The 72,089-nt window shown below is 32.3% G+C and overlaps 4 long non-coding RNA genes across 51 annotated transcripts; all 4 read right to left on the bottom strand.

Moving 5' to 3' along the window:
- Positions 1-13,940: 13,940 nt before the first annotated feature.
- Positions 13,941-43,637, bottom strand: LOC145048013 (uncharacterized). 48 transcript variants are annotated; one of them, XR_013682648.1, is made up of 34 exons: positions 43,379-43,637; positions 42,784-42,863; positions 41,864-42,037; positions 41,716-41,780; positions 41,429-41,648; positions 41,277-41,340; positions 40,800-41,026; positions 40,623-40,722; positions 40,366-40,543; positions 39,347-39,527; positions 39,099-39,246; positions 38,292-38,381; positions 38,138-38,192; positions 37,248-37,329; positions 37,028-37,083; positions 36,545-36,959; positions 36,033-36,255; positions 35,407-35,936; positions 35,207-35,297; positions 34,270-34,307; positions 33,437-33,501; positions 32,920-32,979; positions 32,518-32,823; positions 32,354-32,450; positions 31,937-31,985; positions 31,737-31,827; positions 31,476-31,518; positions 31,332-31,367; positions 30,073-30,222; positions 29,100-29,151; positions 28,730-28,998; positions 28,076-28,135; positions 27,815-27,862; positions 18,444-18,748 (listed from the first exon to the last, which is right to left on the bottom strand). It is a non-coding gene; the product is annotated as an uncharacterized LOC145048013 (long non-coding RNA). The 48 variants fall into 48 exon arrangements; XR_013682643.1 differs by lacking the exons at positions 18,444-18,748; positions 27,815-27,862 and adding exons at positions 13,941-14,804; positions 14,886-15,355 and having other exon boundaries at positions 28,076-28,998; XR_013682639.1 differs by having other exon boundaries at positions 18,442-18,748; positions 28,076-28,998.
- An 11,614-nt stretch (positions 43,638-55,251) lies between these two features.
- Positions 55,252-59,967, bottom strand: LOC144998383 (uncharacterized). The gene is made up of 7 exons (XR_013660294.1): positions 59,727-59,967; positions 59,135-59,216; positions 58,218-58,358; positions 57,601-57,641; positions 57,325-57,500; positions 56,609-56,656; positions 55,252-55,825 (listed from the first exon to the last, which is right to left on the bottom strand). It is a non-coding gene; the product is annotated as an uncharacterized LOC144998383 (long non-coding RNA).
- Positions 59,968-61,439: 1,472 nt separating this feature from the next.
- Positions 61,440-63,028, bottom strand: LOC144998270 (uncharacterized). The gene is made up of 3 exons (XR_013660222.1): positions 62,787-63,028; positions 62,585-62,684; positions 61,440-61,685 (listed from the first exon to the last, which is right to left on the bottom strand). It is a non-coding gene; the product is annotated as an uncharacterized LOC144998270 (long non-coding RNA).
- Positions 63,029-63,048: 20 nt separating this feature from the next.
- Positions 63,049-65,365, bottom strand: LOC144998269 (uncharacterized). Its single transcript, XR_013660221.1, has 3 exons — positions 64,643-65,365; positions 63,868-63,934; positions 63,049-63,791 (listed from the first exon to the last, which is right to left on the bottom strand). It is a non-coding gene; the product is annotated as an uncharacterized LOC144998269 (long non-coding RNA).
- Between the last annotated feature and the right edge of the window lie 6,724 nt (positions 65,366-72,089).

The raw sequence follows: 72,089 nt of genomic DNA, 5'->3' as shown, positions 1-72,089 counted from the left end.
ACGTTTGGGTAAAACGTTAGTGTTCGGTACAAACAGTCGAGGACTGAAGGTATTCCAAGATCGAATCTGGGTACCTAAGACAGGAGGAATAAGAGATCTTCTAATGGAAGAAGCACACAAGACCATGTACTCGATTCATCCCGGTAGCACTAAAATGTATAGGGACCTAAAACCCTACTACTGGTGGCCGACGATGAAGCTCGATGTTGCGAAGTTTGTGGCCGAGTGCGTAACATGCGCGAGGGTTAAGGCACAACATCAGAAACCGTATGGGAGTTTAGAACCTTTACCTGTACCCATGGGTAAATGGGAAGACATCACCATGAATTTTGTGACTAAACTGCCCAGAATGAAGAACGGACACGACATGATTTGGGTAGTTGTGGATCGTTTCACCAAGAGTGCACACTTCATAGCCGCCAACAAGAAGTGGTCTATGGATAAGCTCGCAAACGCTTACGTGAAGGAAATTGTAAGACTTCACGGTGTCCCTCTTACGATTGTGTCAGATCGTGATAGTCGTTTCACGTCAAGGTTTTGGAGGAGTCTACAAGAGGAGTTGGGTACAAAGTTGTGTTTGAGTACTGCTTACCATCCGCAAACTAATGGTCAGAGTGAAAGAACGATTCAGACGTTGGAAGATATGCTAAGAGCATGTACCCTCGAATTCCAAGGGAATTGGGACGAGCACTTACCTCTAGTAGAATTTTCCTACAACAATAGTTTTCACTCGAGCATCAAGATGACACCTTATCAGGCCTTGTATGGACAGAAGTGTCGTACGCCGTCTTGTTGGCTTGAAGCCGGAGAGAAGCAGTTTATGGGCCCCGAGATAGTCCATGAGACTGCTGAGAAATTGATGGTGATTAGGGAAAGAATGTTAGCAGCTCAGGATCGTCAGAAGAGCTATGCTGACAAGAAAAAACGACCGATAACCTTCGAAGTTGGGGATTCCGTTTTACTTAAAGTCTCACCGTGGAAGGGACTTATACGATTTGGGAAACGAGGAAAGTTGAGTCCAAGGTTTATTGGACCGTTCAAAGTTCTTCAGAAGATTGGGAACCAAGCTTACAAGCTGGAATTGCCCGAAGAACTCAATGGTATTCATAACACCTTCCATGTGTGTTATTTGAGGAAATTCATGGGAGATGTTCCCGACATAATTCCAATCTCGGAATTAAGGATGGATGAGAATAAAAGGCTGATCGAAGAGCCTGAGGCAATTATTGACCGTAAGACTAAGAAGTTACGACGCAAGATGGTCAACTTGGTGCTAGTCCGATGGAAACATTCGAATGGGCCGAATCTCACTTGGGAAACAGAGGATGACATGATGAGTCGCTATCCACATCTGTTTGCTGATGCATGATTCCGGGACGAAATCATCCTAAGGGGGAGAGAATTGTAACGCCCGAGTTTTCAGGGCTAAGCATTTTTGTCAATGTAATAGTCTACGTCAACTATTGTAACTCTTTTTGAAGTAATAAATATAAAATATGTGAGTATTATGTGAATTATGTGTGTTTATGTGTTTATTATTTAATTATAAATGTATAATTAATAAAGAATAAAAATGAGCGTCAAAATTAAAGTGTGAGATAATCCCGATATCTCTACATAAAGTTGTAGAATACGTCTCAAGGTTTCCGTACATATAAAGAATGCCGAAATCCGAGCTATAACGAAGAAGTTATGGCCCGCCGAAGTTTTACGGCAAAACCGGCACGGCACCGGGAGACGTAAATAGTGAATTTACGATAGAAGACTTTTTAGCCTTATCAATCTAAACAAAAGTCGTAGAATATGTTAAACTAAGAACATCGATAAAAAGAACGCCCAAATCTGACTTCGTATGAAGAAATTATGATTTTTCTAAGATTCGGCTTAGCAGTGCACGGCCTGAAACTCGAATTTTAGTTCGAGTGGTTTTTGGCTTACGCAACGTAAATGAGAGTTGAAGATCTCATTAATAGGAAATCAACAGTAAAAAGACAGACAAAAACAGAGTCCGTATGTAGAAGTTATTAATTTTACGCAGACGTTTAACAATATAATCTCCTTGTACTGTTAAATTTAAGATCGGTAGAGAATTAGCTGACGGTGTCAAAATGAAAGTTGTAGATCTTATTATTACCTACGCGTGGATATAAAGAACGTCAAAAACGGAGGTCGTATGTGAAAGTTACGGATTTTAGAAGTCGGAAGTGTGCTGTGCGAAAATGGGTGATGTGGCACAATCTTGGCCATTGCTTTCTCCCCAAGGCTTGCCACCAGATGGTGACATGTGGCACCAAGTTCAGCCACATTTCACCCTATAAATACCACCTCTCCCACCCTCATTTTCTTCACACCTTTCCCATTCTTTCTTCTCTTTACTCTCTCTCTCTCTCTCTCTCTCTCTCTCTAGAACCTCTCTCTAGCCCCGAAATCCCCCGAAAAGCCTAGGGTACCTCCCTAGCACGAGGCGGAAGCCCCGGAGTGCTCGAAGGCTCCGAGAAGAAGAGCTTTTCGGCTCGGGAACGCTGCTCCAAGCAAAACCCGGTTTTCTATAAAACCCGCTGTAAGTGAGCTACGCCTACGCTATTTTTAATATAGCTTTTATTTAATTATAGTAACGTTATTAGGAACTTATAATAAATACTTGGGCTATTATTATGGGTTATATAAGTATTTTTTTGACGCTTATATAATAATAATAATAGCTAGACTATTAATTAGTCTCGACGAATAATAAACTAAACTCTAGTGGTAATAATACTAGGTTTCGTCGAAGAAAATTCTTTTTAAGAAGCGAAGCGCTGTCTGAGTTCGGAATCACCACCTTTTCAGGTGAGTGCATATTTACTTTCAACTTACACATAGATATGAAGTATTTAACATAAATTACGTGCTATTTGTGCATATTATCTGAATACTTGCTATCTATGCTGGATGAACGTTTTATACATGTTTTCAAAGATTTAAACTGTATATGTATTTTATATCTACAAAATGTGTTGGGTAAAACATGGGTAGATGTAATAGTTGCTGTGTGACAAAATAAAATAATGAGAGGCCTCGTTATAGATGTTATTGATGATCCAGTCATCTAGCGGAGTATAGATGACGACCACGGACTATTCTAGACAGTCCAGTGGAACACTAGCAGGCTCGCAACCTGTAGGTGTTTATTTGAACTGTGTGCTCACCAGATGTACTCCATCCCCCACATGGTTGCCTATTAGGACATTTATTGCTGAGGAATCCCCTTAGTAGTAGTGTCCGCCCCGATGATGATCCTTAGGCTAGGTCCCTTATGATAGGTGTTTAGGGACGTAAAGTGAGGATAACGGGAACGGGTAATCGGGTTATTGTTGATTGATGAAATTAATAAACTATTTATTGTGGGTTGAAAACCCTATGTGCTCACCACGCTCCCAAGCCTGACCCACTCAGTTTTATGTATTACAGGTAGTGGCGCTTGAGCATATATATGATGTTTGGACGAGGGATTACGGATATAGGCCTGTAGATATGAAATAATGTAGTAAGGCTTGTATTGTACTGTTTATGCTTTTGATCTGTACGAACATGACATCCCGAGTCTTTTAATGAAATACATTTCTATGGAAATGCTTTTGATAAATCTTTATCATATTATTGTTTTGGGACAAATTCCGCAACACTTTTATTTAAAATGTTACTCTGATTTTTAAACAAAGCATAAACAAACCGGTCTTTTCTGGCCGTGATTTTGGGGATGTCACATAGAGGGACTCCATGGCTTAAAGGTGCCAACTTAATGGCCTAGGGAGTCACATGCAACTTGTAAACCACTTTTTAGAGCCTTTTGAGCTAAATAATCCAAGCATGAACATAAAGTTAGAAACTTTATGTGATATATCGACCCTAGGGAACCAGATCTTGTAACAACCCGTTATTTTGAAATCATTAAAAGTTAAAAACAAGTTAACAAAATTCAAACATGTTAAATAATAGTCAAACATGTCAAGTATTAAGTTAAATAATGTTGTTATTTATTAAAAACATTTTATATACTTCGATATTAAGAATTAAATCTCAAAAGTGTAAACCAAAATCACCATTTGGTGATTCCATGCAAGATCGAGAAGACCCACCGAAAACCTTCGCAGACTCACTCTCTTCAAACCGGAAACGAATTTACTTATAACCGCAAACCTTTCCTAATGAAACCATGCTCCACTGAAAACATGCGAACGTCGCTTATCTTCAAACCAAAATCAGTTTTCGGTCCACACCGAAAACCTTGACCGAAATCACGGTGATCTCGGCCAAAGACCCCATTTTTATCCTTTTAGCACAATAACCAATTTGATAACCCACTTGTTAATACATTAACCGCCTCAAAGTTTCTTTATATTTAAGATACCTCATTTCACACATCCAGTAAACTTATTCTATCCCAAGTATCAAACTTAATTTCCTTTCAATTCAAAGAACATCTTCAAATTCATCCCATAAAACATTTCTTCAAAGTTTTCTTAAGGATTCACAGTAAGCATCCTTCATTAATCTAGTGACTTATACAAAATACTTTAATATTCATTTACTAATATGAACACAATATTATGTGTTTATATATTATTCGGAATTCGGAAATTATATGTATTCTAATACAAAGATTATCGCAACCACACCATACCTAACCAAGAACATACACTCAAGGTGAGTTCATATCCCTACGTTTTCATGATTTTTCACTGTTTTAGGGGGGGGGGGGGGGGGATACAAGTGTAACACAAGAAAATTTTTGTTAATATCTAAATGTTTTGAATATTTATCAATCGTTGCCATTATATATATATATATATATATATATATATATATATATATATATATATATATATATATATATATATATATATATATATATATAAAATTAAGGTTCAACAGACTTAGAATTGATAATTTGACTCTATTTTCTGTTTCTTGTTTAGTTGTGGGCTTGGGGTAGAATTATTTATTTGACTGTCTATCTAACTATAATTATATAAGTATTATATTTATATAAATATAAAATCATTTAAAACTTGTTAAACAAAAATATAATTTTTGCACACTATTTTAGTACCATTTTGGACATAAATGTCGAATTTCACGGAACAACCGTATCACAAAATCTACGGTTTAAATTTACCAAATTATTAACAATACAAAGGTTTTTGTTTCAGAAAAACACAAACATATAAACTATAATAGGTATAGTTTATAGAACTTACATATTATTTGTAAAGTTCAGATTACAATACGGAAAACAAACATATAAACTATAATAGGTATAGTTTATGGATCATATGCACTACTTTACATATTCAGAATACATTACGGAAAAACAAACATATAAACTATAATAAATATAGTTTATGAGATATACTTACAGTTTATCCATTACAAAGTAACTTTTCATTATTCTACACATAACCGTCAATATAACATTTATGAGACACACTTTACGTACTTATCTAAGTACCAACCAAGACCTGGAATTATAACCAGAGTCTCCTGGAGGGAGAGTGTGACACTTGTGTTTAGATCTATACGGGACTGACAATCCTGAACCTTGACTGTTTGCTACAGCTAGGTCGGCAAGCCTGGGGTGACAAATGGCGTACCGATTTTGACGCCTGAAGAATGTCGTGTTCAGACCATCTTATGTCATCAAGCATGGTTATAATAACTCACAATTTGGTATTGAACAACATGATTAGTATATGAATAAGTAAACAACTTCACATACTTTTATTTATTTATAAAACTATAATACAATATTTTATAAGTACAACTGGTGAATCCATGCATTTGTAATTACACGGTTTTCATACAAGTACAAACACATAACACTATTTCAGTGCAGATAAAACATACTTTTCATGGTTTTATGTGAATTAAAACTACATTATACTATTTCAGAGTATAATAACATTTACACGTTTCGATTACAATACATTACAACATAAAATATAGGATTTTTTGGGAAAACATGCTTACATTTTCAAGGAACAAATGACAGATTGCAATTACAAACATGCTTATGAACTCACCAACTTAATTGTTGACATTCTTTTCAAAACTACTTGTATTCTCAGGAAACCAGTAAATAGGTATCCACGGGTTTTGAGAAGACGGAGCTTCATAGACTCATGTCTTTTAACTTTTACTATATATTTTGGTGTCAAGTATACATTGATTTAAACATGAATGTAAAACTATACTTTATCAATATAATGGTTGTTGTACTTTGATTACTATTATGCAATTATTGTGATACTGTAGATGACGTCCTCCACCCTCGAACGTTTCGACCGTTCCGGTATGAAAGATCTATGGTTTGGAAGCATTAAACTGACTAGAAATGACTGTATGGATTTAGACTATGGGGAACTCGGAGAGTTATTCATGTAACTCGGCGAGTTGGGTCGTGGTCCCCCAACCTTTTTTGTTACTGAGTAAACTCTTTGAGTCTAGGAGATGACTTAGTGATTTGGACATGTTTTGTGCCTGAAGATTGAAGAACTCAGCGAGTTCAAGGAGGAACTCGGCGAGTTATGAGCAAAATGTCCCGACTCTGTAAGAAGGAGAACTCGAAGAGTTCAAGGAGGAACTCAGTGATTTGTGAGTAAAAGGTCCCGACGATGTTATAAGGAATAACTCGACGAGTTCATGAAAGAACTCAACGAGTAGGATCAAGATTCTAGGGTTTTATGGATTATGAAACTCGATGAGTTGATGGACCAACTCGACGAGTTGAGTCAACTAGGATGTTTACCTTACCCAGGATGCTGACTGTGACTTTGACCATTGACCAGAGTTGACCCTTAAAAGGGGTTATGAGTATGAAAGGGTAATTAATGGGGGGTTGTTATGTGTAGGAGTTTAAGAGGAGTTGATCCCAGCACCAGGGATAGTTCATCTATTACGCGACATTTAGGTGAGTTATCTCTCTAGTAGGAATAGGTTGAATGCACCAATGTCGGCCCACTAGTAGGTGATTATAACTGAGATGATTGTCTTTGTGATAATTGTTGGTATGCCACTATCTGTTATGCTTTATGTGCTAGTATGCTATGTTATTATATGGTAGTGGTAGGGGTGAAATAGTCTTCGGTTACCGGTTGAAAGAGACCGAAGGGGAAGCCAACACCTAGATATGCTAGGCTTTATATGTTTATTTGTTTTATGTTGTAGTTGTAGGGGGTGAAATAGTCACCGGTTACTGGTTGAAAGAGATCATAGGGGAAGCCATCACCCATATATGCTAGGCAGCAACCAGTTGAAAGAGACCGAAGGGGAGGCCATCACCCAAATATACTAGGCAATTACCCGTTGAAAAAACCGAAGGGGACGCCAGCACCCAAACATGCTAGGCATTATATGATTATATGGTATGTGGTATGATGGGGGAACTTGCTAAGCTTTGTGCTTACGGTTTTTAGTTTTGGTTTCAGGTACTTATTCCTCGAAGGGAAAGGAGCCGACACGGCAGCAACGTATCGCACACGATTTTCCGCACCAGAGATCTATGGGATTTATACACTAATATGATTTTGTTATGACATGTTCTAAATATGGATACATTGGTTTGATATATATATATATATATATATATATATATATTGTCACTATGTGGTTTTCAGACAAACAGTTTTATATTTGTTTAATTTAAAAAGAAAGTTTTGGTCCGTATTTTTGGGATGTTACAAGTTGGTATCAGAGCCCTGGTTTGTGGGATTCAGACATACTCTTGGGTGTGTCTGGACTCAAATATGGGGTTTGAAAGGTTTTTACAAGAAAATAGTTTTCTAAAAATTAAAATAAAGAGTTTTGAGAAAGAACAAGGTGTGTGATGCGTGCAATCGGCCGAGCTCAAGTAAGTTTTCCCCAAGATACCCATACATGTTTATTATGATATATGATATGATTATGGGAACTATATGCCAGATTATGGCTAAGGAAATAGGAAGGATGCCTTATATGCCTACTGTATGTGTATGGGAACTGCATGCTAAGTTATGGCTAAGGATCTAGGAAGGTGCCTGATGTGCCTGTTGTATGTGCTTATTGAGCTACATGATAGTACTGATTAGTCAGTGATATGATTGCTTGAATAGGATATGCTTGGTTTGGGTTACTCAATGCCCGAATGCTACTTGCTTTGTGCTTTTAGGAATCCTAGTTATCTTTGACTAACTAGTAAACGAATATGTTAAGTTACATATTATGAGGACTAAATAATTTCAAAAGGTTAGGTCTAGCCCTACTTCGTAGCTCTTATCTGAGTCCAACCATTGTAGGGTAGGGCCTCTCATTCGAGGAATTATCTGGTCTTAGTAATATGTAATGGTATTCACGAGCTAGTTAGGAAGAGATATCAGGGACTTCTTATGAAACTAATGGCGGAGAGTTACCCTAGGGTAAGCCTAGGATGAGATTAGTGCAACGAGCAGTAGTAGTAAGAGGGACTTGGTGAAGTCAAGGCAATCCTTGAGGAAAGTATGGATAGATGTGGAAGATAGTATGGGCCCGTACTACTAAAAGCAGAGGATATGTACTCGAGTCAAGGAGGGCTGAGATAAAACCAAGGAACTTGTAAAGTGTGTAATACCTCTCAAGATTATGTATGACCCTGACGATTATGTTTTTTGTTTCAGAATTGTGTTGACACATTTTAGAGCAGGAGGTTCAGGGTCGGGATCAGGTTCGGGTGTGGGTTTCGAGCTGGTTGATGATGGTTTACGCGATTTCATCGCGTCAGAGATTACGAGAGGCATCCTTGAGGTGACCTTGGTGATTTTCAGGTCGATCAAGGAAGGGATCATCAAGCTGATGGAGGATCGCCTTGGGGCGTTTAAGAGCAAAATGGCATTTGGACAGTCAGGGACGTGCACACTCTCCTTTAGGGAATTCAGGGGATGTGGTGCAGCAGACTTTCATGGGGTGAAGGATGCCATTGTGACCACGAGATAGATTTCAGACATTGAGTCTGCCTATTTGACAAGCTTATGCTATGAGGGGTCGAAGGTCCGGTATGTTGCAGGTTGTTTGAGAGACAGAGTTAGGGACTGGTTGGAGTCAGTCAGTGATTCATTGGGAGCCCCGGGCATCAAGGCTATGACTTGGTCGGACTTTGTGACCAGTTTTAGGTCTGAGTTTGTGTTGGATGTGGAGCTGGAGCAGTTGGACAGAGAGTTTCTAGATGTGAGGCAGACGACTGGGTTGGTGGCGGAGATTACCACCAAGTTCAGGGAGATGGCCTTACTGGTGCCTCGGTATGCAGGTGTGACATCCCTAATTTCTCGACCAGAAAAGACCGATTTGTTTCTTCTTTGTTTTTAAAATCATAGTAGTCTTTTAAAGAAAACAGTTGCGGAATTTGTTCCCAAAACAAAATATGATAAAAAATTATCAAAGCAATTCTTTAAAGAAATGTATATTCATTAAATAACAAAATCTCGGGATGTCATGTTCCGATACAGACACATAAGCATAAACAGAACTTACATTATTTACACTAAAGATTTTACATCTCCTTTAATCTCTCCGTGAAATATATATTCGTATCGATACTTGTGATACAAAGAAAACTGAGTGGGTCAGGCTTGGGAGCCTGGTGAGCATTTAGGGTTTTCAACCCACAATAATATAATTATTATATTCAACCATCAAACAATCAGTCCAATTACCCATCCCCATTATCTTCTTTATTTCTTAGGATTTTACCCTAAGAATTCAACTACCCATCATTCATTCATTCCTAAGGATTGACCTAAGGAATTAGCACAAAATCTATTGCTACATAAGGCGCATCTACCAACATCATCCTTTAAGCGCCTCTGCTAGGATTACATCATACACTATGAGGCGCAACTACCAGGTTTATGACATTCTCTTTTAGGCACATCTGCCGACATTATCCTATAAGCGCATTTGCCAGAATTATCTTATAAGCGTATCTGCTAGTATTATGACATTCTCTATTTAGCGTATTTGCCGACATTATCCTATAAGCGCATCTGCCAGGATTACGACATTCGCTACTTGGTGTATCTACTAATATTATTCTTAAGCGCATCTTTCATACCTCATCATTTTATCACATACCAACTATCTCATCTACCCATGTTCTACCCAACATATTTGTAGATATAAAATACATATACAGTTTAACTCATTTAAAAAAACTATATAAAACATTCATTCAACACCCATATCAAATAAACAACAATATATAAACACATAACACGTATTTTATAACAAATATTTCATATTTATGTGTTAGAAGAAAGTAACCACACATTCACCCAAACATATACTTAATACATTCAAACAATACTTGTATTATACTCGTCTTTATGAAAGGGACTATACACCCACACATATAAACAACTTTATATTATACACATAACACGTATTTCATAGCAAATACTTAATATTTATGCGTTAGAAGAAGGTAACTACACACTCACTTGATCAGAAGATGATCAGACAACACTACAGCTTGTAGAAGTAGTATTCTTCGGTAGATCTGGAAGATTTTTACAAAAACCGGACTCCTCGCGGGCAGAGCTTCAGCTTGGGAGTTGAACTTCTAGGGATCTTCGGGGCCTCAGGACTTGCTTCAGGGCTCGGGAATGATACCAGGGTTTTGGGATAGTTCTTTCACGAAAAACGATGCAAAAACACGAGAAAAAGGGAAGAAATGAGCAAAAGAATCGGCTGCCCTCGACATGCTTTTATAGGGGGATGAAACCCGAATTACGTTGGGCGTAATTCTATGTTACGCTGGGCGTAATGTGGATAAGCCCGGTGACTCCCCGCCTTTGGATAATATCCGAATTTTTATTTAAATTAAATACTTTAATTATTTAATAAACTTCAAAAATTCATATCTTCCTCATACGAACTCCGTTTTCGACGTTCTTTATATCCCCGCGTAGTTGAGACTACGATCTACAACTTTATTTTAGACTTTGTCGGCTAATTTTGACTTTATTATTATTATTTATTTTTAGTAGGCCGGGACAGGAAAACTCCGTTATAAATTCATAACTTCTTCATCCGATGTTCGTTTTCGCTTATGTTTTATCGTTTCACTACTATTAACGAGATCTTGGATTCTCGTTTAGATTGTTTCGTCTAAAAACCGTTCGATCTCAAATCGAGTATTCGGGTTGCATACCGCTAAGTCGAAACTTAGAAAAATCATAACTTCCTCATACGAAGTCAGATTTGGACATTCTTTTTATGCACGCTCATGGTTTAACGAACTCTATGACTTTCATTTAGATTGATAAGGCTAAATATCACTCTAACGTACATTTACTTTTTACGTCATTCAGCGTCGTGCCGGTTCTATCACGAAACTTCGACGGGTCATAACTTCTTTGTTATAACTCGGATTTTGGCGTTCTTTATATGCACGGAAACCTTGTGACACATACCAAAACTTGGTTAAGATTAATCATTCTAAATTATCTTCCATAAAAAAGTTATTTTTGATGCTTATCGTCTCTAAATTGACTCTCCCGGATCTCCGGGCGTTACAGCAGCGGATTAGGAGATGAGGAGGACTAGGTATCACGACTTGTTGAGGGCTGACATCCATAAACATGTCAGCTACTCGGTATGCCCAACCCTGGAGGACATGATTACGAGGGCAAAGGAGAGGGAGATTGACATAGTTCACCTCCGGAAGAGGAAGACGGAGGCCGGACGGGTTATTGAGGTTTTGAGGAAGAAACCCAAGGGATCCGACTCTAGGTCGAAGGGCCAGCAGGGCCGGGGCCGCTGTGGGGAAAGCAACAAGGTGTATGAGGGAGTGTGCAGCTGAGGAAATAATAAACCTAAGTTGATATACTTTGCTCTAACGTACTTGTTAATTTCATTAATTAACTGCCAAAACTCTCCGGTACATAAAATAACGAGATTCATTTTTTCTGAAAAAAATATTTTTTCACTCCATAAAGTCATAGATTTTTGTTTTTTTAAATAAAATTTATTTATATGACACAAAAATAACATCATAAATGTCGGTCAACAAGTCCACATTACAATTAGGAGCGGATCATTTATATGGCCACCCCCCCCCCCCTCGGTCCTTGAAATTTGGGTTAGAAACATCTTATATAACATCAAATTTTGTAAATATGGGCATGTTATTGTCAACTTTGGGCTGTCGCCCCTCCTCATCAACTCTCTAATAGACCAAATTCTGAACCAAGTGACAAGTCAAAAGTCAAAATCGATCGTTAGGTCGTCCCTAAACCTTCATAGTCCTGCTTCCGTCCCCATATTTAATTCCAATCGCATGGACCGCTTGTTGCTGGATGCCTGCACCTGGACACCATTACAACACCACTGTGATTTGTGAAGTTATGTTGTTATCCATAGTTCACCGGAAATCAGGTATGGTCTTTTTTTTTCTTCTCCAGTTCTCTCTTTTTCTATTGATTGAAATTTGAAAGAAAGAAAGAGCACAAATATGTTGACTTTGATCGAATTTAGAGTAAAAGCTGCCTGTTGAGAGTTGACAAAACCAAATACAAGCAGTAGTGAGTTTATGTTTAAGTATGGTGGGTCACTTGACCTACTTTTTTATTTTTGTATAACAAGTTATATAAAACTAAAAATTGTGACCTATCTAAAAAATACAAACGAACCACCTTAATATCTTTGGCAATAAAAAATATATATAAATTATATTTCTAAAGTCCATAAATTTTAGGGCAAATGTCATATTTGCCCATCAAACTTTTCGTGTTTGTTTTAAAAGATCCCCAAACCTTTTTTTTTTTTGCACATTAAAGAAATATACTTTCATTTGACCATTTAATTAGATCCCTTTACCGATTGCAAAAAGTTTATCCCCTATTTTCGTGACATGGACACCACCGTGGAATATTACTGTTGAAATCTTGATCCCCAAGAATTGCCAAGTCATTGCTAATGGTCCCCTTATAAAACCGTCTTCCCCTAAATCCGTCTTCCCCACCACTTTGTTACCCTAATCCGTAACATTCACATCACCGACTTCGCTTTTTTTTTCCCACCTATAAATCAAGAAGATGGCCTCAGAACAAAACTTCTCCTATGGTGGTTTCAGAGCTTCGGAACTAGACTTACCAACTGATTACGAACTTCATGCCATGGAAACGCAAGTGCAGATTGAGGAAATGTGAGATGAGATGCGACAACAGCTTGGCGAGTTTAAGGAGGAGATACGCAACTTGAAAAGGAAAGTGACCATGATGGGTGTTGTTAGAGTTGTAGTGATGTCGTTGATTGGGGTTTGTTTTTGCGTCGAATGCAGTGGATGGGGATTTTGGTGGGTGTAGTTTAGTTCGTAGGTAGCACGATGGCGATTAGTCTCTTTTGGGTTATCCAGGTTGTCGAAGGTTGTGTCTTTTTATCTAATTTCGTCATCTGCTAGTATATATATATGTATGTATTAGGTTATGTGTTGTTGGTTGTTTTGAATAATGGTGCCCATTGAGGATGTAATGGTGTTTAGAACCAAATTTTTGGGGGGTTATTGTTAAGACAATAACCTCAGTTGTAATGGATGAATGAAATGAAATGTAGATCCTATTATAACCTTTGTTTTGCTTTGCATATGATGTTATGTTTTGTAATGAAATGTACCAAATGTGAAGGTCGTATATCACAGGACTTCAATTTCCCCTTGAAGTATGGTTTGTAATGAAATGTACCAAATGTGAAGTTCCCATTATAACCTTATGTGGAAGTACATTTCTATAATTCAAGTCCATTGTTATATGGAATTGCATTGGAAGTACAATTATATATAAAAAAAAAAGATTCATGTTATGTTTTAAACTAAAGAAACTAACATTCATGTTACAAACAGAAAACAAACATCCATACATTCATTAATATCATAACTTGGTGTTTTAAAGACACGTTAACATTCATGTTACAAACAGAAAACAAACATCCATACATCCATACATTCATGTTATGTTTTAAGACCTTGCACCATAACCAACATACTCCAAAAACATCTTTAATCCAAGTCCATTGGTTTGCTTGATGTATCACCTTCACCGTTTTTTGCCTGCAACCTTTTTGCCAACTTTTTATTTAGTATCCTATCTGACTTTTTTCTTAATTTCAATGTATCTACTTTTTTACCATACTTCTTAGTCACACCACTTGTTGACTCACATTCACTTTCTCCCATTTTGTAACCAATTCCACTTCCAGTATCACTTTCACCCTTTCCCTTCCCATTTTTCCCTTGACCCTTCCTTTTCTTTAATGCACTAGATTCACCTTCACCTTTAGCCTTCCTCTTTTTCACCTGACTTTTTTGGGGCTTTGACACCACATCACAGGTTGACTTATTGTGGCCTAATTTCTTACAAACACCACAGAACATTGTTTTACCTGCCTTGGATACTCCGTGTGATCCAGTAAGCTCAATACGGTCCCTCTTTCTCTTAATAGTGGGTCTCCCTGGCATCTTCCTTTTCAATGGTGGCAAAGGTGGTATGTACTCTGATAGGGGCCACATTGCACTCCCATTCATACTTCAAATTTTGTACTTGTATGTGTTCATATATATACAAGCACGATATAAAGGATAAACAAATGCCTCTACATCTCTATTTACATAACTAATGGCTTCCACTGAGTGTACACAACCATACCCATTCATTTGCCAGATCCTAAAAGAGCATATTTTCATTTCCAGATCAACTCCAGAAGACTCTACTAAGTTTCTTGTTTCAAATGTATTCAAGCCACTAGGAAGCACTTGCCAGTACCTACAAATAATCAAAGTTAACAGGGGTAATTAAAGTAGCTTGACTGGATATTAAATTCAATTATGGTGAATAATGTAGTACCTTTGTTGGATATTTAATTCATTTAGGGCAATCCTTATGTTTGGACATACATCAAAATGTCCCCATCCACTTCCTTTCTGCCTCAAATTACACATCCTCTGCATCACATATAGTCTAATATCCTCCAACATTGTAATAATTGGCTTCTTCCTAGCCTCCTATATAACATTGTTAAAGCTTTCAGACAACCCATTCTCAACTGCATCACACCCCCTTCCTAATTGAAAAAATGCTCTTGACCATGAGTTTGGATTCCTTCCCATCAGATGCACATAAGCAGCAGGACTAATCATTCGAATCTCTTTCATTGCAGAATTGAAAAGAGGTTCAGTTGAGGCCTTACAAGCCTTCCAAAATAGTTTCTCATACTGAGCCCCAAGGAATTTCTTCTTGAAATTGGAAAGAACATGCTTGGCACATTGCCTATGTTCTATCTCTGGAAATAAATCTTTCACAGCTTCAATTATCCCCTGCATTTATATCATCATAATTTTCAGAATTATATCACATTTGAAAGAAATTAGGTGTGACATTATAAAGTAGAAACATCCCTTATGTTGATTTCACATCAATGATCTACCAAACCCACCTTCAAGATGCAGATATTATTACAAGTTTTCTAAGAACCATTTCCAGTTGTCTTTATTTTCAACACAAACTACAACCCAAGCTATTTGGTATATATATGATTGTTACCATCCCTACCAACAACACATAATAATTGACCAGTATACATTCCTTTTAGAAAACACCCATCTAAGTTTATTATCCCTCTACAACCACTACTCCAACGCTCCTTTAGTGCATGAAAACATATATATATATATATATATATATATATATATATATATATACATATACATATATATACATATATATACATATATATACATATATATATATATACATATATATATACATATATATATATACATATACATACATATATATATATATATTCTGCTAAAGTAAGTTTTCCTATATGGCATAGAGTTCACAGACAACTTGACTCTTGACCCTGGATTAGACCTTTTTATCTCTTCGCCATAGGACCACAACTTTGCATAATTTTCCACTATGGTACCTTCAACAAGAGACATTGCATGTTGCTTAGCTATCCTACATTGTCCCATACTAATCTCTATGCCAAATTTAGTCTTTACTTCCTCTTTTAACATCCTAACATTGAATTTCTGATTCTCAAGCACTTCCGGGGTGAAATGACTACCAATCCATCTGTAATTAACAATTGACCATAATTTAAAATTTCTTGCACAATTGTGGTCAATGATAAGGGACTTGATTTGGAAAGAGTGCTCCTCACTCATCCATGATTCCCAAAGCCTAAATGTGCATTGACCATTACTACACTTAACCAATAACCTTTTACTGTCGTTTTTTTTCAAATTACAATTGATATCCATTTGCTACAACATAATTACAAATCATAAATTTTAATTGTTTAGGGTTGGTGAACCTCATACCTAGAATTGGCAACTACTTCTTCCAAGGTATGTATTCATTAAACATCAGTTTTCCTTTCACATCTAGGACATTATCATCTTCATCATCTTTTGGATCACCTTCTGTGGCCTCCTCATTTCCTTTACCCTAACTTACTCCTTCATAGGTTACTCCTTCCATGTTGATTTCTTGTGGACTGTTAATTTCAGTTGGCTCAATACCTTCTTCCCCTTCGATTGACATGTTTGACTTGACATAACAATTATCCTTATTTTCATTTTCATTTGCCTTCGTTACATGCACAGTTGTACCAAAATGGTCCATGTAAACAGAAACTTGTACTCCACATTCATAAGCAATATCTATAAATTCTTGATATTGACGTTCATTCGAAATCAAGGTTAAACCTTTTGGGATTTGTAAATCGGGTTGACAATAATAAACTTTCTCACACTTCTCTTGTGTGAATCGTTCAAGAAAACCCACAAACTCATTATATGACATACCAGCAAAATTGACGTTCTCGAACACATGATGAACACCATCAGAATAGCAAAAAGGTTTGTTGATGAACACACCTTGGAAATGAACTTTGATTGACAGGAATATAGTCATCGATCTTCAGTTACTATGGTGGGACGATGAGGGTTTTCTTCAATGATGAGGGGTTTCTTCAATGAGGGGGAGGGGATTGTATAACGCAAACGGTTTACTTTATAAAAATTTAATATAAGTATAACACATGTGGCCATTTCATTAAATGATGTATCACCGACATTTTCCCTCGTGGCATGTATATTACTTATCAACCAGGTAGAAGATAACATAAGGGTATTTTAAAACAGAGAAATGAAAGTATATTTCTTTAATGTGCAAAAAAAGTTTGGGGACCTTTTAAAACAAACACGAAAAGTTTGATGGGCTAATATGACATTTGCCTTAAATTTTAATTGCCCAATATGTTTTAATGTATTATCCATTGTGCATAGCCAAATACAATTTACAATAAAAAAAAATTGAATCACAAATCAATCGTTTCACAGCACGTTAACCTTCGATCTTTAATTTTTCATAATCTCCGATCCAATTTGTAACCGTCGGTAAATATATTCAACTTTGTTAACTTTGTAAAAACTAATTAAACCATGTGGAAATTTTATTTCCGATTCCAATATTCCATGAGCATCAAAAAGTTGACAAAGATCATTATTGTAATTCGTGAATTGAATATTCATAATTCAGTTGTAGGTTTAATTGCATTCACTCTTGGGTTTCATTTCTTTTCTTTATATAATTATTGTTTGTTAATATTTATTCCATAAGCATCAAAGACAAAGCTATCGAATGTTTGCTAATACTTAGTGAATTTATTTTTCATTTTTTTATTGTTCCATGAGTTCAAACTAGGTTTTTTATTGTTTTAAAATTCAATGTAAATTAATTATTTGATTGTTGTTTATATTGAAATCAAAATCAAGAATGTCTTTAAAAATAATTTGATTTCTTTGTTTAGACAATTCGATCCAATCAAAACCACTATCGGCTTCATTGTGAACTATGTGATTTTACGTTCTAGACTCGCCACTGAATACAAGTACCATGTTACCTAACCTTTCAAAAAGAATACAAATTTGATGAAGCCATATTTGAGATTTAACCGATTTATGGGAAAGGCTAGAACTATTTCTACATATAATAACAAGCTTAAAGATCTTTAAATTTGATATCATGGTATGCATTTCAAATTGTAGAAGAGTTGACTTCAAGAATCAAGAAGATCAAAAAGTCTTCGATTTAAGTATATAGACAAAACATACAGACACGGTTCCATTACCATTAGAACCTCATTCTAGAAGTAGGAATTCGTTTAAAATTATAAAATTATTTTTTGTTCAAATCAATCAATTTCTTAATAGATTTAGTTGAACAAAATATCATTTATTGAGTTATCTATCTACACATAACCCACTGAAACTTTTAATGAACTGTTGCAGTTTTTAGTTAATTTTTTTCTAGAACAAACTCATGAGTGATGGGTCTTGCTTCCGGTTATCTAGAATAAGATGAAAAAAAATGGTTTGTTGTATAAGAAAGATAATTTTAGTTTATAATACTTTCGGCCCTCAAAATTAATTGTTCAAGTTCTGCCATTGCTTACAATTTCGTCGAGCATTCCTGTCATTCTACAGAGCCCACATAACTACAACTATCATTTTGCAGAGCATTAAACTGGGAATTAATTAGTCTGCTATTTTGCAGATCCCGTAGAGGGAGTTCTGTGAAACTATTCTTCAGGGTTGATCCTTCTCGGAACGGTTCTTCATTTTTTTTGCCACATTGATTTCAGAGGTAAAGTTAATTCCGCGGAGCCTTCGAAGATAGCTTTGTAGAATCTATATCTATATACGAAAAAAAAAAAAAAAAAAAAAAAAAAAAAAAAAAAAAAAAAAAAAAAAAACTTTTTTATGTTTATATTTAGAAAAACACCCCCAAAAAATATCTATTATGGGCATAATCCCTTATATGTTTCTATCGTTAGGAGAAAAATATTGGTAAATATTTGGTTAACTATAAATACTCGTAGCTTGCATTTGCATAAATTGCATTGGAAGTACCTTTTTCTCTTACCTTACTCGAAAGATCATCAAAAGTTAGGTTATAGATTTAGGAATTGATGGTTGGATGGAGCAAACTCCAATACATATTTCAATGAATAGGACAAATAAGTGCGGTTGAATGTTGGTAGATGTTCATGCATTGTCATTAATCAAATTTTATTAAAATGTTTTGTATATAATTGAATGTGTGGATGCCGTTATTTTAAACATATATAATTAGATAAATAACAGTAAATGAAATATATATCAAAGAAAAATATGATAACATAATAGATAGAGCTTTTTTTTCCTACGTATACCAAACACGATTCTTTTGAGATTTTAAAGTCATACGTTCCTGTCAGTATAAAATAGAGGAGCAAAATACTCTCTTAATTGAATTAGTTTTTATTTTAAAAATCTATTTGAATTGGTAATGATTTGTACAAAATAATTTTTTTTCTATACATAATAATTTATGTTTTTAAAGACTTCTCAATCCAACAATTTAAGACACAAATTGTTATATATGGAAAAAAAAAATTATTATATACGAATCATCTCTCATTTGGATTAGATCGAGATTTTGGATAATAGTTTTCGTTTAAGACTTTGGAGGTTTTGCTTGGATTTTTCATAGGGTTTGCATAACCAATATAACCATAGTTTCGGATTTTGTTTATCCAACTTTAAAAAAACAATTGTAAATAAACCTATAAAAATATTCACTATTAATATCAATTTTTAATAAGATAAAATCTGGTTTTTCCAAACCGATTAAAACTCAAAGGTGCTGTTTGGATCATAGAATTTTGCTGAAGAAATTGGAATTGGAATTGGAAAATGAATCTATCAAGAATTTGAATCCAATTCCATATGTTGTTTGGTTGGCAAGAAATGGAATTGGAATTAAGTCCAGATTCTGTTTGGTTCGCAGAAAATGGAATTGAAATTCATGTAAAATGACATAATTACCCTTTTGCATGTTTTGCTTAATTTTACTTTGTTTTCTAAATTATATGGTAAGATACATTATGAAAACTATAAAAATGGTAAAATTTTGGCGGTGGTGGCAGTAGTGGTGAGAGCAGTGGCGGTGGTAGCGACTACAGTGGTTGGTAGTGACGACGGTGGTGGTGCCATTCATTATGGTGAAGAAAGTGGTGGTGATGGTGGCAGTGGCAGCTGGTGGCGACAGCGATGGTAGTGATGGTGCCGGTGGTGGTAGTGGCGGCTGGTGGCGGTGGGTGGTGGCGGCGGAGGTAGTAGCAGTCGGTAGTGGCGGCGATGGTGGTAACGACGATGATGGTAATGGTGGTGGCGCCGGAGGTAACATTAATTGAGTTCCCCATCACTTGGAATATCTAAATTTCAGTTATTTTCACCATTATATAGTTGATGAGATGTATTTAAGAAATAATTTTGAGATTTGGTTTGAATATAAAACCGAAACCGAACTCGGAAACCAAAGTTTAAAACCGATGAACTGAACCCATTGGTTGGGTTTCAGTTTGGGTTCGGTTTTAAGTCAAAACCAACCCATGAACAATCTTACCACTAATCTTGGGATACGTACTATTAAACATACCACTCCACATCATTTTTTTAATTAAATTTAATTCAAAAATACATAAAAAAAAAAAAAAAAAAACATATATTTTTTAATACTAGTTTTTCATTAAATTAAAATACCACATTACATTTAAAAAAATTACATTAGTTAAAATAAAAGAATAAAAATAACAATTAAAAAAGATTACATTAATTTAAACTAGTTTTTCAAAAATAAAATACCGCATTTTTTTAAGCAATACATTTTGAGGAATCCTTAAGTTTTAGCCAAACTTTGATGTGATTAAACAATTTGTGGTTTGTGTCTTCATATTGATGTATGGCCACAACAAACGGCTCATCTTTGTGTACATTGATTATAACAAAGTTATACATTCCATCGAACTCACGACATTTAACCCTCATATCGCAAAATTTCGAACATATTTGATCAAGACCACGACTTCGACAACCCATTAAATAATAGAAAACGTTTCCAATTTTTACCCAAAAATCACCCAACATTCGAGTATCTGGCTCTTCTGAAACCGTCACTCATGGTAGTACTAAGTTCTCATCTTCCTCTTCTGACCCATTCATAATTTTGGGAGCCATTGCTTTTGAATGATCAAGCAAAACAAATGTTTGATTGTGAATAAAATAAGAGAGCAATAGAAAAACAAGACTTATGAGCCTTCTTCAGCACAATCTACCTGATCCCACCACAAACTAGGATCCAGACCAGACCAGGCTATCTCCTCTTCATACACGAAACTAATAGCTCAATCTTAAATCCTGATATATCTTGGTAGCCCCCGTATGAATAGAAAAACGAGGCTTATGAGCCTCCTCCAGTACAATCTGCATGATCCCACTAGAAGCTAGAACCCAAACCCGACCACACAGGGTCAATAACCCTCGACTATCTGTGATAAATCTGTCAATCTCACCTCTCATCCTCTCTTTCTTCCAGTTCTCTTTCCGAACCCCCTCGACCTGAGCCTCCCTGATCAAACCCAAAAGCGGAGAATCAACTGATATCAGTATACATGTCACCCTATCTAAAGACCCCGTCGACTTGCGGCTCAAAGCATCCGCTACCACGTTCTCTTTACACGGATGGAAAAGGATCTCGCAGTCATAATCTTTGACTACATCCAACCACTTATGCTGCCTCATATTCAGGTTTGGCTGATCCATAATATGCCTCAAACTCTTGTGATCCGTCTAGACAGTACAACGGACCCTATAAAGATAGTGCATCCAAATCTTGAGGGCGAACACCACTGCCCCAAACTCCAGATCATGCATGGGATATTTTGACTCATGCGACTTCAGCTGCCGCGAAGCACAAGCAATCACTCGTCCTCTATGCATGATAAATCCCCCCAACCTAGTGATAGATGCATCAAAAAATACCACAAAATCATCAACTCCCTCTGGGAGGGTCAATATAAGGGACTCATATAACCTTTGCCTAATAGTCTCAAATACCAAATGTTGCTCTGGGCCCCATCGAAAATCCACCCCATTCCTCATTAGACGAGTGAGGGGTACCACAATCTTAAAGAAATCCTGAATGAAGCACCGATAATACCCTGCTAAATTCAAGAAACTCCTAATGTCGGAAGGAGATTTCGGAACCTGCCACTGCATCACCACCTCGATCTAGGCCGGATCGACCAAAATCCCATATTGGCACTTCGAGAACTTAGCATAAAGTCGTTATCGCCTCAAAACCCCCAAAAGTTTGCGAAGATGCTCCTTATGCTGTTCTTTGGTCTTAGAATACACAAAGATATCATCAATAAATACAATGATGGATCGATTGAGCATCGGCCTGCATACCCGATTCATCAAATCCATAAACACAACAGGCGCATTGGTGAGCCAAAATGGCATCACCACGAACTCGTAATGCTCATAACGAGTCTGGATTCCTCCTCTCTCACTCTAACCCGATGATACCCAGACCTTAGATCTATCTTAGAGAACCAAGATGCACCCTGCAAATGATCAAAGAGGTTATGAATCTGCGGGAGGGAATACCAGTTCTTCACCGTTAACTTATTCAACTTCCGATAATCAAAACAGTAACAGAATTCCCAAAAAGCAGATTAACAGAAAACATTTCTTCAATCCACACGTTGTCTTTTTCCTCATGTCTTCATCTAAATTCTCCCAAAGCATTTCTGCTAATTGTGAATGTAAGTGCTTTCGGGATTCATGTTCCACTTTTTGTATGGGTCCGCTCTATATGAATCCGAGAAACGAGATAGGAGTCGAATATTGAAGTGAATGAAAACCAATTTGTCGGCTCTTTTGCAATTTAACCTATTTCTTTTCATATTGTGAATGTAAGAATAGGTACTCCAATTTCTTTCCACCGAAGAGCTACTAATCGGTTGGGAAACTACCTTTTTTGCTACCACGACTAATTCAAGGGTTTCGGCTCCATATGTTGACCACCAATCTATTACATCCATTGTCACAACATCCATTTGTGTTGTCGCCATGGAATAGATTCCTTTTTTCATATGGAATGTTATGAATTGTTCTCGTAACACTCGTTCCTCTTCATTTTTGGATATTCTATGGAATGGTTTCATGACACCAATCACAACCTCTTTATCTAGTAGGAAAATGGGTTTTGTAATTGCTAAAACATTGTCTACATCTTCCTAAAACAAATCATCTTTGATTGTATCTGCAACTTTTAAACCAAGAACTTTTGTGTTTTCATCTCCATTTTTAAGCCATTCCCTCCAAGAATTAAGGACTATCTCTATAATCCTTGATTCTTTTTAACAAAATATAGTGAGATGCAAACCTTGTTTTAGCCACCCGTAACAACTCTAATGTGGAATTTTCTCAAAAAGAAATGTGTGTGAATTCTAGTGTAGGAACTTGTGTGCTAGACCAGTGGTTGCAAATCCATATCTTTGCTCCCCCGCAATTTTACCGGTTCCAGAACCAGTAAAAGTGACTTCTTCCAACAGAGGCCTGCTAGCATCCTTATTAGCCGTTGTTTTGCTTCCTAATGTACCTATATTTGATGCTCTTTGGTCCCCATTCTCAAGATCAACAAAAGCTTCAGGTGGTTGTGTTTCACTATCTTCTATGCGGTTAAAAGATTTGCAGAATACCATTTGAACACCAAGCAAATCAATAAAGAAACATTATATTGGAATAGGTATAAGTGATGAAGAAGAGTAACAAAAAAAGAACTGAGTTGAAGATTAAACAAGATGACGGGGTACACGTATCAAAAAGCGTTTCGGCTACCGATTGGGACGCAAACGCACTATGTGTAGGAACACGAGGTTCAAAACGGGGATCATGACTCATACGGCGATCTATGTGACCATGGTCTTCTCTTTTACTCATCTTATAAAATCGTTCACCTTTTTCTTTTCAAGGTCTTAATGGAGATACTCGAAATAAACGAAAGATGAAAATTAGGTAAGTGCAGGCTGACCAGTTACCAAATTAACATCATGATTTTTAGTTTTGTTTTTTATTTACATGTTTTCTGTGTTTTGGGGTTCGGTTTCATCGCTCTATAAAGAAATTGAAGCAAAAATTAGTTGATAATTTGAAGTAGATTGCTTATAACTGCTTCTGATCGATTATGCTTAAACGTGGAAAAGCCCTTTTCGTTTCACTTGGATTTTATTTTGATTTCTAAATTTATGATTGATGGGAAATCAATGTAATTCTTTAACTGTTTCATTTTTACTTTATTACAACTTTTGGTGTATTAAAAGATGCAATAAGCGACTTGGTGTCATGCTCATCAACAATTTCATTCCTCGAAAGAGCTTTAGATTCTGATCTTCGATACTTTTACTTTTGCTACATCTTATGTATTAAAACATCATGCCTTTTTCCGATTCTGTTGCATCAACAATTTTGTCTAATTACTTGATTCCTATTTCTGACTTTTCATGAGTTTAAAAGAATCCCCTCTTCTAAATGGAACTATAAAATTAGCATGGATTCTTAACTAAATTTTCATTACTAATACTATATTATAACAAATTAAGCTAAATTGGGAACTAAATTCACATTTGGAATCACAGTTCTTATATATTTGGGGAAGATGTGGGTTTTTGTGATGTCTTTCGTTGCATAACCGGATTGGCTAATCAATTTGGTAAACATAGAGTTTTCAACACCCCTCTATGCGAACAACTAACTATCAATCATGCTTGAATAAAAAGTCTCACAATTTGACTTTTTAAGCTAACTAAAATCCTCATGATATAACAATCACTAGAAAAGATGGTGTTCTGATTCAAGATTGTCAATGAAGCTGATAAACTTACAAATCCAAGTGGTAATTAATTTAACTACGAAGGCAACCTAATCTTTCATTAGGGATGTCAAAAAGTCACATGAAACCCCAAACCCGTGGGGCCCCGATCCCATATGAGGGATAATTGTTAAAAAATCAAGAGTGGGAGCAAAGTTAACTTCTATTTTAATTTCAGGGGCAGAGACGAGGGTAGGCAGTCACATCTTGTCCCGAACCCCGCATGGGGGCCCCGTTAATCGTGTTTTTAAGTTGTTAATATAACGTTTTTGAGATGTGATAACATTTTTGTTTTTAACATGTAGCATTATGTTATAAATAACTATTTTTAACCCATTAAAATAGCTTCTTTATGCACAAAAAACTTCTTTTAGCCCAATAAAAAATATCTCAAAATCAATCAGGGGCAGTGGTAGGGAGGCTGGAAATTTCGGGGGCGGGGGCCGGAGATGCGATCATCGTCCCGTTTGCCCCCATTGACATTTGTATCTTTCATTTAGTTTTTTTTTTAAATAAAACTATCCAAGAACTTTTCTTTATTGCTTTTTTTTTCATTATCAAAACGATTATTTGTGGTTTATTAGGTTTAACAATAAGAACACCTTATGGAACTAAAATGAGAGCCTTACCATTGATCCTAATCTGATCATGCAACAATACATAAATGACCCTTCTACCCTTGATCCTAATCTAATAATGCAACAAGAGAGAAATGACATTTCTACCCTTAACCTAGTCTAATCCTCATGCAAAGGCCAATATGCATAGTACATTGAATTCAACACAGAAAACACAATTTCTTTGGGACAAAAAACAATTAGTTATGCCATTAAGAAGAATTATTTTTTATATGTTCTCATTTGTATTTTTTATTAATCAGTTTTTTAATAGGGTTTAGATGTTAAGTCAAGAAATTTTTGGTTACTTTTATAGTGAAATGCATTAATTAAGAAAAAATGGAAGTGCATTGTTATTTATTTCGTCATACTCAGTTTCAAGTTTCAGTTACATTCATTCTAATGTTTTATAAAATGAAAGTACATTACTATTACTAAATTTTTTTATAAAAAAGCATAACAATCTAAGTTTTGATGATATTCCAAAAAAATACATATTTGTCTTTGTTACTAACAACTACAAATTAACAAAGTAAATAGATATTTCTCAGGTTTAATCCCTTCCAACTATGCAGGCAAACTGTCAGCTTAAAAGGATCTTCGTTGTTATGCAAAAGCTTTTTATAACTTTCAAAGTTTTATAACTTTATGTTACATTGGATTGGGCTATTCTTATCATCTTTTAAAGAATATTTTAATAAGTTCAATTTTCAACGTATAATTAACATCCGATTGGGAAATAAACTAAAAGTAGAATATCTTCTTAATAGGTACGATTTTGAAAGTAAATTAGAATTTAATGCCATATTTGGTTAGATTTGTGAAAGTACAAAGTTTTAATACATAAAAAAAAATTAAGTGTAAAGCTATACTTTCATTGTGTTTATAGTTAGAAGGTATATAGATATAACTGTAGAATATTACTAGAGCTACATAGATTTTAGAAGTGTTAAAGTTCTAGCAAGTTAGAATTTAGAAGTGTTAAAGTTCTAATGCTAAAATTGGTTGGAATTTCAAAATACGATGCATTAAAAAGGAGAAAATGTGACAATACAGTGACTTAAATATGTTAGATTTTCAAAAAACGAGGTCTTAATAAGAAAAAAAACGTGAAAGTACAATGTTGGATTTCAAAAATATAATGCCATAAAGTATAATGCTAGAGATGATTAGATCATCAACATACAATAACTTAAAATTTTGAACTATAAGACTATATTTGATAACCATAATCAAACAAGTTTAATTACCCAAAGTATAATGTCTTAATAGAAATTAATGTCATAAATGGTTATACTTCAATGTATAAAAATAAATAAAATCTTAATAGGAAAAAAATTAATATGAAAATATCTTAATAGGTTAGATGGTGAGACTATACAATGTACATGAAGGTATAATACAATAATTGATCATATTTTCAAAACATAATGTTGTAATGTACAAAAAAATGAAAGTATAATGTTAATATAACCATAGTTAAACTAGTTTTATATTTTAAAAGTAGAATGTACTTAAAACTACAATCTCTTACGGTGTTACATTTTGAAAATATAATGTTACAATTTAGAGTATAATGCTACAATTAGTTAGATTTTGAAACTATAACGTCTTAATAAGAAAAGAAACTAGAACAATTTCATAATAATAATAATAATAATAATATTGAAGTTATAATGCTATAAATGGCAATAAAAACAAACATATTTAGTTTTTCAAAATACAAGGATTCAGTACCAAAAAATAATAGAAGTGCAATGTCTTAATTTGATTATAAAAGTATAATGTTATAAGTGAATGTTAAATGTTATAACCGGTTTGATATTTAAACTACAATGTCTTTATCAAAAAAGTTAAACTGAAGGTCTTAATAGCAAAAAATTGTGGGATATGGTATAATTAGTAAACAAAATCAAACAAGCTTGCTATGTATTAATCGAAAAAATAATAAAAGTATAATGCTTGAATAGGTTAGATTTTGAAAGTATAATGTTGTAATTGGTATAATGTTAAACTTGGTTGGATTTTTAAACTAATCTATTATAGGTAATTAAAATAACAATATCTAAGGAAAAAAATAATAAGTGTTAATCGGTGACCAATATCAAACAAGCTTCAAACTCCAAAGTACAATGTCTTAAATTAAAATTTTCATGTGCTCTTTATCAAGAAAAAGAAAAAAAAAGGTAGAATTTTTTAATAGGTTAAATCTTGAAAATGTAATGCTATAGGTTAGTATTTTAATGTGTTCTTTATCAGGAAAAAAAAATAGAAATTCTTAATAGGTTAAATCTTGAAAAAGTAACACTATAATGGTAAAATTAAAGTAGATTATTTTAATAGGAAGAAACTATTAAAAGTATAATGACATAGGTGATTTCTTACCTTAGCAATGGCATTGGATAATGGAAAGTCATTTGTAGGTGCTCTCAACTGCTCCAAATTATAATTTTTAATTTAACAAATGTGTTACCAGTAGTAGCATTAATTTATGTAAATATGTAGTCCGGCTATCAAATTAAGGAATTTTCAAATTAACATCTTATGTAATCAAGTGAGATTCATCTTTCTATATGACATACACTAAACGAGTTCATTCCCATTTCTATTTCTATTTCATGTGTTGAGAGAAATATCAAGAATTACCTTCTGTCATACTACTCGAGCCATGGGAGCACCAATCTTGATTAATTTTCGTTGCAACCCCTGAAAACTTAAAATCTAAATATTAAAAGTACAATGCTTCTATAGAAAGAAATATGATAATAATAAAATAAATAAAATAAAACTCCTATGAAGAATCTGGAGCTCAACAACTACTCCCACAAACATCAATTCCAAGGTTAAGTGAAGATGAGATGTTTATGACCTATTTCAAAACATCAACCCATAATTAGACTGTCTATTTACCTACACAAGATTAATTAATTGTTCATTAAAAAGTAATTTAAACACATTTTTAGATAGATTAAGCTTTTTCGTAACCTTTATCACATGCTAATCTCACCCCCATCAATATATCTCAATTCTCAATTCAAAGTAGAAATCAATGATGGAATTGAGTACAAGTAATGAGTAAATAGTGAATTGAAGGTGGAATGACCAACAAGAAACAAAAGTTGGTTCCTAGATATCCTCCTGATTAATAAGGGAAAAGAATGAGTAAATCTTAAATGAAGTTTGATTTCAAAGCAAAAACAATAAATTTTGAAAATCTTAAAAGAATTTTGTCAAAAAATTTCATTTGTATCATTGTAGAAGTAATTTCTAGTTTTCAACTCTGAGAAAAGGATAACTTACAATTTTCCAATATTGAAGATACTTGAGACTTCAAATGGTAATATAAAAAGATGCGCAACACTTTTTCCTTTTGATATCTTTGTTTGTATTTTTAGGTTGGCATGTGTTTATGTTGGTGTTTCTATCCCAACATACCTACATAGCAAAACCAGATCAATTAATAAAACTCACTCATAAATAAAGCAACAGAAACAAATCAATCCTTCTTTGGTTGATTTTCTCTTGGAAATATACTAATGTTTTTAGAAAGCCATAGTCATCATATCTCCCTGCAAACCATTAAAAAAAACCTTGATTGCTTCATACAACAATAAAAAGCCCAACAATTTATGCATTAAATAAGAACATAAAAAATACCACAAAATCCTACATTTAGGCTGGCTGTTCTATAACTCTATATGTTAATATCTTCAAACCAACCCCTGTAACATAAACAAACAAGGTGATAACATTTTTTTTCAACAACATCCATGTTATGAGAATCAGCTAGCTTCAAAGTTCTCAATCAAATTTTAGCTTCCATTGTTGTGTTTCATTTTTTATTCAGGTTTCCACCTAATCAAATGGTTTTTTAAATGAACAATAATAGTAGCAATATACTTAGGATTCCAAAAGAAAACTATATGATATTTGCTTGAAAACAGTCTCCAGATGATCAAACAGATGTAAACTGAGAGTTGGGATGATCAATCAATCTTTGCATAATGTCAAAGGATAATTGCTGAAAAGATATCAAGATTTTCCATTCAATTAAAATTTACATTTCACAAAAAAATAAATAAAAAATTGAGTAGAAGTAATAATATCTTTAGAAGTTTTAGTTGCTTCTTTTGGCTGTTTATTTGTAAGCTCAGGACCTAGAAAACACATGGTAGATTTTAAGTGTCAGAAATCATTTCATACATTATTATAAAACTATATCAAGCATATAACAAATACATCTTCTACCATGTAATTACAAGATGTTGGTGTGACAACCAACAGGTGTGAAATCCATTTTGATTTTCAACAACAATGGATCAACCTCAAGATGTATATACTACATCTTCTACCTATCAATATGAATTGAAATGTTTTTAGGATCAATCAGCATGCCATGCATATTATCCTTTTTATGAATCCAAGAATTATAACAATCTGCAAGATGAATATTATTTAGTCTCCCCTTCTTTTTGATACAAAATGAGAATATTAACAAGTTGAATGAAGGACTATTTATTTCCTTCATTAATGTTGGATGTGTAACAAAAGTTGCTTCCTGAATATTCATCACAAAACAACAACAAAATTTACAGGAAGGACTGACTGACTACATATACAAGAGAAGAAGAGAGGGGAGATACCTGTTAGTACGTACCATGTACAACCATCCTTTCATAAAAAGTGGCAATGAAATTACAAGTATGCCCCTCATCTTATCATGTGATATTTGAATTATTCATATATTTACCAACTGGACTGCATGCAAGGATTTTGCTTCTACTAATTCCAACCTGCTAACAAAAAATAGAATGTTTACTTTTGATTTTAGATAAAGTTGCATCTTTTATAGCTGATTTTTGCAAATTTGGTCCTCATTAGAGGTTCTTGTAACATTTTTGGTCTCTATTCCAAGTAAAATGACTATTTTTGGTCTCTGAGTAGAGCTAAAATTTGCAATTTTGGTCCTAAAACTATTGTCATTTTTCTTGGGACAGGGACCAAAAACATTACAAAGACCATAGAACATAGCTTTGTGGCCCTCTATACCAATGCACTTGGTGTGGGAACTGATATAAAAGAAAAGAAAGTTACAAAAAGCCCAAAAAAAGAAAGAAAATTGAAAATTTTAAATTATTATCCATTCCATAACTGTTTTGTATATGTTGTTATGGTCTCATCAACATTCTTCACTACTACAATTGCCTTTTGAGTTATACTGATAATGGAATATATAGTTAATAACTTCATACAAGTGACATATGCTTTAACAAGATTGGTAGAAGCCAAATCCTTGGTAAAAGCCTAATGCATATATATATATATATATATATATATATATATATATATATATAACAAAGAGGAAGTTTCTGATTTTGTAGGTTGAGATTTATCAACAACAATCTCATACATCTAACTAGTTTTAATCTTTTAAGGAAGATCACTCAACTGTAATAATATATGTATCTAAAAAAATCTAGTAAAGTTTTCTAAGCCCTGAATTCCACCTTGCTAAATTTATAGTCTTAATGTTATCATATAAGAAGTTGGCCTAAACAAATTGAATTGAAGAAAATACCAACTTTTCAAATCTTATTAATCTCCTGACCACAAACCCAAGTGTCAAAAAGTTGTTTGGTAAAAACTTATAAAATTTCAGTCTTTTATAAAAACATGGAATCAAAACCTGTGCATGCATATCTTCTCTATCCCTGTTAGAAAGTAAATGTTAGATAACATTTTATGTAAATAATATCAAGCAGTTGTGCAGTGTTTGATATCTTAATTTTTAATTTAACAGATATGCTAAAAGTTGCAGCTTTAATTAATGTATAATAGTAATTTCATTCCCATTTCTATTTCTTTTTCTATTTCATGTGTTGAGAGAGATATCTAGAATTACCTTCATACCACCCAAGCCATTATATAATCAATTGTCCTGAAAATTTAAAATCAAAATTTTAATAGTACAATGCTTATATATGTAAAGAATCGAGTAAAAGTAATAGTAAAAGAATATTATATAATTAAGGTTATAAAGTCTTACATCGGTCAATAAGACATTAATTGTATATATATTCCTCACCAACCTAGACATGAACAAATATGTATTTTTGTAACTATAACAGTTGTAATATACGTCAGATAATCTTGGTGTCAACTAACAGGTGTAAAATCCATTTGAATTTTCAAGAACCATGGATCCACCACAAGATGAACTAAAATGTTTTTAGGATCAACATAGATTTCATTATTAATTGTTATGATTCCAACAATTAAACAAGGAAAATGTAGTGATAGATTGGACCTTTGCTTTCAGACTCACGAGATTTTGACAACTGATTGATCTCTGCTCAAATCATCACATCCATCACTCAAAAACACATAAATCTGATGACCTGGCATTTACAATGGAAAAAGGTTTCATCATCATCTTCTTCTTCTTTTTCAGAAACCAAATGAATGAAAAGACTTGCCATAAATTAATAAACTAAACTGGAAAAATACCTTTTCTTTTCTTTCTTGTGCTGTGTCTTTGCTTTGCTGGAGAAAAAGCCTACATAAGCAAGAAAAAAGAAACTCATACAACTTTCTATATGCTGCTAATGTTGTATGAATCTAGTGTTAACAAATAAATGGCTTACCACATCTAACTTTATAACAAAAACCAATAAACCATGAAGCTAGTGTTGACAAATGCTTTCTATTGATATTTTTCCTATATAAGATACCCATTTTTATTTGCATGTTTCATAGAATAATAGATTTGCTTCAATAAACTGCCAAAATACCTTTCCTTTCTAGTGTAGTAGTGTTGTGTCTTTGTTTGTAGACTTTCTTTGTTGGAGAAAAAGTAAAACCCTATTTATGTTGTTTATAATCTATACAAATTATCAAAACCGATCAACTTTTATTTCATTTTACCAAGCTTTTTGGTGCCCATTTTGCCCCATTTCTTCAATATCATAAAAATCCTTGTGCCTAACAGTACTATTTGACTCTTTCTCCAACCACCCTGAAGCTGTATATGAAACACAATTCAATTTTAAAAGTAAATGTTAAAAAGTTGATAAAGCAATATATAATACCAGGAGTCAAATTGGATTCATGAGGGCCACCAAGATAGTGAGAAAAAAGATTCCTTCCATTAGAGTGGCAATGAAATGAACTGTATGCCCCTCATCATGTGATATTTGAAGATTCATTCGCAAAATAAGTTTGTGATAAATTTTTAAAAAGGTGGTCAAATGGTCATAACTCATAACCTCTTTCACATGGGTGCCTTTTATCTCCAACACATTTTCAGGAAATACTGGAACTTGGAAAAAAAATGTGACATGAACTTTATGTATACTTTTCCTTCTTCCTCAATAGCCTGAATCAACTCTGCAACTCTGCAAACCTCAACATCATCTTCTATCACTGGTGCAAAATCATTAACTTAAATGAAATTTAAAGTATTTAAGTTCAAGTTGAAATAAATAACTAACCTTTTCCCTTTTAAACCAACAACCACTTTAAGCATTCTCATTGAAAGAAAAGCTACAACGCTTCAACCAGGATATAAAACAATTAAAGGCCATACCTATTTTAATACTTGATACATTAATTACATTAATGCTAATTTTATTAGTATAAAGTATAAATAAAGCATGTTGGGACTTTCCTTTTTCATTTTCTAAGTTATTGACTGATCTGACGAGCAAACTCACTAAAATCAATTTTATTTTTTTTCTGATAAAAACTCAAATTTTGAATTGATTCAAGATTTTTTTAAACCATAACTCAAACGACTTTTGTTAATTAGAAGAGCAGAATCACAATCAAAACGAAAAAATGGAGCAGTGAGATATAGATTATTTTGATGAGTTACAGAACCCTAGATCGATCACAAATCTAGAGAGGAATTTTCTCAAATGACCATATTTCAAACAGATTCACGAGAAGTTTTATGAAAAAAAAATTGTATCTGATATATTAAAAACTAGTTGTTTGAAAAAATCAAACCTCTGTTTGTCTGTTGAATCGACATCATTTGTTGTTGTTGTTGTTGATTAAGACCAAAAGCTATCCTATCAGATAGTCAGAAAACAAGATGTGTTACATGATATTAATTTTAAAAATTTCATAAGATTATATATAATATGGGGCAGTTTTCATATTAAGTAGCCAAGGTTCATACTCATTTTACAAATCTAGAATCAATCCATGTGTTGATAAAAATAGTTTTCTTGTCCATACATATAACTTTATTTTTACATAAGAAAAATCATGTCTGAATAACAGAAAAACACTGGAGTAAAGAAATAAAAACCATACGAATGAAAAGATGAAGAAGAAAAACACCCAATGAAAAGATGCAGACCAAAAAAATGCAGTTTCTTTTTTAAGTTGTAAATTGTAATGAATGAATTTAGTTAAACTGGCAAAATCAGAGTTGACAAAAAACCCTCCAACAAAAAGATGAAGAGGACAGATCTTCAACTGTATAGAAATGTATCTACAAAAAACTAAATAAATAACGATTATATGAAAATGAAGTAGTGTAGAAGTATGCTTTTATTTCTTTGGCATCACCTATCCCCAAACATGTCTTTCACATATCAAAACTCTAAAACAAAATGGAAGAATACTTATTAAATGTTAGTTAGTTTGACTCAAAAGTCAAAGTTGCATCAAATGTCCAATTTAACTTTTAAAGTCCAATCTTTAAGCAAAATCAAACAAGTTTGATATTTTAAAAGTAAAATGTGTGGATGATGATGATAGCTGAAAAAGGTGGAAATACATGAATGTGGCATATTTATTATGTAAGCCTATTAACAGCAAGAATTACCTACCCAAGCCATGGGGAGAACCAGTCAGTTGGAAACCCTTCCTGCAAATTTAAAAATCAAAATATTAAAAGTCGAATGTCTCTATTCTATGTTTATAATAGAAAGTAAAAACAACCTCCAAATCATAATTGCTAACAACCTACCTACCTACCCACACAAATCAATCCTAAGGTTTAAGAGTGAAGACAAGGTTTTGGAAGCCCTATTTCAATCAAAACTTCAAGTCATAATTAGACAGTCTACTTATTATCTGCAGAAGAAGATTAATTGATCATTACAAAATTTAACTTAATGCAACATTCCAACCACTATCACATGCTGATCTCACTCCATTTCAAAGTAGAAATCATTAAAAATCGAGCAAAAGTAATGGTACACTTTTTCCTTTGGCTGTTTATTTGATACATTATTATAAAACTATATGAATCATATAAGAAATAAATATATACTATAATTAGTAGGAATATTAAATACTAATATAACTTACCTAAATTGTAATAAAAAAATCAGGCTTTGCATAAATAAAAAAGTTAAGGACATCATGTTTTTATGGTACCCATTTAATCAATGAATCAATAAAAATCCCTCATTTATTCATTTGAACTCAAAAGTAAAAATATATCACCATATCATCATCATCATCATATTATATAATTAAGTTTATAAAGTCTTACAACCATCAATATAATAAGAGGTGATAAGGGTAATGAAGAATAATAAAAAAGATGCAAATTTTGTTACTATGAAAACAAATAGTAGGTCTTGGTGTCAACTAACAGCTGTAAAATCCATTTCAATTTTCAACAACCATGGATCCACCATAAGAGGAACATCTTTTACGTATCAAAATGAATTGAAATGTTTTTAGGATCAACAAAGATTTTATTATTATTTTTTATGATTCCAACAATTAAACTGTAAGATGAGTGATAGATTGGACCTTTGATTTCAGAGTCTCAAGATTTTGACAACTGATTGATCTCTGCTCAAATCATCACAGCCATCAATCAAAAACACATAAATCTGACGACCTGGCATTTACAATGGAAAAGGGTTTCATCATCTTCTTCTTCTTCTTTTTCAGAAAACAAATGAATGAAAAGACTTGCCATAAATTAATAAACTGAACTGGAAAAATACCTTTTTTTTTTCTTTTCTTTGTTGTGACGTGTCTTTGCTTTGCTGGAGAAAAAGCCTACATAGAAAATCAGCTTCTTGTATGTGGTTCAATGCTCTCTGATTACTCTGCCTCAGGAATTTCAAGTTTTTCCAAGTAAGGATTCTAAATGCTACTCTTTTCTATTCTATATATAACCCTGCCTGCATAAGCAAGAAAAAGAAAATCATAAAACAAATGGCTTCACTACATCTAACTTTTTAACAAAAACCATTATACCACATGAAGCTTTCTATTGATATTTTTCCTATAAAAGATATTCATTTTTATTTGCATGTTTCATAGTATAATAAATATTTAACATAGAACTTGATTAAGGGGGATAAAATGAAAATCTTAATGAGGGGAGGGGAGGGAGTAAAATGTAAAATTTTATTTCATTTTACGTAACTTTTGTGGTACCCATTTTGCCCGATTTCTGCATTTTCTTCAAAATCATAAAAATACTTGGGCCTAAAAGACATAATTGGCTCTTTCTCCAACCACCCTGAAGCTGTATATAAAACACAACTCAAATTTAAAAGCAAATGTTAAAAAGTTGATAAAGCAATAATATATATATATATATATATATATATATATATAATACCAGTAGTCAGATTAGATTAATGAGGGCCAACAAGATAGTGAGAAAAAAGATTTCTCTCAGTGCCCCTGTACAAACATCCTTCCATTGGAGTGGCAGTGAAATGACATGTATGCCCCTGATCATCTGACATTTGAACATTTCATGTTCACACCATTCGGTAGTTAGGAGTCTCACTACTCCAATTGGACCTCTCATGCATATATTTACTTGTAATGATTACAACCTGTTAGCATAAAAAAAAATACTCTTCAATATATATATATATATATATATATATATATAAAAAATAACAATCAATATATATTCAGTCAACTCTTACCAGCATCTAAAAGACAATAGAAAGAAACAAATGTCAACCCAATTGACCATTTTTTTAGTCAACTCTTACCAGGAACAAAAATATATAGACTCTCTCACATAGCATATCACCCTTCAAAGTTTCAAGATTAATTCTATTATCTTAACTAATAAACAAACATAAAATGATTCAAAATAATCAAAATCCATCTTACTTTTTGTACAAGATCCAACAAATCCATTGCAATAGCCACACCCACAATATTATAATCAATCCGCCCCTCAAACACTAGCACCCAATCAGTCCAATTTAACAATTGTTAAATAAATCTTTCATGGAAAACTCCTTTCTTTAAACCAATTGTTTCAAATTTACCCATAATCATCAATACTATGTCACCAAAATCAGCTAGAACTACATCTACAAGAGGAGTCATAATCTCCTTCACATTAGTGCCTTTTATCTCCAACAAATTTTCAAGAAATACTGAAACTTGGGAACAAATGTGACATGAACTTTATGCATACTTTCTCTTCTTCCTCAATAGCCTGAATCAACTCTGCAACTCTGCAAACCTCAACATCAGCTTCAGTTCATCTTCTGTCACAGATGGCTCACTGGTGCAAAATCTAACTGGAAATCATTAATTTAAACGAAATTTAAAGCATTTAAGTTGAAATAAATGTCTAGCCTTTACCCTTTAAACCAAGAAATTTAAGCATTCCCATTGAAATAGAGTATGAACCTCAGCTACTGTTATTAAAAAAATCAAAACAACAAAATAGAGTTGTGAGATAAATTTTTATTGATGGGTTACAGAACCCACAAATGACCATACTACAAACAGATTGAGGAGAAGTTTCATTAAAAAATATATTATCTCATATATTAAAAACTAGTTCTTAAAAAAATCAAACCTCTGTTTGGCTGTTGAATCGACGTTATTTCTTCTTGTTGTTCTTGATTATGACCAAAAACTCTCTGACTGATCCAGTTATCCTGTCAGATACTCAGAAAGCAGGATGTGTTACATGATATTAATTTTACAAATCTTCATAAATTTATTTAACATGGGGCAACTATTATAATAAGTAGCCTAGGTTCATACTCATTTTGCAAATCTAGAATCAATACATGTGTTGTTGATGTCCATACATATAAGAAAAATCATGTCTGAGTAACAGAAAAACCCTGGAGTAAAGAAATAAAATACATATACAAATGAAAAATGAAGTAGAAAAACACCCAATAAAAAACCCAAGAACCTCATCAACAAAATGCAGTTTCTTTTTTAAGTTGTAATGAATGAATTAAGTTAAACTGTCAAAATCAGAGTTGACAAAAAACCCTCCAACAAAAAAAGATGAAGAGGGTGCTTCTACAGATCTTCAACTGTATAGAAATGTATCCACAAAAAAAATAAAAATAAAATAACGATGATAATATATACGTAATTGAGATACATTCATTATATGAGTATTAGAAAGGAAAATGAGAAGCATGCTTTTATTTCTTTGGCATCACCTGTCCCCAATCACGTCTTTCACATCTCAAAACTCTAAAACAAAATGGAAGAATACTTATTAGGTTCGAAATTAAATGTTAGTTAGTTTGACTCAAAAGTCAAAGTTGCATCAAATGTCCAATTTAACTTTTAAAGTCCAATCTCTTTAAGCAAAATCAAACAAGTTTGATATTTTTAAAAGTAAAATGTGTGGATGATGATATGATATGATAATAACTGAAAAAGGTGGAAATACATGAATGTGGCATAATATTATATAAGCCTATTAACAGCACGAATTACCTTCATCCCACCACCCAAGCCATGGGAGAACCAATCAGTTAGTTGGAAACCCTACCTGCGAATTTAAAAATCAAAATATTAACAGTGGAATGTCTCTATTCTATGTTTATAATTATAAAAACAACCTCCAAAATCATAATTGCTAACAACCTACCTACCCACATAAATCAAATCCCAAGGTTTAAGAGTGAAGAGAAGATGTTGGAAACCCCTTCAACCCATAATTAGACAGTCTATTTATTATCTGCAGAAGAAGATTAATTGATCATTACAAAAATTATCACATGCTAATCTCACTCCATCAATATATCTCGATTCTTAATTCAAATTTCCATTCCAAAGTAGATTAAATTATTTCATACATAGTTATAAAGCTATAAGAAATTCATTTATACCAATAAGCACCATTCTTCAATTAGTAGGATTTAATGAATATTAATTTTTTTTAAATAACTTAACTATCCTAAATTGTAATAAAAAAATATCACATTTTAAATATCCTTATATTTAAGGGAAAGGAAGACAGAAGGAAATATTGTATGAAGTTTGACTTCAAAGTGAAAATGATAAATCTTGAAAATCATACAAGTAAATTCAACTCTAAAAAAACTATCATGAGAAAAGAATAACATTTAGCTCTTTCTTGATATACAATACAATACAATACAATTTTAAATATAAATGTTAATAAAGATATATAAAAACATATATAATACAATACAACTTAACACAAGATTCCAACCACTAAACACATTTTTAGACATCTGCAAGCTTTTTTCATCACCTCTATCACATGCTAATCTCACTCCATTTCAAAGTAGAAATAATTAAAAATCAAGCAAAAGTAATAAAACACATTTCCTTTGGCTGTTTATTTGATACATTATTATAAAACTATATGAATCATATAAGAAAAAAATATATACAGTAATTAGTAGGAAAATTAAGTAATATAACTTACCTAAATTGTAATAAAAAAAATCACGTTTGGCAGAAAATTTGATTTTAGAGTGATAGACTGGAGCTTTGATTTCAGAGTCACAAATTTGACAACTAATTGATCTCTGCTCATATCATCAAAGCCATCAAAAACACATAAATCTGATGACCTGGCATTTACAATGGAAAAATGTTTCATCATCTTCTTCTTTTTCAGAAAATAAATGAAAAGACTTGCCATAAATTAATAAACTAAACTGGAAAAAATACCTTTTCTTTTCTTTGTTGTGCTGTGTCTTTTGCTTTGCTGGAGAAAAAGCATCAGCTTCTTGTATGTGGTTCAAAGCTCTCTGATTACTCTGCCTCAGGAATTACAAGTTTTTCCAAGTATGGATTCTAAGCCCAAAAACTGTTGAATGCTACTCTTTTCTGTTGTATAATATAACCCTGCCTGCATAAGCAAGAAAAACTACATCTAACTTTTTAACAAAAATCATTATACCACATGAAGCTTTCTATTGATATTTTTCCTATAAAAGATATTCAATTTTATTTGCATGTTTCATAGAATCGATTAAATAGTCAAAAATAATAAAGATTTAACATACAACTTGATTAAGGGGGGTAAAATGAAAATCTTAATGAGGGAAGGGAGTAAAAAAAAAAAAAAAGACTCAATACATGCACTGGTAAAAGAATTATTATAGTATAACTTAACAGATTTCTTACAAAAAAAGAACAATGAGCAAAAGTAGGATTAATCTACCTGGGGTTTTGCATCTATGGCACACATTTCCAAATATAAAATTTATAAACAGGTTTTTTTGGGGAAATTACCCTTAAGGTATTATCTGGTAGAAGCATCATTGAGGTAATTGGTATCAACAAATTGAAAAGTTTCTTGAAACCGAATTGAAAACTTGTGAGAGCATTCCCTATGCTCTCATATGAAATACAAAAGCATTAGTGATTGAATATCTAATGTAATGTAATTAAACCAACCAGCCATCATTTGTTCATCTTACTTTAATCCCAGTGCCTCAAAACATCGATTTATCTGAATGTTGGAAAACATGGAATTATCATATTTAGACATTCCCTAAACATAAAGCCTGAATGTTAGTTAAGACGCTTGGCTACAATAGCTTTAACAATTAAAATACATATATAACCCTGATCCAAACAACTATAGCAAACAGCAACAAAATTCACATGATGAAATCATATCAATTCTATCTGTGACACACTCGATTAAAAGCACAACATATTTCCATACTCAAACACTTTACCTTTAATGATTGACTGGACCTTTTGTTTCAGTGTCACCATCAAAAAGTACAACCATAATTACAGCTGCTTAGCATTTACAATGGAGAAACCTTTCTCTTATCTCCTTCTTTTTCACAAAACACTTTCCATAATAACCTACCAAAATACATTTTCTTTCTTGTGTTGTGTCTTTCTTTGCTGGAGAAAAAGAATAACCATAATTATGTTTATAATCTATACAGATTATCAAAACCGATCAAATTTTATTTCATTTTACCTAACTTTTTGGTACCCATTTTGCCCGATTGTCTTCAAAATCATAACAATACTTGGGCCTAACAGTCATATTTCGCTCTTTCTCCAACCACCCTGAAGCTCTATATAAAACACAATTCAATTTTAGAAAAGTAAATGTTAAAAAGTTGATAAAGCAATCTATAAAAATATATAATACCAGGAGTCAAATTGGATTCATGAGGGCCAAGTCAAGATAGTGAGCAAAAAGATTCCTCTCAGTACCCCTGTACAAACATCCTTCCATTGGAGTGGCAGTGAAATGACATGCATGCCCCTCCCTAATCATCTGACATTTGAAGATTCATGTTCAACACCATTGGGTTGTTAGGAATCTCACTACTCCAACTGGACCTCATGCACGGATTTACTTGTAATGATTTTAACCTGTTAACAATAAAAATATTCAAGATCTTCAAAAAAATATAAAAATTAACAATTAAATATATATTTAGTCAACTCTTACCAGGATTTAAAACACAATAGAAACAAACAAATGTCAACCCAACTGACCAGCTTTTTTTAGTCAACTCTTACCAGGATCAAAAATAAACAGGCTCTCTTATTCAAAGTTTCAAGATTAATTCTACAATCTTAACTAATAAACAAACATAAAATGATTCAAAATCCATCTTACTTTTTGAACAAGATCCAACAAATCCATTGCATAAGCCACACCTCCACCCCTCAAATACTGGCACCTAATGAATGAGTCCAATTTAACGATTGTTAAATAAATCTTTCATGGAAAATTCCTTTCTTTGAACTAATTGCTTCAAATTTACCCACAATATAATATTGATTTCATCAGTATTATGTCACCAGAGGAGTCATAACCTCCTTCACATTGGTGCCTTTTATCTCCAACACATTTTCAAGAAATACTGAAACTTGAGAACAAATGTGACATGAACTTTATGCATACTTTTTCTTCTTCTGGATCAACTCTGCAACCCTCAACATCAGCTTCAGTTCATCTTCTGTCACAGATGGCTCACTGCTGCAAAATCTAACTGGAAATCATTATTTTAAATGAAAATTAAAGTATTTAAGTTAAGTGGAAATAAATGGCTAACCTTTTCTTCAAAATCATAACAATCCTTGTGCCAAACAATCATATTTTTCTCTTTCTCCAACCACCCTGAAGTTGTATATAAAAATACAATACAATTTTAATAGTAAATGTTAAAAAGTTAATAAAGAAATATAAAAACTATACAATACCAGGAGTCAAATTGGATTCATGAGAGCCAACAAGATATAAGAAAGATTCCTCTCAGTACCCTGTACGAACATCCTTCCATTAGAGTGGCAATGAAATGACATGTATGCCCTTCATCATGTGATATTTGTATATTCATATTGGGTTGGGTTGTTAGGAGCCTCCAGCATATCACCCTTCAAAGTTTCAAGATTAACTCTATAATCTTAATTAATAAAATGATACAAAATAATCAAAAACCATCTTACTTTTTGTAAAAGGTCCAACAAACACATTGCATAAGCCACACCCACAATGTTACCAATCCTTCCCTCAAATACTGGCACCCCATGAGTCCAATTTAACAAATTTTAAATAAATCATTCATGTAAATTTCCTTTCTGTAACCTAACTGTTTCAAATTTACCCATATAATATTAATAATGAGTTACCCATAGGTGATGAAAATCAGAATCAGCTACAACTACATCTACAAGACAAGTCATAACCACCTTCACATTGGTCTCGAAAAGTTATGATCAAAATCATCAAAAACAAACATAAAATGGAGACTAAAAAATTTAAAATCTAAACCAGTCTGTGACTCATCAAAACCCTGTATTTGTAGATTTTAAACATGTATTTTTCAGTCGGTGGATAATCTGATTAGCAAACTCACTAAAATCCATTTTTTTTTTTCTGATGAAACAAACTCGAATTTTGAAATGATTCAAACAACTTTTGTTAATTAGAAGAGCAGAATCACAATCAAAACAACAAAATAGAGGGGTGAGATAAATTATTTTGATGAGTTACAGAACCCTAGATCACAAGTTTAGAGAGGAATTCTCCCAAAACAACACACAAATGACCATATTTCAAACAGATTCAGGAGAAGCCTCATGAAAAAAAAATCGTATCTCATATACTAAAAAAATCAAACCTCAGTTTGGCTGTTGAAGACGTCCTTTCTTCTTGTTGTTTTTTATTATGAACAAAAACTCTCTGACTGCTCCAGTTATCCTAACAGAGCCAGAAAACAGTACGTTATCATAAAAAGTAGCCAAAGTTCATACTCATTGTACAAATCTTGAATCAATCCATGTATCATTAAAATTAGTTTTCTTGTCCATACATTAACTTTATCTGTACATACGAAAAATCACGTTTCGATAACAGAAAAACCCTAGAGTAGAGAATAAAAAACTATAACAATGAAAAGATGAAGAAGAAAAAAAAACCAATGAAAAGATGCTGACCAAGAACCCAACGAAAAGATCAACCAAATGCAGTTTCTTTTTTATGTTGTAATGGGTCTGATGCATTTAGTTAAACTGACGAAATCAGAGTTCACAAAAAAAAAAAAAAAACGTCAACGAAAAGATGAAGAGGAATGCAGGGTAATACTAGAAACCACAACGAGGATAAAAAAACAAACATCAATTAACCTTTGATTCTTTCTTAATCAAACATCAATTTTAATTTTACAAGAAAATTACAATATCTGAATCACCAAAAAAACCCTAGAGAAAACTTACATCGACCTTGATAACTTTTTGGACTAACAGGTGAGTGAGAGTCTACTGCGAAGGTTGGGGTGTTTTGGTCTCGTGCAGTAGAATTACATCGATCGCCATTGGTCTCGGGGGTGTTCAGATTTGTTGAGAGCAGAATGACTTTCGATTTCCATCAGTTTTAGATCTCCGGCGAAGGATGGCGGAGCCACTGCAATCGCTATATGTGTCTGTGGGGTGTTTTTGGGAGCGGGACACCTGAAGAAGAAGAAGAACGTATAAATAGCTGGAATCCTAAGCCAACCCTTTCAACTTCTAACGGTTAAATATTATAAAATCTTTCCAAAATTATGATTAAGATTCTGCTTATAAAGAAAGCAACGTATTAAATCTTAATACTACATACTTATTAATAGGTTTAATTCTTATTTTGTTGAGAACAACTTAAATGAAATAAAATGTTTATTTATAAATGGTTTTCGGTTGTTGTCATAGCTATTCCAGCATTTTATTTTATTTTGTTGGGGACATTTTTTGAGTTTTTTCAAAAATATAAAAGGTTTTAAAGTAAAATTAAAAATAATTGAAGTATTTATACATAAATTTGGCATTTGATCTAAACCCATTAGGTTAAAATATTTTATTGGATACAAATGAGTATTAAAATGTTAACTGTATACAAATATAGATTTTGTTATCAAGTGAATAATTATTATTGAATTGTTTGATATTTTGTTTAGACAAATGGTAATTGATTGATGAGTTTCAAACTTTCAATGATGAACTATGGGCTAAATTAAATAAAAATAAAAATAAAATAATTTATTATATTGTTTATTTATATTATATAATATATTAATTTTTATTAACCTTATGAATAATATGCTTTAAGTGTTTCCAAACGTTCTCATTTTTTGTCTCTATCTTTTATTAAATTGGTATCCCATCAAAATGTTTTATATTTTGGCAGTTTTAGTCTTTGCACAAAGGTTTTTTATTTTGATATATTTAGTCCCTACAAAAAATGTTTTACATTTTTATAGATTTAGTCCTCGTAACAAAGGTTTTACATTTTGATAGATTTAGTCCCTACAATTTACTCCATGAAAAGGTTTTACATTTAGGGCAAATTGAGTCCCTACAAATATTTAGTTTACAGAAAAAGGTTCATTTATCCTAGCTCTTAGGAACAGTAACTTTTCGATGTGCAACATCCCAAAATCACGATAAAAGTTTTAATTTTTAATTAAAGACAAATCATTGTTTTCAGTCAGACCTAGGTAATAAAAAACCAAGATTAGGTACAATTGTTCTAAAATCAATGTATCAAAACATCTCTAAAACATATTACCAAAGGATGTGTACGATCACATATTTGCTTTCTGCATGATCATCTGAAGTGCCTAAAACATAAAACTTAAACTGTAAGTCAAAGCTTAGTGAGTTCCCCCAAAGTACCACCACACAAACATATAACAACATGCATATCGGGTCCACAACCATCGGGATGTATTACCTCTGAGCCCACAACATGAGTCTAACTTGCCTTTCTGACCCACAACTTATGTCTGGATAGCTCTCAAGCCCACATCATAAGTCTGGCTTGCCTTTCTGGCCCTCAGCTTATGTCTTGCTTGCTCCAGAGCCCACAACATAAGTTTGCTTTGCTTTTCTGTCCCACAACTTATGTTTGGATTGCTCTAGGTTTGTTGGCTTCCGCACAGAGTAGTATTGCCTCAACCCAACCACATTATGTCGACATATAAAACAGATAAACATATAGCCAACAAACAAATAATCATACAGATATAACAGATCACTACAACATAACAACATTATATATAAATATATATATATATATATATATATATATATAGATATAGATATATATATATATATAGAGATAGGTTCAAATGTTTTTAACAAATATTGTGTGCCTAAATGCACCAATCAGAAATTAGCAATTAATTAATTAATTAATTAATTAAATAAGGGTAAATTAGTAATATTACATATATGTATTAATGAATATCCAAAATTAACAACTGATATCTCTTTATTTAAGGGATCCTATGCTCTCATCGGACTCCCACAATATCTCTTTCACCACCACACAATTCTCCAATCCTACAAACTAAACAATCGAAGAACCCTAACTGTATCTGCACTAGGAGCCGACACATTTGAGGGAACAACACTGGCAGTCATCGGAGGCGGCTCGATCGCAGGAATCGTCGTCGTGATTTCACTCGCAGAACCCGAGAAGCGCCGACAGTTGCAGGCGGAGGAGGTTGGCGGTCATGTTCACGTTTCAGGTTCACTTTTCCTAATTTACACTCTTCGTTATCTCAATCAGGTTCACTTTTCCTAAATCGACAATTCTCTTCTCTCTTTTTTGGTCAACCGGCTGTAGAAGTTTTCGCTCGAGTGGGATCTTGGCCCAGTGAATATCTCCTATTCTCCTCTCTTCTTATCCAACTCCTCAACTACCACTTACAGCCCCTGCTACAGGTACAATAGCTTAATCTTTATCTCAATTTCTTTAATTTGCTTGATTTCCTTCTGAGTGTAGAGGAATATTCAAACATTAAAAAGTTTTAATCTTGCACAAAAAAAGCCATTGTTTTTTATGTATAAAGTTGACCAGTTCAAGAAAATCTTATGAGTAAGAGCCCTAATGTAGATATGTTTACATTTTTTTCATTGAAGCGGCATAATTTGCAACAATAAAGTATGCCTAGGTGATTTTGAAAATTCGTCAGTCTCCATACTTTTCAAATTCAAAACTAATATTTCAGTTTTTTTTAATATTCTGGATCAAATATTTTCAGTCGTGGAACTTACTTGTAGATCAATCTATATATCAGCTCTGTTATCAATTTACCGATTTTGTAATTGAAAAGAATCGGATTTGATTTTCAAATATAAAAGGTTCTCAAAGCCAACTATCCTGTTCTAGATGTCGAACTTTCTTCTTAATCCAATCAGAGCAACTTTGGTCTGATGTGCTGACTGAATGTAGTCCGTTAGAAGAAATTTGAAGGCTTTAAAATTGCTTAAATGAAGAATTTTGCTTCCATCATGTTGTCATCAAGCTATAAAAACAAAATTTTCATTCTTGTGCTACTTTAACTGGTTGTTGATCTTTTTGACCTGCAAACAACAGGAGTTGTTCTTGTGTAGAGGATATTAGTATTGAGATTGAGAATGTTTTATCTGTTAAATAATTTGATGGAAGTTTACTTAAATTATGTATATTTAGACAAATTGTGTTAACAACTCTGTTTTCGGTCTTAGAACTTATTTGAAATTATGGATTTTATAAACAAGTTGTGTTGAAAACTTTGATAATTGGAAATAGAATTTGAGTTTTAATCTCAATCAGGTCTTACAATTTCGATGTTTTGATTGAATTTTGTACTCATTAACTTTCGATTGAATTTGGGAGATACAATGATTTGTTAGGCGCTGGTGCAGTGAAGAAGGTGTACAGGGGATTTGATCGGAAGAGATGTGTGTGTGTTTCAACTGATCAAAATTTTCTTTTTTCCACCATTAACATATGCGGTTAACAGTGTCTGTCTCCTTTGCAGCTACATGTTTGAATGGGTCACAGTTTCGTCCATTGATACCCTTGTTAGAAGCCATGCCAAAGGAACTTGGTGCTAGCCTACATGATATGCTTAATCTGATCACAGGTAATTTCTTGAAACAACATTCTGTCATGGCCTCCATGTGTTCGATAAAATGTCTCAATGAAAAAATAGTTAAAAATCATTAATGTTTTTACTTCACTATGTTCCTTATTCTTTTCAGAACTATACAACTCAATTTAGATTGCGTTGGATGCCATTTTTATAACAATAGGTTGATGCTAGTTCCTTATTCTGTCAGAATTTGCAGTTAAATACATTGAGCATATCGAGAAGAAACACATGGAACCCGAAGAATGTTAGTTCTTTATTCTGTCAGAATAGGTTGATTCTAGTTCCTTATGTTGTTTGTTGGGTATATTCTTGATAATACAAATTCTTAAAGAATATTCTTGCAGAATACTTTATTTTGTAAGAATATTATTTGTTGTATTCTGATAAAATTGTAGTTAATTATTTGTATGTTTAATGTGCAGGTTTTACAAGTGTATCACTACAAATTACTTGGCAATGAATTTATGGTGGAAAAGGCTTCAAGAATGGATTGAAGACATGATGGGAAAGGGTTGAAGAATGAATTAAAGAATGATCACACTCATTTTTTTTAAGAATGTTGTTATTTTTTAGGAATTATACTTGTTTATTCTTTTAGAATGTTTGTTATTATTCAATGAATCACAATCATACAATGTAATTTTTTGATATATTATTAGTTCAAGAATCGATTTTGTTTATTCTTTTAGAATGTATTTACTAGTTTATGTTTGGCATTCTGCCATTCTGACAGAATAAAATCGAAAAATGCATTTACTAGTTTATGGTTGACATTCTATCATTCTGACAGAATAAAATCGGATTTTTAAATTTGAATTAATTTAAAATATTATGATTTTTAAAAAATAAAGGAATTAATTGTAACGCCCGTGTTTCTAGGCTTGCCATTTTTAGCAATGTAATAGTCTAGGTTAACCTTGTAACTCAACTTGAAATAATAAGAATGTATTATTTGTGAATTATTTGAATTATGTGATTTATGTGTGTATTTTCTTAATTTTTATAATTTAATGAATTAAGAATAAAATAAGCGTCAAAATTTAAGTGTGAGATAAGCCCGACATCTTTGCATAAAGTTGTAGTGGTCGAAACAAGGATTCCGGAGATATAAGGAATGCCAAAATCCGAGTTATAACGAAGAAGTTATGACCTGTCGAAGTTTCGCGACAGAACCGGTACGACGCTGAGTGACGTAAAAATATGAATTTAAGATAGAGCGATATTTAGCCTTAGCGATCTAAACGAAAGTCGTAGATTTCGTTAAACCGAGAGCATGCATAAAAGGAACGCCCAAATCTGACTTCGTATGAGGAAGTTATGATTTTATGAAGTTTCGACGTGGCAGTATGCAGCCCGAATACTCGATTTGAGATCGAGCGGTTTTTAGCCGAAACAATCTAAATGAGAATCGAAGATCTTGTTGTTAGTAGCAAAGCAATGAAAAGTTAGGCGAGAACGGACGTCAGACGAAGAAGTTATGAATTTATAACGAAGTTTTTCTGTCCGAGCCTTCTAAAAATAAATAATAAAAATAAAAGTCAAAATTAGCCGACGGAGTCTAAATGAAAGTTGTAGAGTATGGTCTGACCTTCGCGTGAATATAAAGAACGTCGAAAACGGAGCTCGTATGCGAAAGTTACGCAATTTAGAAGTTTGACAAGTCAATTACGCCCCGCGTAATTTGAGTACGCCCCGCGTACTCAGTCGGATGCAACTTGTCTGACCAATACTCGAGTGCCACCAGTCGATGCACGCAGTGACGTCAAAGTACGCCCCGCGTAACCCGAGTACGCCCCGCGTACTGAGTACACCCCGCGTAATTTGAGTACGCCCCGCGTAATCCCAGACCCAGCAGCCTATAAATAGAACTCGAATTCAACCATTTTCTCTTGTTCAAACTCTTCCCTCTCTCTAAGTTTTGCCTTGATTTGCGTGCCGTTTATACCCCAAAGCCCCGGTAATATTCCCGAGCCCCGAAGTAAGATCCGAAGCCCCGAGGATCCCGAAGAGCGTTATTCCCGAGCCGAAACGCTGCCCGCGAGGAGCCCGGTTTTGTGAAGATCTTCCAGATCTACGGAGAAACACCTCTTCTGCAAGCCGTAGTGCTGCCCGATCATCTTCTGATCAAGTGAGTGTGTAGTTATTTTCATTCCAACGCAATATTATGAAACACCATTGGGTTGTTAGGAGTCTCACTATTCCAACTGGACCTCATGCAGGGATTTACTTGTAATGATTCCAACCTGTTAACATAAAAAATATTCAAGATCTTCATAAAAAATATAAAAATTAACAATCAAAATATATATTTAGTCAACTCTTACCAGGATTTAAAACACAATAGAAACAAACGAATTTGAACCCAATTGACCAGTTTTTTTAATCAGCTCTTACTAGGAACAAAAACATACATGCTCTCTCACCACAGCATATCACGCTTCAAAGTTTCAAGATTAATTCTATAATCTTAACTAATAAACAAACATAAAATGATTCAAAATCCATCTTACTTTTTGTACAAGATCCAACAAATCCATTGCAATAGCCACACCCACAATATTATGATCAATCCGCCCCTCAAGCACTGGCACCCAATCAGTCCAATTTAACAATTGTTAAATAAATCTTTCATGGAAAATTCCTTTCTTTAAACTAATTGTTTCAAATTTACCCATGAAATCAATATTATGTCACTAGAATCACCTAGAGCTACATCTACAAGAGGAGTCATAATCTCCTTCACATTAATGCCTTTTATCTCCAACAAATTTTCAAGAAATACTGAAACTTGGGAACAAATGTGACATGAACTTTATGCATACTTTCTCTTCTTCCTCAATAGCCTGAATCAACTCTGCAACTCTGCAAACCTCAACATCAGCTTCAGTTCATCTTCTGTCACAGATGGCTCACTGGTGCAAAATCTAACTGTAAATCATTAATTTAAACAAAATTCAAAGCATTTAAGTTGAAATAAATGTCTAGCCTTTACCCTTTAAACCAAGAACTTTAAGCATTCCCATTGAAATAGAGTATGAACCTCAACTACTGTTATTAAAAAATCAAAACAACAAAATAGAGCAGTGAGATCAATTATTTTGATGAGTTACAGAACCCACAAATGACCATACTTCAATCAGATTGAGGAAAAGTTTCATTAAAAAATATATTATCTCATATATTAAAAACTAGTTCTTAAAAAAATTAAACCTTTGTTTGGCTGTTGAATCGACTTAATTTCTTCTTGTTGTTCTTGATTATGACCAAAAACTCCATGACTGATCCAGTTATCCTGTCAGATAGCCAGAAAACAGGATGTGTTACAATATATTAATTTTACAAATCTTCATAAGATTATATATAACATGGGGCAGTTTTCATATATACTCATTTTACAAATCTAGAATCAATACATGTGTTGTTGATATCAATACATTTAACTTTATTTTTACATAAGAAAAATCATGTCTGAATAACAGAAAAACCCTGGAGTAACGAAATAAAATACTTATACGAATGAAAAATGAAGTAGAAAAACACCCAATAAAAAACCCAAGAACCCCATCAACAAAATACAGTTTCTTTTTAAGTTGTAATGAATGAATTTAGTTAAACTGTCAAAATCAGAGTTGACAAAAAACCCTCCAACAAAAAAAGATGAAGAGGGTGCTTCTACAGATCTTCAACTGTATAGAAATGTATCCACAAAAAAAATAATAATAATAACGATGATAATATATACGTAATTGAGATACATTCATTATATGAGTATTAGAAAGGAAAATTAGAAGCATGCTTTTATTTCTTTGGTATCACCTGTCCCCAATCATGTCTTTCAAATATCAAAACTCTAAAACAAAATGGAAGAATACTTATTAGATGTTAGTTAGTTTGACTCAAAAGTCAAAGTTGCATCAAATGTCCAATTTAACTTTTAAAGTCCAATCTTTAAGCAAAATGAAACAGGTTTGATACCTTAAAAGTAAAATGTTTGGATGATAATATGATAATAGCTGAAAAAGGTGGAAATACATGAATGTGGCATAATTATTATCTAAGCCTATTAACATCAAGAATTACCCACCCAAGCCATGGGGAGAACCAATCAGTTGGAAACCCTGCCTGTAAATTTAAATATCAAAATATTAAAAGTGGAATGTCTCTATTCTATGTTTATAATTATTAAAACAACCTCCAAAATCATAATTGTTAACAACCTACCTACCCACATAAATCAAATCCCAAGGTTTAAGAGTGAAGAGAAGATGTTGGAAACCCCTTCAACCCATAATTAGACAGTCTATTTATTATCTGCAGAAGAAGATTAATTGATCATTACAAAAATTATCACATGCTAATCTCACTCCATCAATATATCTCGATTCTTAATTCAAATTTCCATTCCAAAGTAGATTAAATTATTTCATACATAGTTATAAAGCTATAAGAAATTCATTTATACCAATAAGCACCATTCTTCAATTAGTAGGATTTAATGAATATTAATTTTTTTTAAATAACTTAACTATCCTAAATTGTAATAAAAAAATATCACATTTTAAATATCCTTATATTTAAGGGAAAGGAAGACAGAAGGAAATATTGTATGAAGTTTGACTTCAAAGTGAAAATGATAAATCTTGAAAATCATACAAGTAAATTCAACTCTAAAAAAACTATCCAGAGAAAAGAATAACATTTAGCTCTTTCTTGATATACAATACAATACAATACAATTTTAAATATAAATGTTAATAAAGATATATAAAAACATATATAATACCAGGAGCAAAATTGGATTCACGAGGGCCATCAAAATAGTGAGAAAGACTCCTTCCATTAGAGTGGGAATGAAATGACACGGATACCCCTCATCATTAGTTTGACATACATCAAGTCTGTAATCCTGCTACAGACCACACTTGACAACCTAATTAAGGAATATTCAGAATGCATAAAAAATTTAACATCTTATGTAATCATCAATTAATTTCATTCCCATTTCTATTTCTATTTCTATTTCTATTTCTATTTCATGTGTTGAGAGAAATATCAAGAATTACCTTCATACCACCCAAGCCATGGGAGAACCAATCAATTGATTAATTGTCCTGAAATTTTAAAATCAAAATATTAATAGTACAATGCTTGTAGATGTAATGATGTATAAAAACTCCAACAAATTATAATTGTTAACAACCTACCCATAGATTCTACCTGCCCTCTTTCAAAACTTCAACCCATAATTAGACAGTCTATTTATTATTTGCAGAAGAAGATTTAATGATGATTAGAAAAATTAATTTAACACAAGATTCCAACCAGTAAACACATTTTTAAAATCTAAACCAATTTGTGACTATTCAAAACCCCGTATTTTGAGATTTTAAACACGTATTTTCAGTTACTGGATAATCTGATGGGCAAACTCACTAGAATCACAATCAAAACAACAAAATAATAGAGCTGTGACATAAATTATTTTGATGATTTACAGAACCCACAAATGACCATACTTCAAACAGATTGACGAGAAGTTTCATAAAAAAAGATTGTATCTCATATACTAAAAACTAGTTATTAAAAAAAATCAAACCTCTGTTTGGCTGTTGAATCGACGCTATTTCTTCTTCTTGTTATTGATTATGACCAAATACTCTCTGACTGATCCAGTTATCCTGTCAGATAGCCAGAAAACAGGATGTGTTCCATGATATTAATTTTACAAGTCTTCATAAAACTATATAACATGGGGCAGTTATCATAATAAGTAGCCAAGGTTCATAGGGTTTACAAAAAAAAAAAAAAAAAAAAAAAAAAAAAAAAAAAAAAAGTCAATGAAAAGATGAAGAGGAATGCATGGTAATACTAGAAACCAAGACGAAAAAAAAAACAGCAATTAACCTTTGATTCTTTCTTAATCAAACAACAATTTTAATATTTTACAAGAAAATTACAATATCTGAATCACCAAAAAAACCCTAGAGAAAACTTACATCGATCTTGATAATTGCTTGGACTAACAGGTGAATGAGAGTCTACTATGAATGTTTGGGTGTTTTGGTCTCGTGCAGTAGAATTACATAGATCGCTCAGGGGTGTTTAGATTTGTTGAGAGCGGAATGACTTTCGATTTCCATCGGTTTTAGATCTCCGGCGAAGGACAGCGGAGCTACTGCAATCGCTATGTGTCTGTGTGTTTTTGGGAGCGGGACTGAAGAAGAAGGTATAAATAGCGGGAATACTACGAATGTTTGGGTGTTTTGGTCTCGTGCAGTAGAATTACATAGATCGCCATTGGTCTCAGGGGTGTTTAGATTTGTTGAGAGCGGAATGACTTTCGATTTCCATCAGTTTTAGATCTCCGGCGAAGGACGGCGGAGCTACTGTAATCGCTTTGTGTCTGTGTGTTTTTGGGAGCGGGACTGAAGAAGGTATAAATAGCGGGAATACTAGGCCAACCCTTTCAACTTCTAACGGTTAAATATTATAAAATCTTTCTAAAATTAAGATTAAGATTTTGCTTATAAAGAAAGCAACGTATTGAATCTTAAAACTTAATAATATGTTTAATTCTTATTTTGTTGAGCATATAATCCCAACTTTTTTTAACCCATTAGGTTAAAATATTTTATTAGATAAAATTACACACTACAACATTAATGGTAGAATGTATTTATTATCATCCGATTGACTATTATTGAATTGTTTAATATTATATTTAGACAAATAATAATTGATTGAAGTATGTGTGGAGTAAATGAAAAAAAAAAATTGTATGTTATTTATAATTATATACTATATAATTAAATACTATTCACTTCAAATTCTTTTTGGCCCTTCGATGGGTTGACTTTTTTTTACTTATACAAGTATTGAGAAACTTTGATTTTTAAGCGTTCGATTGTAGATTTTTTTTACTTTTTATTTCTTTTTTAATGTGCAGATCAAAAAAGACTAAGGTGGTGTTTATTTTTTTACAAAAACTCTTATAGATCTCTTTTATCTACGTCACGCAGACAACGCGTAGATGTTTAGTCTTGTAGACTGTTTTTTAGAAGACCGTAGACCTAAAAAGGTATGTGCGACATCTTCTTAACGCAGATATGGAACTAAATCTTCTATCATTTTCAAAAGTCATTCAACTGATTTTAAAAATACAAAAAAATAAATAATAATAATAATAAAATAAACCGTGGGGGCCATTCTCATTTGTAGACAAAAAGAACAAAAAAATAAATGAAAAACAATCATTCCAATAATATGCTGCAATATCCATTTTTTAATTCATTTGTCATGTAAATTTTTGTAATTGTCAATTTCCATACAAATAATAATATAGTAATTTTATTTTAGAAATAAGTTTACAAATAATTTTTTTTTTTTTAAATCTACGATTAATTATGTTAGTTCAATTCTTTTAGCTTAATAAACTTGTTATTTGTTCACAATTTTTTGGTATTCATATTTGAAAAAAAAATGCTATTTATCTAACGATTTGTTATAACAATAACTAAAAAGTAAAATTTATTATAAAACTTTTCAAAAACATAGGTTTTAGTTTATTTTACCAGCTCGTAGATTTTAAAAAACAAAAAATCTTCTTCTTGCAGACTGCAGACGTTTGATCCACCTCTTTTACTACAGATGTGAGCAGATATGATCCGCAGACTGCATACCTTTTGGCTTTAAAAAAACAAACAACACCTAAAGGAAGATCCACTTTCTTTTTTAAGTTCATTTCATTCACTTCTATTCCTCTTAATCATTTTTATATCCATTTTGTGTTTATTTGGCTTTTCATTTTCCCCTAAACTTTATTTGTTTTTATTTTTTTTACCTTCGGAATAATTTTAATCTAACAATTTCCATCCTAAGCTAAATTATAAATATATTATAAGTTATGATTTCATCACCTTATTATATTTTAAACTTACGCATTAGATAATTTGTTTTTTGTACTTTTGTTTTTATGAATGTTAAGTTTTTTAATTAATTGTCATTTGTGCATTGTCCGGATTAAGATACATTTTCAAATCTTATTTTTGTCCGTCTCTTCTATACATATTTTTTCAATCGAAACTTTATTTTATATTTTTTGTGGTTCACTTTGCAAATATATATATATATATATATATATATATATAACATAAGAAGTCACTTTCATCTTTTATTATTTCTAATCTACATACACTACGCACACACACATAAATATATTCTCTCTCATCTCAAACTTGAAGAACAAACAAACATTATCACCGGTTGGCACCAGCTACTACCCCCGTAGTGTCGCAGCCTCCTGCCGCCGCCACATCCTACCACCGTCATCAGATCCACAAGCTCTGGTTGGGTCCATATCTATAGCTTCAGCTTCAAATCTCCGATTTTTAGTTTCGGATCTATGATTTTCAACTTCAAATCTACTATTTTTCTTCTTCAGGTCTACGACTTTCATCTTCAAATCTATGATTTTTGTCTTCAAATCTATGACTTTTCCTCCATATTTATGAGTTCCGACGAGCAGCATAACCACCACCTTTTTCCATCACTGTCAACACAAATTCCTCTTCCATGTCGTTAACCCACCACCAACTGAAACACATATCTGATAAGATCTGATAAAAATACGTTCATATCCACCATTAATCGCCACCTAGTCTCACACATGGAGTCACAAAGTTGTTTCAGCTTAACTTTCCCTCTCTAAAACGCAAAACATCTCAAATTTGGTGCAATTTGACAGATCTGATACCACCTTCATCACCTAAAGTGAACAGGATTAAAATTAAAATACCTATGTGATTGTATTAGGAAAATAAAACTAAAAGCCTAATTACAATTGTTCTCTCTACCATAACTCGGTAATACAATTGATTATATAGAATTCTAACATCTACATGTGAAATAGAATGAAGAAACTGGGAACCGACTTGTTAAAATAGTTTCCTAAAACTTAGTTGCTTAAATTGGATTGCTTGATCCTCAAACTCAGGATTCCAAGAAAGTACAAACACACAATATTGGAGAAGTACAATGAACCAAAAAAGTAAGTAGAATACTATGATCCAGTTATTCTGTCAGATAGCCAGAGATAGCCAGAAAACAGGATGTGTTACATGATATTAATTTTACAAATCTTCATAAAACTATATAACATGGGGCAGCTATCATAATAAGTAGCCAAGGTTCATACTCATTTTACAAATCTAGAATCAATCCATGTGTTGATAAAATTAGTTTTCTTTTCCATACATTAACTTTATTTGTACATAAGAAAAATCACGTCTGGATAACAGAAAAACCCTAAATTAGAGAATAAAAAACTATAACAATAAAAAGATGAAGAAGAAAAAAAAACCCAACGAAAAGATCAACAAAATGCAGTTTCTTTTAAGTTGTAATGGGTTTAGTGCATTTAGTTAAACTGGCAAAATCAGAGTTTACAAAAAAAAAATGTGTGGATGATGGTGATGATGATAACTGAAAAAGGTGGAAATACATGAATGTGGCATATTTATTATATAAGCCTATTAACATCAAGAATTACCTTCATACCACCCAACCCAAGGGAGAACCAATCAGTTGGAAACCCTGCCTGCAAATTTAAAAATAAAAATATTAAAAGTGGAATGTCTCTATTTTATGTTTATAATAGAAATTAAAAACAACCTCCAAATCATAATTGCTAACAACCTACCTACCTACCCACACAAATCAATCCCAAGGTTTAAAAGTGAAGACAAGATCCCTTCAACCCATAATTAGACAACAAGACTCATTGATCATTAGAAAATTATCACATGCTAATCTCACTCCATCGATATATCTCAATTCTCAATTCTCAATTAAAATTTCCATTCCAAAGTAGATTAAAGTTTCATAAATAGTTATAAAGCTAAAAGAAATACATGTATACCAATAAGCATCATTCTTCAATTAGTAGGATTTAATGAATATTAATTTTTTTTACATAACTTAACTATCCTAAAAAAGATTACATTTTGGATATGTGTAGCCAAGACCAAGAAGAAACAAAAGCTGGTTCCCAAATATCCGCCTGATTAAACTAATAAGGGAAAGGAAGACAAAAGTAAATCTTATATGAAGTTTGATTTCAAAGTGAAAATGATAAATCTTGAAAATCATAGAAGTAAATTCAACTATCCTGAGAAAAGAATAACATTTAGATCTTTCTTGATATACAATACAATACAATACAATTTTAAATATAAATGTTAAAAAATTAATAAAAATATATAATACCAGGAGCAAAATTGGATTTATGAAGGCCAACAAAATAGTGAGAAAGACTCCTCTCAGTACCCTATACAAGAATCCTTCCATTAGAGTGGCAATGAAATGACACAGACACCCCTCATCATTAGTTTGACATCAAGAAATATTCAGAATGCAGAGAATCAATCAACTGATTAATTGTCCTGAAAATTTAAAATCAAAATATTAAAAGCACAATCATTGTAAACGTAAAAAAAAACTCCAACAAATTATAATTGTTATCAACCTATCGATAGATTTTACCTGCCCTCTCTCAAAACTTCAAGCCCAGTCTATTTATCTGTCTGCAGAAGAAGATTAATTGATGATTAGAAAATTTAACTTAATGCAACATTCCAACCACTAAACACATTTTTAGAAGATATCTGCAAGCTTTTTTCATAACCTCTATCACATACTAATCTCACTCCATTTCAAAGTAGAAATCATTAAACAAAAAACTGAGCAAAAGTAATAGTACACTTTTCCTTTGGCTGTTCATTTGATGCATTATTAACTATAAGAAATAGATATATATTGTAATTAGTAGGAATGGTAAATAATATAACTTACCTAAATTGTAATAAAAAAATATCACAGTTTTTGCAGAAAAAGACATCATGTTTATATGACACTCATTTAATCAATCAATCAATAAAAATCCCTCATTTATTCATTTGAACTAAAAGTCGCATTTGGCTCTTTCTCCAACCACCCTGAATTCAATTTTAAAAGTAAATGTTAAAAACTTGATAAAGCAATATATATATATATATATATATATATATATATATATATATATATATATATATAATATCAGGAGTCAAATTGGATTCATGAGGGCCAAGTCAAGATAGTGAGAAAAAGATTCCTCTCAGTACCCCTGAACAAACATCCTTCCATTGGAGTGGCAGTGAAATGACATGTATGCCCCTGATCATCGGACATTTAAAGATTCATCTTCACACCATTGGGTTGTTAGGAGTCTCACTACTCCAACCGGACCTCATGCAGATTCCAACCTGTTAACAAAAAAATACTCAAGATCTTCAATATATATATATATATATATATATATATATATATATATATATATATATATATATATATATATATATATATATATATATATAAAATTAACAATCAAATATATATTCAGTCAACTCTTACCAGGATCTAAAACACAATAGAAACAATCAAATGTCAACCCAATTGACCAGTTTTTTTAGTTTAGTCAACTCTTATCAGGAACAAAAATTATACAGGCTCTCTCACCACAGCATATCACCCTTCAAAATATACCTATTTATTATTTGAGTCATTAATTAATTTGACATTATATTCATGCTAATTTTATTAGTATAAAGTATAAATAAAGCATGTTAGGACTTTCCTATTTTATTTTCCAATGTCACTAAGGGCTCCCCTGTTTTTTTTTTCTCCTTTCTGGTTTACATATGCTACAGAAGAATCATACTCAGTCAATTTAAAATCACTGAAATCTAACACAATCATAAAATGGAGACATCGAATATTGAAAATCTAAACCAGTCTGTGACTATTCAAAAACTTGTATTTGCAGATTTTAAACACGTATTTTCAGTTAGTTACTGGATAATCTGGTGGGAAAACTGACTAGAATCACAATCAAAACAACAAAAGAAAGATGTGAGATAAATTATTTTGATGACTTACAGAACCCACAAATGACCATACTTCAAACAGATTGAGGAGAAGTTTCATGAAAAAAAAAAATCGTATCTCATATATTAAAAACTAGTTATTAAAAAAATCAAACCTCTGTTTGGCTGTTGAATCGACTTCATTTCTTCTTGTTGTTCTTGATTAAGACCAAAAACTCTCTGACTGATCCAGTTATCCTGTCAGATAGCCAGAAAGCAGGATGTGTTACATGATATTAATTTTACAAATCTTCATAAAATTATATAACATGGGGCAGATATTATAATAAGTAGCCAAGGTTCATACTCATTTTGCAAATAAATCCATTTGTTGATAAAATTAGTTTTCTTTTCCATACATTAACTTTATTTGTACATAAGAAAAATCACGTCTCGATAGCAGAAAAACCCTAAATTAGAGAATAAAAATCTATAAGAATAAAAAGATGAAAAAACGTCAACGAAAAGATCAACAAAATGCAGCTTCTTTTTTAAATTGTAATGCGTCTGAAGCATTTAGTTAAACTGAAAAAATCAGAGCTTGCAAAAAAAAAACGTCAACAAAAAGATGAAGAGGTGATACTAGAAACCAAACTAGAAAAAAAAACAGAAATTAACCTTTGATTCTTTCTTATTCGAACATCAATTTTAATTTTACAAGAAAAATAATATCTTAATCATCAAAAAAAAACCCTAGAGAAAACTTACAACGATCTTGATAATTTCTTGGACTAGAGAGGTGGATGAGAGTCTACTGCGAAGGTTGGGGTGTTTTGGTCTCGTGCAATGGAATTACACACATCGCCATGGGTCTCGGAATATTTTAATTACATTTGTTGAGAGCGGAATGACTGAAGAACGCAACCCTTTCGATTTCCATCAGTTTTAGATCTTCGGCGAAGGATGGCGGAGCTACTGCAATCGCTATGTGCTGTGGAGTGTTTTTGGGAGCAGGACACCTGAAGAAGAAGGTATAAATAGCGGGAATATTAAGCCAGCACTTTCAACTTCTAACAGTTAAATATTACTCTATAAAAGCTTTCCAAAATTAAGATTAAGACTTGGCTTATAAAGAAAGCAACGTATTAAACCTTAAAACTTATTAATATGTTTAATTCTTGTTTTGTTGAGAAGAACTTAATTGAATTAAAATGTTTATATATAAATAAATGGTTTTTGTCATTGTAATGTTCAAATTTGGCATATGATCTGAACTTCTTTTTAACCCATTAAGTTAAAATATTTTATCGAATAAAACTACACATTAAAGCAACATAAACAAATCAAATCAAGAGATCAATCCTTCTTTGGTTGATTTTCTCTTGGAAATAGTTGTAATGTTTTTACGTTTTAGAAAGCCATAGTCATCATATCTCCCTGCAAACCATACAAAATCCATGATTGCTTCATACAACAATAAAAAGCCCAACAATTTATGCATTAAATAACAATATAAAAAAATACCACAAAATCCTACATTCAGGCTGTTCTATAACTCTATATCTTAATATCCCCAAAATGCAACAACTAACCCCTGTAACATAAACAAAGCGATAACATAATCAGCTAGCTTCAAAGTTCTCAATCAAATTTTTAGCTTCCATTATATTGTTGTGTTTCATTTTTTATCAGGTTTCCTCCTAATCAAATAGTTTTTTAAATTAACAATAATAGTAGCAATATACTTAGGATTCCAAAAGAAAACTATATGATATTTGCTTGAAAACAGTCTCGACGTGATCAAACAGACATAATTGCTGAAGAGATATCAAGATTTTCCATTGAAGTTCTCTTTATATCATCACTAACAGATTTTCAGAATTGATTTATAATCCATCCCAAGCATCTCAGCATGTATTAAACCTATCACAATTCACCATTCCTGTTCCCATGCTTATATCTCAATTTTCTATTAAAATTTACATTTCACAAAAAAATAAATAAAAATGTGAGTAGAAGTAATAGTATCTTTAGAAGTTTTAGTTGCTTCTTTTGGCTGTTTATTTGTTGCTCAAGAAACAAAGCTCAGGACCTAGAAAACACATGGTAGATTTTAAGTGTCAAAAATCATTTCATACATTATTATAAAACTACACGAAGCATACAACAAATACATCTTCTACCATGTAGTTACAAGATGTTGGTGTGACAACCAACAGGTGTGAAATCCATTTTGATTTTCAACAACAATGGATCAACCTCAAGATGTATATACGTCTTCTACCTATCAAAATGATTTCAAATGTTTTTTTGGATCAATCAGCATGCCATGCATATTATCTTTGTTATGAATCCAAAAATTAAAACAATCTGCAAGATGAATATTACTAGCTTCCCCTCCTTTTTGATACAAAATGAGAATATTAACAAGTTGAATGAAGGACTATTTATTTCCTTCATTAATGTTGGATATGTAACAAAAGTTGCTTCCTGAATATTCATCACAAAACAACAACAAAATTTACAGGAAGGACTGACTGACTACATATACAAGAGAAGAAGAGAGGGGAGATACCTGTTAGTACGTACCATGTACAACCATCCTTTCATAAAAAGTGGCAATGAAATTACAAGTATGCCCCTCATCTTATCATGTGATATTTGAATTATTCATATATTTACCAACTGGACCTCGTGCACAAGGACTTTGCTTCTACTAATTCCAACCTGCTAACAAAAAATAGCGTGCTTGCATTGTGAAAAACTACTTCACTGATAAAAGGGAAAAATGCATAATCAATAGAATGCTTACTTTTGATTTTACATAAAGTTGCAACTTTTGGTCGCTCACTATAGCTGATTTTTGAAAATTTGGTCATCTTACAGTTTTGGTCCTCATTAGAGGTTCTTGTAACATTTTTGGTCTCTATTCCAAGTAAAATGACTATTTTTGGTCCCCGAGTAGAGCAAAACTTTGCAAATTTGGTCCCAAAACTATTTTCGTATTTCTTGGGACAGGGACAAAAAACATTACAAAGACCTTACATAGAATATAGCTTTGTGGCCCTCTGTAACAATGCACTCAGTGTGGGGAAATAGAAAAAAAAAAGTTACAAAAAGCCCCAAAAAAGAAAGAAAATTTTAAATTTTAAATTATTATCCATTCCATAAGTGTTTTGTATATGTTGTATGGTCTCATCAACATTCTTCACTACTTCAATTGCATTTTGAGTTATACTGATAATGGAATATAGTTGATAACTTCATACAAGTCAAATATGCATGCTTTAACAAGATTGGTAGAAGCCAAATCCTTGGTAAAAGCCAAATGTACGAAGTAAATTCATATACATATAACAGAGAGGAACTTTGTGATTTTGCAGGTTGAGATTTATCAACAACAATCTCATACATCTAACTACTTTTAATCCTTTAAGGAAGATCTCACTCAACTGTAATAATATATGTATCTAAAAAAATCTAGTAAAGTTTTCTAAGCCCTGAATTCCACCTTGCTAAATTTATAGTCATAATGTTATCATATAAGAAGTTGGCCTAAACAAATTGAATTGAACAAAATACCAACAATTAAATAGGGAAACTGTAAGATGAGTGATAGATTGGACCTTTGCTTTCAGAGTCACAAGAATTGACAACTGATTGATCGTTGCTCAAATAATCATCACAGCCATCAATCAAAAACACATAAATCTGATGACCTGGCATCTACAATGGAAAAATGTTTCATCATTATCTTCTTCTTCTTTTTCAGAAAACAAATGAATGAAAAGACTTGCCATAAATTAATAAACTAAACTGGAAAAATACCTTTTCTTTTCTTTTCTTTGTTGTGATGTGTCTTTGCTTTGCTAGAGAAAAAGCCTACACAAAACATCATACTCGCCATAATTGCAAGTGGTTTCTGCCTGCATCAGCAAGAAAAAAGAAAATCATACAACTTTCTATATGTTGCTAATGTTACATGAATCTAGTGTTGACAAATAAATGGCTTACCACATCTAACTTTATAACAAAAACCACTCTACCATGAAGTTGGTGTTGACAAATGCTTTCTATTGATATTTTTCCTATATAAGATACCCATTTTTATTTGCATGTTTCATAGAATAGATTTGCTTCAATAAACTGCCAAAATACCTTTTCTTTCTAGTGTAGTAGTGTTGTGTCTTTCTTTGTTGGAGAACCCTATTTATGTTGTTTATAATCTATACAAATTATCAAAACCGATCAACTTTTATTTCATTTTACCAAGCTTTTTGGTACCCATTTTGCCCCATTTCTTCAAAATCATAAAAATCCTTGTGCCTAACAGTCCTATTTGACTCTTTCTCCAACCACCCTGAAGCTGTATATAAAACACCTTTCATTTTTAAAAGTAAATGTTAAAAAGTTGATAAAGCGCTATATAAATAAAAATACAATTCAATTTTAAAAGTAAATGTTAAAAAGTTGATAAAAGCGATATATAAATAAAAATATATAATACCAGGAGTCAAATTGGATTCATGGGGGCCAAGTCAAGATAGTAAGAAAAAAGATTTCTTCCATTAGAGTGGCAATGAAATGATATGTATGCACCTCAACATGTGATATTTACACACACCATTTGCAAAATAAGTGATAAATTTTTAAAAAGGTAACTCATAACCTCTTTCAAATGGGTGCCTTTTATCTCCAACATATTTTCAAGAAATACTGAAACTTGGAAAAAAAATGTGACATGAAGTTTATGCATCTTGCTCTTCTTCTTATTCAATAGCCCGAATCAACTCTGCAACTCTTCAAACCTCAACATCAGCTTCAGTTCATCTTCTGTCAATGGTGCAAAATCATTAACTTAAATGAAATTTTAAAGTATTTAAGTTAAATAGTGAAATAAATGGCTAACCTTTTCCCTTTTAAACCAACAACCACTTTAAGCATTCCCATTGAAAGAAAAGCTACTGCTCTTCAACCTGGATATAAAACAATTAAAGGCCATACCTATTTAATACTTGAGACATTAATTATATTAAAAGCTAACTTTATTAGTATAAAGTATATAATAAAGCATGTTGGGACTTTCCTTTTTCATTTTCTAATGTCACCAAGGGCTCCCTCCCCTCCCTTGTTCCCTTCTTTCACAAAATTCTAACACTAACATAAAGTAGTATATTAATGATATTTTAGTATATTAAAATGACATATGTCATCATTTAATTGGGTAGGATGATTTGTAGGAACAAAAGTAGGAGGATATTTATTTTCTCAAACATAAAATGAATACTCAAAAATTTTAAAATCTAATCCAGTTACTTACTGATCATAACCCCTAGTATTTGCATATTTTAAACATGTTTCAGTTATTGACTGATCTGACAAGCAAACTCACTAAAACCAATTTTATTTTCTTCTGATAAAAACTCAAAATTTGAAATGATTCAAGATATTTTAAAACCATAACTCAAACGGCTTTTCTTAATTAGAAGAGCAGAATCACAATCAAAACGACAAAATAGAGGGGTGAGATGAATTATTTTGATGACTTACAGAACTCTAGATCGATCGCAATTCTAGAGAGCAATTTTCTCAGATGACCATATTTCAAACAGATTATGGAGAAGTTTCATGAAAAAAAAAATCATATCTGGTATATTAAAAACTAGTTGTTGAAAAAATCAAACCTGTTGAATCTGAATCGACATCATTTCATGTTGTTGTTGTTGATTAAGACCAAAAGCTATCCTATCAGATAGTCAGAACACAGGATGTATTACATGATATTAATTTTACAAATCTTCATAAGATTATATATATAACATGGGGTAGTTTACATAAGAAAAATCATGCTGAATAACAGAAAAAACCCTGGAGTAAAGAAATAAAAACTATACGAATGAAAAGATGAAGTAGAAAAACACCAAATGAAAAGATGCAGACCAAGAACCCCATCAACAAAAAGATGAAGAGGATGCTTCTACCAATCAGTTGGAAACCCTGCAAATTTAAAATTCGAATGTTGGAAGCCCTATTTCAATCAAAAACTTCAACCCATAATTACACACTTTATTTACCTGCACTGCAGAGGAAGATTAATTGATGATTAGAAAATTATCACATGGTAATCTCACTCCATCAATTAGTAGGATTTAATGAATATTATTTTTTTAATAACTTAACTATCCTAAATTGTAATAAAAGAAATACAATCGCATTTTGGATATGTGTAGCCAAGACCAACAAGAAACAAAAGTTAGTTCCCAAATATCCTCCTGATTGAACTAATAAGGGAAAGGAAGACAAGATGAAAATAATGAGTCTCCTCTCAAGCATCCTTCCATTAGAGTGGGAATGAAATGACACGGATACCCCTCATCATTAGTTTGACATACATCAAGTCTGTAATCCTGCTACAGACCACACTTGACAACCTAATTAAGGAATAATATTCAGAATGCATAAAAAATTTAACATCTTATGTAATCATCAATCAATAAAAATCCCTCATGTATTCATTTGAACTCAAAAGTAAAAGTATACCACCATATCATCATCAACATCATCATCATCATCATCATCATATTATATAATTAAGGTTATAAAGTCTTACAACCATCAATATAATAAGAGGTGATAAGGGTAATGAAAAATAATAAAAAAGATGCAAATTCTATTACTATGAAAATAAATAGTAGGTCTTGGTGTCAACTAACAGGTGTAAAATCCATTTCAATTTTCAACAACCATGGATCCACCACAAGATGAATTGAAATGTATTTAGGATCAACATAGATTTCCTTATCTTAGTTATGATTACAACAATTAAACAAGGAAACTGTAAGATGAGTGATAGATTGGACCTTTGATTTCAGAGTCTCAAGATTTTGACAACTGATTGATCTCTGCTCAAATAATCATCACATCTATCAATCAAAAACACGTAAATCTGATGACCTGGCATCTACAATGGAAAAAGGTTTCATCATCTTCTTCTTTTTCAGAATATAAATGAAAATACCTGTCATAATAAACTGGAAAAATACCTTTTCTTTTCTTTTCTTTGTTGTGCTGTGTCTTTGCTTTGCTGGTAGAAACTTCTTATTGAGGTAATTGGTATCAACAAATTGATAACTTTCTTGAAACCGAATTGAAAACTTGCAAGAGCATTCATTCCCTATGCTTATATGAAATACAAAAGCATTAGTGATTGAATATAATGTATTATGTAATATGATTTTTTCTTAAATCAATCATCCATCATTTATTTGTTCATCTTACTTTTATTCGAGTGCCTCAAAACATCGATTTATCTGAATGTTGGAAAACATGGAATTATCCCAGTGCTCATATTTATACATTCCCTAAACATAAAGCCTGAATGAATGTTAGACACTTAGCTACAATAGCTTAAACAATTAAAATACATATATAACCATGATCCAAATAAATATAGCAAACAGTAACAAAATTCACATGATCAAATCATATCAATTCTATCTGTGATCAAAAGTACATTAATCACAGCTGCTTAGCATTTACAATGGGAACACGTTTCTCTTGTCTCCTTCCTTTTTAGAAAAACAGTTGAAAGGCTTTCCATAATAAGCTGCCAAAATACCTTTTCTTTCTTGTGTTGTTCTTTCTTTGCTGGAAAAAAAACACAACCATAATTATGTTTATAATCTATACAAATTATCAAAACCGAGCAAATTTTATTTCAAATTACCTTAACTTTTTTGGTACCCATTTTGCCCAATTTCTGCATTTTCTTCAAGATCATAAAAATACTTGGGGTCTAACAGTCATATTTGGCTCTTTCTCCAACCACCCTGAAGCTCTATATAAAACACAATTCAATTTTAAAACTAAATGTTAAAACATGATAAAGCAATTTATAAAAATATATATATAATACCAGAAGTCAAATTGGATTCATGAGGGCTAAGTCAAGATAGTGAGGAAAAAGATTCCTCTCAGTATCCCTATACGAACATCCTTCCATTGGAGTGGTAGTGAAATGACATGTATGCCCCTAATCATCTGACATTTAAAGGTTCCTCTTCACATCGTTGGGTTGTTAGGAGTCTCACTACTCCAACTGGACCTCATGCAGGGATTTACTTGTAATGATCCCAACCTGTTAACATAAAAAATATTCAAGATCTTCATAAAAAATATAAAAATTAACAATCAAAATATATATTTAGTCAACTATACCAGGATTTAAAACACAATAGAAACAAACGAATTTGAACCCAATTGACCAGTTTTTTTAATCAGCTCTTACTAGGAACAAAAACATACATGCTCTCTCACCACAGCATATCACCCTTCAAAGTTTCAAGATTAATTCTATAATCTTAACTAATAAACAAACATAAAATGATTCAAAATCCATCTTACTTTTTGTACAAGATCCAACAAATCCATTGCAATAGCCACACCCACAATATTATGATCAATCCGCCCCTCAAGCACTGGCACCCAATCAGTCCAATTTAACAATTGTTAAATAAATCTTTCATGGAAAATTCCTTTCTTTAAACTAATTGTTTCAAATTTACCCATGAAATCAATATTATGTCACCAGAATCACCTAGAACTACATCTACAAGAAGAGTGTGTTACATTATATTAATTTTGCAAATCTTCATAAGATTATATATATATATATAACATGGGGCAGTTATCATAATAAGTAGCCAAGGTTCGTACTCATTTTACAAATCTAGAATCAATCCATGTGTTGATAAAATTAGTTTTATTTTCCATACATTAACTTTATTTGTACATAAGAAAAATCACGTCTGGATAACAGAAAAACCCTAAATTAGAGAATAAAAAACTATAAGAATAAAAAGATGAAGAAGAAAAAAAAACCAACGAAAAGATCAACAAAATGGAGTTTCTTTTTTAAGTTGTAATGGGTCTGGTGCATTTAGTTTAACGGACAAAATCAGAGTTTACAAACAAAAACGTCAACGAAAAGATGAAGAGGAATGCAGGGTAATACTAGAAACCACAACGAGAATAAATAAATAAGTAAATAAATAAATAAATAAAACAGCAACTAACCTTTGATTCTTTCTTACTCAAACATCAATTTTAATTTTACAAGAAAGTTATAATATCTGAATCACCAAAAAACCCTAGAGAAAACTTACAACGATCTTGATAATTTCTTGGACTAGAGAGGTGGATGAGAGTCTACTGCGAAGGTTGGGGTGTTTTGGTCTTGTGCAATGGAATTACACAGATCGCCATGGATCTCCGAATATTTTAATTAGATTTGTTGAGAGCAGAATGACTGAAGAAAGCAACCCTTTCGATTTCCATCGGTTTTAGATCTCCGGCGAAGGATGGCAGAGCCACTGTAATCGCTATATGTGTTTGTGTGTTTTTGGGAGCGGGACACCTGAAGAAGAACGTATAAATAGCGAGAATATTAAGCCAACCCTTTCAACTTCTAACGGTTAAATATTACTCTATAAAAGCTTTCCAAAATTAAGATTAAGATTTCGCTTATAAAGAAAGCAACGGATTAAATCTTAAAACTTATTTATATGTTTAATTCTTATTTTGTTCAGAATAATTTAATTGAATTAAAATGTTTACTTATAAATGATTTTTGTCATTCTAATGTTCAAATTTGGCATATGATCCGAATTTTTTTTAACCCATTAGGTTAAAATATTTTATATAGATAAAACTACACATTAAAATATTAATTGTAGAATATATTTATTATCACCTCATTAACTATTATTAAGTTGTTTAATAGATAAAATTGTAAAATTGATCCTGTGGTATTCAAAAAATTATAGATAATGTCCAAAAAGTTTTCAACTTGCATGAAGATCCAAAATCAATGTTTTCCTTTGGTTTTGGTCCTAAAATTAAGAAAATTTTGTAGCTTTAATCCATGGAGCACTTGAATTGACTGTTTTGCCTTTTAATTTGTTTTTTTTTGTATTTTTTTAACATTTTCTATTTTATAAATATTAATAAAAAAGCAATTATGCTTTTCCTACCCATAACTCCACCCATCCACTCTCTCTCTCTCTCTCTCTCTCTGAACACCAACCATTTCATCTTCTCTGGTGAACTCTCCCACCTCCGGTTGTTGGCCATGTGTGATGCAACACCAATCATAGTATTCGCCTAAAAAACTACCCCTTGTTAATTTGGATGGTTTAAACATCAAGTTATAAAACAGCATAGGCAAAATGAAATCCAAAGTATGCATCCAAATGCTCCAAACAATGCCATTATATCTCCAAAAAACGGAAACATTGCATCCAAAGTTGTCGTAATAATTACAGATAAGTATCTTGATATCAATTGAGGCACAAAGTTTCTAACAGAAAGTTGACCCTTCCCAAGATCTGCAAATTTACGTTCAAAAACCACGTTTAATGGTTGCAAGTAAACCTGCATCAACAGAAGTTGTTAAGATCTAACTTTTTGTTGAAAAGTACAAGTGATTGTAGCATAACAATAGGTCTAATGGAGAACTTACCAATGTACAAGATGCAACTTGCAAAACAGTGAAGGAGTTTGTCATAAGAAGAATCCATTTGGGAAACAATGGGTTTGAACCCATCATGAAATTTTGAAGAACAAAGCTCTATACTTTGTTACGGAATGCCCAATACCCAGAAATCCCAACGCTGAAATAGTTTGAGATCACAACCGTATAACACAACAGTAGCCCTTTGAACATTTTGCCCTTCTCCGGCGCTGCTATTGTCGCCTGTTCTAACATAAAATATGAACTATTAGTGTTGAAATTGTAGGGGTTGATGAGAAGCATATATATAAAAAAGGAATATACAAACAAATACATGTATTTCCGGGATGATTCCGTTTTCGTAAGTCGTACAGATGATCGAAATCGCATTGAAAAATCCAAAAACTCGGTTTATTCCAACTCCGATCAAGGAATAGCACTTTAGAAGTGCTTTCTTTGAATCCCCTGAAAACATCAATGGAGAACACGAGAAGCAAATAAAATGAGATACCTGGTTAAGGTTTAGGGTTTCCTACCAATGTAGATGGAGCCAACAGTTGTGCAAGCACAGTAAGCAAAGCATAAGATGAGGGAGACAAGGTTTATTTGCCTCAAAGAATCGAACCCAACTTCATCCCACCCTTGTCAGTGCTGGAGTGTCGGACCTGGAGCTCTGCTTCAAGGTAGCTTGAACGAACTCATCAGAGAAAAGAAGAAATAGTCAAAGATAGATAAGAAAGTTAAATTGTCAAAGAGATAGAGGGAGAAAGAAGGGAAGGGTACGGATGAAGGGTGTGGGGTAGGGTATTTTTTTTTTCTTTTTTTTTTTTTTAAACTAATAAATATAAAAGAAATAAATTAAAATATAAAAAAAAACAATAAAGGTAAAATAATCCTTTCAACTTTTTAAAACCAAAACCAAAAGAAACATTGATTTTGAGTTGGAAACTTTTTAGATCTTATCCATAGTTTTTAAATACCGCAGGGACCAATTTTACAGTTTTATCTGCTTAATATTATATTTAGATAAATAATAATTGACTGAAGTATGTTAATGTGGAGTAAATTCAAACAAAACAAAAAAAAACATTTATTGACGAAATCAAAAAAAACCCTAAAGATAATAGAAATACATAAAAAAATACATAGAGATCACAAATATTTTTTTGATTTTATATTCTTAAAAATCGTAGTTTTTTTTTTATAAATTCACTGAAAAAAAAATTATTTTTTATTTTATTTTATTTTTTTTATTTTATATATTTTTTTGGTTTTCTTTTTTAAATCAACGAATTTTTATAAAAAGGTGCGATTTTAAAGAATATAAAGTAAAAAAAAAAGATTTGTGATCTCTAAGTTTTTTTTATGTATTTTTATGATTTTAATGATTTTTTTGTTTTCATATATATATATATATATATATATATATATATATATATATATATATATATATATATATATATATAACCAAATTGCGTTTATGAGTACAAATTACTATTTATACACGTATAGAGAGACTTTTTTACTCTTAATTTCCTTTTTAATGTGCAGACCAAAGAGATTGAGTTAATGACCTAGAAAGATAACTAACTTTGGTTTTTGTCTACATTTAGGTAACCATGTGTTTTTTCGTTCATATTTAACCATTGAACTTTTTTGATCTGTTCAAAATAAGGTAATATGATTGGTAATTGCGGTAATATTATCATATTATGAACAAGTCAAACAAGTTTATTAGTCAAATGTGTACAAAAAAAAACATGGTTACATAAATATGGACAAAAACCAAAGTTTCTTACATGTTTTGGTAATATTGGACAATAACCGTCTCATGGACTATGCTTTGGGATCAGGCTCTGACAGTCAATGAACAATTAGGTTTGGCTTGGTCTAACCCAGTTCAATTTCGGCAAGTGATAAGCTAGGTTGTGTTGCTAGGTCTTTAAAGCACATACAATGTAGCCCCTTAAGCGTATACAACCTAACCCCTAACTAGTTATGCCTAAATTGGGTTGGCCTAAGACCTGGCCATCACCTCCTACTCAAAGACTGAACAAGCCAATATGGGTCTTATGACTACTTACACTTAACATAAAGAACCAAATATTACCAAAACGGGTAAAGAACTTTGGTTTTTGTCCCTATTTAGGTAACCTTGTTTTTTTCGTACAAATTTGACCAGTAAAATTGTTCGACCTGTTCATAATAGGGTAGTGTTACCGCTAATTCTCAATCATATTACCTTATTTTGAACATGTCAAACAAGTTCAATAGTCAAATGTATATAAAAAACATGATTTAATGTAAACGAATACCAAAGTTCGTTACCTTTCTAGTTCATTAACCCTTTAGTCAAGACCCGCTTTCTTTTTTACGTTCATTTCATTTTCTATGTGTAGACCACAAAACACTAAATCCATATCCACTTCTATTCATCAGAATCATTTTTATATCCATTTTCGGGGCCTACAACTGATTCAATATCTAACCAAAGTATGTGTTTGCATAGTCTAAAATGAAGTACAAACACCAAATTAAATCCTGAGAAAAAATAAAGTAATTTCGACGTCATATGAATGAGTTATGCACATTTAAAAAAACGGAACAAATTAAAAAAAAAA

The sequence above is a fragment of the Lactuca saligna genome, chromosome 5 (assembly GCF_052625555.1).
Source record: "Lactuca saligna cultivar CGN05327 chromosome 5, ASM5262555v1, whole genome shotgun sequence".
Classification (NCBI taxonomy): domain Eukaryota; kingdom Viridiplantae; phylum Streptophyta; class Magnoliopsida; order Asterales; family Asteraceae; genus Lactuca; species Lactuca saligna.
Note: the sequence above shows the minus strand (reverse complement) of the source record. Positions and strands in the feature narration are given on the sequence as shown.